Source organism: Mesocricetus auratus, unplaced genomic scaffold (genome assembly GCF_017639785.1).
Source record: "Mesocricetus auratus isolate SY011 unplaced genomic scaffold, BCM_Maur_2.0 Super-Scaffold_100003, whole genome shotgun sequence".
Classification (NCBI taxonomy): Eukaryota; Metazoa; Chordata; class Mammalia; order Rodentia; family Cricetidae; genus Mesocricetus; species Mesocricetus auratus.
In genome coordinates this window covers 102,274,386-102,345,548 of record NW_024429188.1, presented here as the reverse complement: position 1 = coordinate 102,345,548, position 71,163 = coordinate 102,274,386, and the positions used below count along the sequence as shown (strand labels likewise).

Here is a 71,163-nt window from a genome sequence, read left to right as displayed (position 1 = left end):
GTAAGTGCTCTTAATAGCTGAGCCATTTTTCCAGACTAGTCTATGTGTGCTACAGAATTTCTCCCCAAAACTGTTTGCTTTCAGTGTTTTCCAACTTACACATTGTTTCTTTAAAGGCTATAACTTTAAAAAGGAGCTAAGACAGATCCATGGGATGATTCAGTGGGAAGAAAAGGAAAAGGGAAATTGTGTAATTACAGTATAATCTCAAAAAACAAAGGAAATAATTTTAATGACCCTTTTGTAACTTTACCCGCGTTCAGAAAAAGTAACTGACATGATTTTTATGGGGACTGCTTTCATGTTATGCATTAAGAAAAAATGACATCCTGATGATTTTGAAAAATCCTAATGAGAAAAAGTGATTTTTCTCACTAAGTAGAAAACAATTTTGAGTTATGAGTATGTGTGCCCACATATTCCTATGTATACATGAGAACACATATGTGCATCTCTGCCTTTCTGTGTTTGTGTAGCTGCATGACATGCATATCCTCATCATTCTCTAACTTAAGTCTTGAGACAGAATCCCCCTTGAACCTGCCCCCCACCAATTCAATTAGCCTGCCTAGCCAGCAAGCTCCAGCCTTCCCCCACCCCCTCAGCAATGGTCTGAGTATTCACCTCTATGTATTTTTAAGAAAATTACCATTCCTGTGAATCATGAAATTATTATCCTACACTATAAGGCCTAAAGAGATCTGGTGCCCTCTTCTGGCCTCTTTGGAAGATACTAGGCACATATTTGGTACATACAAATACATTCAGGCAAAACACCCATACACAAAAAATATAATTTAATATTTTTAAACTATAAGAGTTTGCTTTTTATTTTTGTCTTTATTTATCTTGACTTAATTTTTGTTTGTGTTTCGAGACAAAGATTCAATCACTTTTCCCTTCATATAGAAACCTATGTCACATCATCCTCTACTGTATTTTCTCCTTTTGACAGCTGTGACACACGCAAATGTTCCATATGTTCATTTTACGTTAAGGCACATTTGGTATACAATACTTGTATATGTTTATTATATGTAAGATGATAATTAGACACAGGTGTACAGTATGTAGTCGTCAAATCAAGATTATTTTTCTGATGTTTTTCAGTTTATGTCACATCCTTGTCCCAGTGACCAATTTCCCTGGGAGAACTGACCCCAGCACTTAAGAGAGATGACCGCACCTCTCTTCAGAGGTGTAGGACAGCTAGCCACAATGCTACAGGCCAAGGAGAGCTGGTTATGCCTCTCTCCTTAAGGGCTGGTCCCAGTGGCCAGACCAATAGGCTCAGCTGCCACCAGACCCACATCCTGGCCTTGTACTGGCCCAACCTAGCTAGCAACTGCCACATCCATGGCCTGCCTGAATGTGTAAAGGGACTGGTACTGTGGAATGATAACCTCAGATTTTCCGTGATTTGGGGCATCAACAGGGTATCAGGAGTTTCACTGAGAGCCCAGTGATGATGGTTTTCCAGAAACCAGAGGCCTTCAACCAGACCAATTACTCATTGTAATGAGCCATTTTTGGATAGGAATGATTGGACAACCTCTCTACAGCAACCTCAACAAGCCCCAAACTCTACAGGTGCTTGATCTCCAAACACAATTGGATGTTTTGGTTTTTTTTTAAAGCCTGATATCTGACTCCTGATTTTTTTATTGATAAGATTAATTAGCTCAATGCTTCATCTGGTGTTCAACATTTGAGACACAAATTCACAAAACAGCTACTTGGTGACTTTGCAACCACCAACACAAAACAGAGCTGTACATGGAAACTGCACTCACGAGATGGGTGGAATGTATAGGGTCAGAAGAACAGAGAAGAAAATTAAAGCCATATGTGGATAATTTAGCAATGAATTTATGGGGTTCTGATTTGTTACAGCAATGGAATACTCAGATTAGCACACCTCCAATCTCTGAAACAAACCATAAACTAACAGATGTTTCTGGGAAACTCATTAAAAGGTACTATAGAGAACAGTCACCGACCATTCAAATTGGACAGTAACAGGGCACAACATCTGTTGGCCTTTCAACAACTAAGGATGATAGTCAATGCAATAGGGATTGAAGGAGTGAGCCCCACTAAAGCAATCAGCCCATGAGGGCGGGGATAAGGAAATTAGCACAGATAGAGATAAAAGGAAGCGAACGGAAAAAGGACCTCCTCTTTTGGAATGCAGCCACACTTCTGACTCCCAGCTTGTGTGATTCTCACTCTGGTAAATAAATATATTGTATTCCCTAATGCATTAACTATCATCCTTATATGGTGATCAGGAGTGGGATCATGAATTTCCACATAAAATGACAAAAGTGTAAAAGGGATTTTAGAAACAAAAGAACAGAGAGAAGCATGACTTTTTGGTAGCAGCTTTTTCTCAGGTGGGCTCTGTTTTGCTAGTCACAAGCAGAGACTCACACAGCTGTCTTAAGGGAATCTTCCTGACTCAGCATAAGCAAAAAAAACAAAAACAAAAAAACACCAAGGTTCTTTTCAGAGGCTCTGCTAACAATTGAAAGGTGTGTACGTACAGCTGGAAGTGGCAGTGACCACATCTCTGAGCCTGCAGCTTTTCCTGGATGTCAGCATAGACTGAGACTGTGAGCTGGAGTCATGCTTATGCCCGCCATCTTGAAAAAACTGCAGTTTAAACAGCTGCGGTTTTAACAGATAAGACACGTGGCCAGAAAAACATAAAGATTTACAGTAAAGTCAAACTTGGATTAAGAAAAACCTCTAAAGGTTTACAGTGTGTTTAAAAATATTCGTAGGATTAAGAGAGGAAAAGAAACTGGTAAATAAATAGAGAAGCCAGCTGTGGTGGCACAAGCCCGCAAGATTTGCTGCAGAGGCAGAGGCAGGCAGATTTCCAGAGAAACCTGTCTCAGAGAAATAAATAATAGTAAAAGAAATAGAGTAATAATAGATAAATAAATAAGCCACGTAATGATGGAAAAAATACACAGAGAGACTGGATACTGTATGCCATTGTGTTTTTCAGTTTTTTGAATGCTAAGGAACAACTGCTAAAGTACACTTGATTATAAATACTACTAAATTAATTCAACTTATATCTTTTATAAATGCCGCTAAATTAATTCAACTTATATCTTTTAAAAATGCCTTGACTTCAGAATTTAAGTATAAGGGTATGTTACTTTGGAAAAGATATTACTGTTTCCAGTGGAAAGCTGTGGATTCCTTCCAGGCTTCTGTGGTTTGATGAACCAAGACCCCCAGAAGCAGTGGGCCAGATGTTCCAACAATTAAGACAGCTAAGATGATGCAGCCTTACAGACCACGAAAATAAGGACTTATACAAGCATCTGAGTTTTGCCATGATCCGCATGGTATGAACAGCGCCCCCTTCCAGCACGAAGCAGTTTGGAATGAGCGACGTCCAAATTCCCATATTGTTTATAAACATTTGTTTTCATTTGAATGGAGTTGCTTATAATGGGTTAATGATCACAACCAATCTCTTTTTGAAGGTAAAAGGGGGAATTATGGTATGGAAATGAATACTTTGTATTGGTATGGTTTTTCATTTATTGATACAAATTCAAGATCAATTTTGTGATATGTATATTTCTCTTGATTAAGTATTGTGCTTATACTGATTATAGATAGTTACTTAGAAGAGTCAGAACTTATAGTTAGGTTAGTTAGGTTTTCTAGATATACAGAAATATATTTGATATAGATAGACAGTCTTCAAACCTTTCAATGACCTTCAGAAAATGGCATTTAAAACGGTTTAGGGTTTTTCTTGACAATGAGAAATGTCTGCTCCTGGCACATCAATTACATCTGAGAGGAAGATGGGCATCGAAGAAACTCCTTATGGAGTTTGCTTTAAACATGGCACGATTAGCCCTTTGGGCAAGAAACTGCTCTTGCCTGGACTTTGTGACTGTTGTTGTATAAACTGGACATGCAGGACCCACAGGAAAGTGACTGCTGAACTCAAACAGTCCTACAGGGTTCCTGCTTCATGGAAGAGTCTGCCAGACTTTCTGTAGGACACAGAAAAATGACTGACAGACTGCCAGTGCAGATGGACAGTTTGAAATTTCCCACTTTGCTGAGAAGTCTTCCAGACACACTGTGGCCTAGGGGCTGAAGATGGATGCCCAACATTATAGAGGAACTTCAGGTGACTGTCCTGACAGCAAGTTGTCTCTGTCAATTCTAGTGTTTATATATTATCCTTCTGAGGTCTTTGATGGAGTTGAAGGGAGATAGTTATAATCATAGTTTTCTTTAGCTATGATAACAGATGAGTTACATATAAGACTTTATAATCATAAAGATTGCATAGATGATATTTTCTTTAAATCTTACTAAATGTTAATGAACAAAATATTGTAACTATATTCTTACTTGATAACTGTTCTGTTATATATAATTTGACTATGTTAAAGTTAAGACCTTGCTTTTTACTTTATACAGAAAAGAGGAGATGATGGGAGATGTCATTCTGAAATCTGTCTCTTACTGGTTGTTGAATAAAGGACTGTCGGCCAATAGGGAAGCAAGATAGCTGGGACTAGGAGTCAAGGAGGAATCTGGGAAGGAGTAACACAGGGAGTCAACATGTAGCTGCCATAGGGGTAAGAAGTCCGCACCCTTTCTTCAGGAGAGAAATACTTAGATTAAAAATTATGGAGTCAATACTTAAGTCAGAGACAGCCAGTAAGAAACCAAGCAAACGCCCAACAGCTTCATAATTAATATAGCCTCCTATGTGTTCATTTGGGACTGATGCGGCTCTGGAACCGGGCTGGCAGGAGGGCTTTACGCAACGAACAACCCTACCTTTGAATTCGTTAAGAGACAAACCTGTTTGGGTGGAACGATGGCTATTGACATCAGGAAAAATCCATGCTTTTGAACAGCTGGTACAGGAGCAGTTAAATGTTCAACATATAGAAGAATTGACTCATCCTTGGAATTTCCTATATTTGCCATTATAAAGAAATCTGGAAAATGGAGAATGATAATAGATTTTAGAGCCATAAATAAAGTAATTCAGTCACTGGGCTCTCTATAGCCTGGAATTCCTCTGCCTCTTCCTAAGCGATCATCTATTATAGCGATTGATTTAAAAGACTGTTTATTCACTATATCTTTATGAGAACAGAAAAAAATGTACCTTTTTGGTGCTTACTTATAATAATTCTCAGCCTGTTAAAAGATAATAGTGGAAAATAATCCCATAAGGGATAGTCAACAACCTAACCCTGTGCCAATATTTTGTGCAACAGCCACTGGAAATAATTCATAAACAGTTTCCTCAGTCTATAATTTACCATCATATAGATGATAATCTTAATAGCTGATTCAATTGTAGATACCTTAGAGAAAATGTTTCAAGAAGTAAAGAAAAATTTGCCTTGTTAGGGATTACAAATTGCTCCTGAAAAAATACAAAGAGGAGATTTTATTAATTACCTAGAATATAAAATAGGTTTACAAAATATTCAACCCCAAAAGATACAAATCAGGAGAGATCAATTGCAGACTCTTAATCACTTTCAAAAATTGCTGGGAGACATTAACTGGCTATGGCCCAAAACTGGATTAACAACTCAAGAACTAGGTAATTTATTCAACCCTTACAAGTTGACAAGCACTTAAATAATCCAAGAAAATTATCAACTTGCTGAAGGTCACTAAGAGTATACAGCATATGATGGATGACTATTCAACAGGGCAAGCCACCAAATAAATATTTCTCTAATGGAGAGCCACACTAGGCAAAGACTGTGGCGTTAGTGGCCATGGATGATGGTTGTTTCTGTCTAATTTTCTCATGTGTCACTTAAAAAGAACAGATGTGGGGTTCTTTACACAGCCCACTGGGAGTATGTTTTATACTTTTGGGGCACAATTATGTCTGTGAATTGACAGGGGGATGACTTCTTATACTGTATAATTTTGGCGATTAAATAGCCAGGCCTTTATTCCAAAGCTTCAAGACAATTATATACAATTAGCTGATTAAAAACCTCAAAGCAAATTCAAAGCCCCTGCAAATGAAATGCACAAGGGGACAAATTCCCAGATGTCTAATTGTGGAACCAAGGTAAGGCACAAAACTATTTTAGTACCAGTTTTTCGCTTGCAAAAGCCCAACTAAAAACATTAAAGACATAGTTTCTTGCACAAACTCTCTCAGCAATTGACTCTCTGCACGTACTCCTAACCTCACCTTTATGACACAAGGATCAAGGTTCAGCCAACTAGCTGTTTATTGTTTAAGTCCTGAATTTCAACGTCATTCTCTGTCAGGGAACACTGACCTCTCAGAGCTACATGCTTGCTTCACAGACTGCACTTCAAGGAGCTCAACTGATAGCCAAGAGCTGCCATGGTTACTCACCATGCCCTGTCAGTGTGACGTATCTAGCCTGAGAGAAACTACGTGACTTATTATGTGTTACCAGAATGGCTCCGTTTTTTATTGTTTACTCAAGAAATGCTATGTGACCCTGAAAATGTAACTTACAGAGTTTTCTGTTGCAGAGAGATTTTTTTCAAGATGAACTAAAAGAGAAGGTTACCGTCAGAAAGTTTTTTTTCTTTATTATTCAGTTCTCGCTGTATTTTTGGATTTTTTTGTATACCCTGAGTTCTGTCTTGGAACAGGCTCTCCAAAGACTGCAAGTCAGGCTGCAAGATTCTCCCAACCACCATATCTGGCTCATTCCTTCCCTTGCCTACTCTTTACATCCTCTCTGGACATGTCCACCGCTGGGACTGGCTCTCAGCATCAGCTGAGAGAGAATTGACTTTGGTAGAAAATAAATTACAGGGCACACATGTAATTTGTTTCCAGAACTGGACTGTATTCTAGTTATTTTACCTTCTATGCATTCTCTGTCAGGAATTTTAATGCAAAGAGAAGATAATACTGCAGAATGGATATTTTTCCATGCAGGCAGAGAGAAAAAGTGAAGATCTAGTAAAAAAGGTTTTTGATTTGATTATAAAAGGAAAATTGGGACTTTATCAATTAGCAGGAATAGACTCGACAGAAATTGTAGTACCTTTTGCTAATGCTGAAATTTCCTCATGTGGAAAGAAAATGAACATTGGCAAAGAGATTGCAGTAAATTTTTGGTAGAGATTAACAACAAATATCCTAAAAGAAAGATAATTCAGTTTATAAAGAGAACTAACTAGATCCTTCCTCACATTCCACAAGGAACAGCAATATCTGGAGTTAAAACATTCTATATTTGTGTTGATATATTCTTTATGATTTAATGAAGATTGCCTCAAGTATCAGAAAGCAAAGCCAGTCATACTTGTTAGCTGTAGAAGCTAGGTAGTATAGGCATACATATTTAATCCCAGGACTCAGGAAACAGGCAAATGGATCTCTCTGAGTTCAAGGCTACCCTGGCCTACATAAGAGTGAAGAGTAACAGAGCTCATGCCTTTGATCCTAGCACTTGGGATCATGTGCCTTTGATGCCAGCACTAGGGAGGTGGAACAGGAGAATGTGGCTGGGCAGAGAATGGAATATAAGGAGGAGGAGACAGGAATCCAGAGGTTTTGCCTCTGAGCATTCATGTAGATAGGATTGCCATTTCAGCTTGGTAGCATTAAGATCTACTGGCTTTGCTGCTTTGTTTCTCTGGTCTTCAGCTTGAAGCTTGAACCCCAATATCAGTCTCTGGGTCTTTTATTTTTCATGTTACATGTATTGATGCAAACAAATCAGGAAAGGCAGGTTGTTAAGTCAGGAAATTTATGGAAAGTGACTCAAAGTCCTTATGATTCTGTTCAAAAGTCAGAATTATATGCTATTCTCCTGGAATTGCTAAATTTTTCTGGGAACTCTTAAAATAGTTACTGACTCTCAATATACAGAACTAGTTATTTTACATATTGAAACTTCTGAATTTATTCCAGATGATTCAGAAATGGCTTTGTTACTTGTTCAATTACAAGAGATAATCATAAATAGAAAACCACCCTTTATGTACAATACACATCAGATCCCATATGTGTCTACCAGGTCCTTTAGCACAAAGTAATGATGAAGTTGAGCAACTACTGGTAGGAAATGTGTTGGAGGCCTCAGAACATCATAAGAAATGTTATGTCAATACCAATGGTTTGAACAAAAAAGAGTTTCCCATTACTTGGCAACAAGCCAAGGAGGTCTTAAGGAAATGTCCTACTTATTATTTCTCAACCCAGTATACTCAAAGAAATAAAATCTGGCAGATGAATGTGTTTCATTTTGTAGAATTTAAAAAATTAAAATATGTAAGCCCACCACTGATACATATTAGGATTTGAATGTGGGCAACTGCTTTGAGTTCAGAAAAGGCTGATTCTGTTATTATACATTTGTTAGAAGTGACAGTCATCATGGTGATACCTGCACAAATAAAGACAATGCTCCAGCAAATGTCTATAGTGAAATGAAACAGATTTTTGCATGTTACACTACAAGGCATATTAAATGTATACCACACAATTCTACAGGGCAAGGAATTATAGAAAGTTCTAGTAGAACCCTAAAAGGTATGTTTAATAAACAGAAAGGGATAATAAAGTTCCCCAGAGATAGATTGAACAATGATTTATTAACTTTAAATTATATAAATGCTAATGAAAAAGGAATGACAGCTGTGAAAAGACATTGGATAATAGAAAAAAACTGCTGAATTAAATCAGCCTGTATAATTTAAAGATGTGTTGACTTCAGAATGGAAACCAGGATACATATTAGTTGTGGAAGAGGTTTTGCTTTTGTTACCTCAGGAAAAAAAAGCAATGGATACTATCAAAATTGATAAAGAGTTGATTCATACAGTAGATACCTCTTATTAAAAGAGGTGATAGTTCCTCCAAAACAATACAGAGAAACCCTGTCTTGTAAAAACCAAAAAAAAGAGGTGATAGTTGATTAAACAGTATAACCATTCAATAAAAACTAACTTATAAGTCAAACAAATGCTTTTAATTTGGTCAGACATGACTTGCCAAAAGTGAACCTCGCCAAAATTAGGATTGGGGCAGATTTCCCTTTGTCTTTTCAAGTTAATAAAGGCATCCAGCTAAGGAATCTGACGACCACTGGAGAAATGAGACATCTGGAAAAAAGGAAAAATCATCCAGAAAAAAAAAACTGTCCTAAGAAAAAGAGTAAATTGGCCTATTGGTATATCACATTTCCAATGACATAGAATTTCATAAATCTTCCCAAATATTTGTTTCTGCTGCTCTCTACAGGCATATAATGCAAATGGAATTTTTGTATTCCCAGTTCAGTTACAAAGTACAGCTGGCTTTGGAATTGGACTGTGAGTCTCTCCTTTAAATCTAAGCATGCTTGTTAAAGAAAAATCCAAAATCTCTGTCTCATGTCAAAAATTGACACATGGTAAGCTGGGTGTTGGTGGCACATGCCTTTAATCCCAGCACTCAGGAGGCAGAGGAAGGCGGATCTCTGTGAGTTCGAGGTCAGCCTGGTCTACAGAGTGAGTTCCAGGACAGCCTCCAAAACAATACAGAGAAACCCTGTCTCTGAAAAACAAAAGCAAGCAAAAAAATACAAAACAAAAAATAGAGACACATGGTATGGAAGAGGAGAAAAACAAAAATTAAGAGACTTTTCTATCACCACTAAGCTCATAGTTTTTTGTTTCATTTTGACTCTTTAAACTGTTTTAAGGTATCAATATTATCTCAAAAGTTATAATATATATATATATATATAACATATACTTTTTCAGAGTCCACTAAAGATGTTGGTACCTCCAGAATATAGGAAATAACTTTAAGAATACGACAGCCACATTCCAGAGGTGGGGTAGGAAGTTTCTAGTTGATCACTGGGTTATGTATATTTGTCATTGTTTATGGAGGAGTTGTTATTGGTAATGGTCTGGAAAAAATCTGAAAAATTCCAAAAGTTAGTAACTGGGCAGGAAACTGCCCTTGCCTTGACTGCTGACATTATGCTGCCCAAAATGGACAAGCAGGACACAAAATAAAATGGCTGCTGAACTTTGCCAAGACAAAAAACACTGCTGAGCTTTGCCAAGACAAGGCCTAACAGTCCTTAAAAATTGCTGCTTCACAGGAATGTCTGCCAGATATTCTGCACCTGCAGGCCTAAGATGGATGCCCCAACATTACAGACGAATCTTAGGTGACTGTCAAGACAGCCAGCTGTTTCTGTTATTTCTTAGTTTTAGAAGATGTTTACTCTGTACTTCCTCTTTACTCAGGTCTCTGATAGAGATGAATACTAGACAGTTACAGTTATAATTTTCCTTGTTAATGAATTCAGAAAAGAAATTCACAAAAGAGGTATAATATATATTATATTGAAAGACATAAAAAGACACTTTGGGGTTTGAAATACAAATTAGGACATAAATTGAATTAGGCATAACACTTTGGATTCAACAAGATAGAATAGATAATGGAGTATTTTTTCTGAATTTGTCAAATGCAAATGGACTGGACATTGTTAATATTCTTACCTGTATATATTTGTATATATTCATTGTACTTATTGCATACAGCTTTACAATTAGTTAAACCTTCATATTATATTTAGATAAAAGGGGAAATGCATGATATTTTGATTGTGTTCTGACAAAGCTTGCTTGGAGTCAGTGGGCAGAGCTAGCAACTAGTTAATCAAAATTAACCATAGGCGTTTGGAGGACTGTAGACAGATAGACAGGAAGTAGTAATGTAAGCCTGAAAGAGGATCTTGGCCCTTTTGAAGGAAGGAATGGAAAAGGTAGGAGGTGACTGGTGGCTATTCCCCTGCTTCTCTGATCTTTCAGGTTCTTACCCTGGTATTTGAGGACCAACACACACACACACACACACACACACACACACACACACACACACACACACACACACACATATTCTGCCCCTGATTCAAACAATTCCACAGTGTGGATAATGCTTATGTTTATCACCAACCATGATTGTGGCGGGTGGGGGGGGCAGTGCATGGGCACAGGTTTCTGTCACACCTCCTAAGACAAAACCCTGGTCCCATCAGGAACATATAGGAAAGACACCCCTTCCCAAACTGAGTACCCCAAAGGCACACCTGCAAGCTTATTTTCCAGAGACCTTCCTATTGGTGCTCTCACAATGGGTGGGTGTGGCCAAATGCCTCCATCCAGTGCCTCTCATTGGCTGGAGCAGTGATGTAAGCACCCCATTGACTCTTATTGGCTGGGAATTGGGAAGAGACAGAGTCTTCCGGGGCAGGGAGCTAGAGGGGAAGCTGCCAGCAGCGAGGCAGGTGTCCTCTCCCTGGCTCTCCTGAGGGCCGCCTTTAGCTGTTCACTAATATCTCACAGAGGCAGGGGAGGATAACCGGGCCACATCCTGAGAGTTAGAAAAGCTGGCCTGGTGATTCATCTGTGAGCCTCAGCGTTGCGCAGGCTGGTGGCAAAACCACCATGATGAATCTTCTACGCCTAATTTCAGCTATCTTTCGGAGGAGGACGGAGTCTGAAGAAACACTGCAGGAACAACCTCAAGGTATGCTCTGGGAGTCAGTCCCTATGTCCCCACTGAAGGAGACTCCTCAGAAAGTGTATCCTCCACCGCAAGGCAACAAACGGGGGAGGGGCCTGCCACCATCCTGAGCATGAGGGTGTCCCTGAGTCCCCCAGAGTTAGACCAGCACTGAAATGTGCCTCAAGCTGCCTTGGTGGACCAAAGCAGAAGGGTGTTTGGGTCAACTCAAAGAACACGTGACACAAGACTTTGTGGGCTGTACTGTCTCTGCCTTCCCTTACAAGATGCCTTTGGTATTCCCCAGAGAAGGAGACCGTCTCACTTTGAGAGTGAATTTGGCCTTGTTTCCCACGCACACATGTGTCTGAAGCCAGGAGGCAGAGTCAGTCGTAAGGAGGGCACCATAGAGGAAGGTGGCCAGTTGTCCCAGCAGGATCCTGGAGCCAGATCCTGAAACATTGCTTACCCTTAATGCTTATGGAGAATAAAAGACCACTTGCAAAATGTCCTCACGTCTATCTGCACATCTCGTCGAATGCTCTGTCAGAATGTAGAACCATGGCTATGCGTTGCTACTGACGACGAGGCAGGCATACGCCAGGAATAATGAGGGTTAAAAGAGGCTTCCTGAGCAGGTATGAGGAGCGCAGCACTCTTACTGGGACAGGTCACCTACAGACGCCATGGAGGCATAGTGACAACCTTAGTGTGGAGAAATAGTTATTAGGTCAGGGAAGTGATGATGCGTGCTTACATCTACACAGGCGGTTAGAATAGGATTTCTGTGTAGTGTGGCTCATTGCATTTGACAATGTGAACTTCATTTCCCTGTGTCATAGATAACTCCAAGCTGAAGTCTATCCAGGGAATTGTGACCCATCTCTGTACCGATTATGGCTGGATTAATGAGACTATCTTTTTCAATACTGAAGTGGTGTGTGGTACGGTGCCAGTGGACATTGGGACAAATGTTATTGCTCTTGTGGAAGAAAACGAAATATCTCATGTACTGAAAGCAATCAAGGTATGGCAGGGCTTACTCAAAGTCTCTTGGGTATTATTTTTCTGTTGCTATGATAAAATATCATGATGAGAACAACTTAAGGACTTTTGTTTATTTGGGCTTATGGTTCTAGAAGATGAGTCATCGTGGCAGGGAAGTATGGTAGCAGCAACAGCAGGTATGTTGACAGAAGCAGGAAGCTGAGAGCTCACCGTCACATGCAGTCTTAACGCAAAGAGACACATATAGAAAGTTGACGGTCTCTAAATTTTCAACCTTCTTCCAATAAACTTACACCTTCTAAACTTCCCCAAACAGTAAGTCACTATAGCTGGGAACCAAGTTTTCAAACATCTAGCCTTTTGGGGACATTATCACTCAAACTACTATACTCGATGGGAGTGGTGGTGCATGGCATTAGTCCTTGGACTCAGGAAGCAGAGGCAGGAACTTTTCTGAGTTCAAGGCCAGCCTGCTCTATACAGTGTTTTCCAGGCCAGCCAGAGTTGCCTGATGAAAACACAATTTTAGAAAAGTTTCAGATAAGAGAAAGGAGGAGTGGAGGGGAGGGAGCAATAGGGAGGAGGAGAAGGAGGTAATGGAAACTGCATTCAGGTTGTAATATATGAGAGGAAAAATGTAAAATGCAATACTATTATGCATTTTAGTAACACTGATCAAATTACATTGTAAATATAAATAAAAAATAAAAGGTGTACAGTTTCTTGCTGAAAGTAGCTAAAGAGTTTCCTTGCTTTCTTTTTTTAAGAGTATAAACTTAATAATCTTAGAACTTGCATGTATAAACAAAATTTTAACCAAAAAAGATTCAGACAATAATGATGTGTAGTCAAAGTTGACATCCCACTTCTCTGAGTTTAGTAGATTTGATGTTAAAACATTTGAATGCAGGGATGCTTATTCTGTTTCTAAATTTTTTGTCAGCTCTCTTAACATTTGAACATGTAAATGATTCTGCATGATCCTGCAACTGGCATCATATAGTGACCAGACATTTTCTATTCAATATCCAAACAGAATTAGTATGACAAAGATGCCCTGTTCATACTATTTTCTATGTCAAAGAATGTGTTTATTTTTAGATCTATTTTTACTATTTTATGTGTATGAGTGTTTTGCCTGCATGTGCATCTGTGGACCACATGTGTTCCTGATGTTTGAGGAGGTGGTAAGCCTCCATATGGGTTCACTTCAATTCAACTATTGACACATTGAGGCTATTGTCAAATTATTCTAAGTTATATTTTGCCAATTGAGATTCTCAACAGCAGGCCATAGATCTCTTATGCTGGCATACTATTATTATTATTGTAAAATCATGGTAAAACTGAAAACAGAGAAGCAAGGTCCTGATCTTATTTTGAATTTTTAACTCCTAATAGTAAAGTTATAATTTGTACTGCTTGTTCTTCTCACACAGTAGATCCACCATAGGTCTTTCCACATTGGTAAAATATATATTTATTAGGAAAATAGGATGTGTTGTCTTAGTAATTTTTCTAAAACTTACAGTTTTTGCTTTCTGAATGTCTTTAAAATATCAATTATGTCATTACTGCACTCTGTCAGGAACATAGGCCAACACTCTTGTGTTTTTCACAATGTCAGAATTTATTGAATAACAGTAAATTCATAAGGCACAGTGGTTTCAACAGCAGGACTTTGCAAGAAAATCCTGCTTATTTTGGTAATCTAGACAAGATTACACAAGTTTTACTTCATTTTAATCTTAATTACTATTCCTAATTCTCATATAATATACCACAGTCAATACATAAATACACAGAAAATACAGGTTACATAATGAATACAAATGGTTAAAGAGGTTACAGCAGAATTTCAGGAGGTTTCAAGAGGCATGAAAAAATGTAAATAGAGTAGGGTCCCCTATGCAGGCAAAAGAGTCAGAGACAGCCCCTGTTCCCATTGTCAGGGGCCCCATAAGAAGACCAAGCTACCCAGCTGTAACACACATGCAGAATGCCTAGGTCAGTCCCAGGCGGGCTCCCTGGTTGTCAGTTTATTCTCTGTGAGCTCCTATGAGTCCAGGTTAATTGATTCTGTGAGTTTTCTTTTGGTGTCCTTGACCTTTCTGGCTCCTACACTCCTTTCTCCCCTTCTGCAGGATTCCCTTAGCTTTGCCTAATGTTTGGCTGTGGGTCTCTGCATCTGTTTCCATCAGTTGCTGCATGAAGCCTCTCTGATGACAAATGGACTAGGCGCCAATCTGGTCACAGGAGATGACCAGTTCAAGCTACTTAACTGCTATTGCAAGGAGATTCCTGGGAGATTCTCTTCTGCCAGGTTTTTACCTGACCCTGAAATGCCCCTACACCCTACCCCAGCTTCCCAGTAGTGTCTTTCAGTGTAAATGTACCACATTTTCTTTATCCATTCCTTGGTTGAGGGACATCTAGTTTCCTTCCAGTTTCTGGCTATTATGAATAAAGCTGCTATGAGCATGACTAAGCAAGTATCCTTGTGGTAGGATGGAGCATCCTTCGGGTATATGCTGAAAAATGATATAGATTGGTCTTGAGGTAGATGGATTCCCAGTTCTCTAAGAAATTGCCACGGTGATTTCCAAAGTGGCTGTATAAGTTTGCACTCCCACCAGTAGTGGAGGAGTGTTCCTCTCTCCACATCCTCTCCAGCATAAGCTGTCATTGGTGTTTTTGGTCTTAGTCATTCTGACAGAAGTAAGATGGTATCTCAGAGTTGTTTTGATTTGCATTTTCCTGATGGCTAAGGATGTTGAGCACCTTAAGTGTTTCCTGGCCACTTGAAATTCTTCAGATGAGAATTTTCTATTTAGATCTGTACCTTGTTTTTTTTTTTAACTGGGTGATTATTTGGTTTGTTGGTACCTAGTTTCTTCAGTTCTTTACATATTTTGGAAAACAGCCTCTGTCTGATGTGACATTAGTGAAGATCTTTTCCCATTCTGCAGGCTGCAATTTTGTTCTATTGATGGTGTCCTTTGCCTTACAGAAACTTTTAAATTTCATAAGATCCCTTCCCGGACGGTGGTGGCACATGCCTTTAATCCCAGCACTCGGGAGGCAGAGGCAGGTGGATTGCTGTGAGTTCATGGCTGGGCTGGACCAACAGCCTCCAAAACAATACAGAGAAATCCTGTCTCGTAAAACCAAAAAGAATCATAAGATCCCATTTATTAATTGGTTTTCTAGGTGCCTGCTTGATTGGTGTTCTGTTCAGGAAAATGTCACCTGTGCCAATGCGTTCGAGATTTTTTTCCCACTTTCTCTTCTGATGCCTTGTCCAGCCTTAATACATGGAGAGGTGCTTAGTCGTACTGTACTTGCTATAGCATGTTTTGTTAATACTCATGGAAGACCTGCCCTTTCCTAAACAGGATTGGGGGAGCGGACAGAGGAGGGGAGGGGAGGGTCTGGGAGGAAAGAAGGGAGGGGAAACTGCAGTCAGGGTGTAAAATAAAAAGTTAAATAAATTTATTGTTTAAAAAATATAAACAAAAATGTCAAAACAGGCTTTATTGATAAGATTAGAAACTGGAACAGGCTGTACTGAAGAAGCCACTTCTGTAGAGTAAGGTATTGTGGGCCTTTGAGTTTTCATCAAAAACACAGACAATGTCCAGAGACAGAAGCAAAGAGCAGGAGTTTCTCCAAGTTCAAGAATGGGTGGACTGGTTGAATGAGGGGCACAGGGTAATCAGGAGGGCTGGAAAGGAAGATAAGTAGGCATTATCAACAGCAAGGACTGAGCTCAGCTGAAGATGTAGGGACTTTCTCTGTTTGTCCATGTCAGGCCTTGGCTAACCCGTCAAGTGTCAGATAATAGGTCAGTGGGGGCCATTGTTATCAAAGGGATAGGTGTCAACTTTTGGATGTGGTTCACATGGAGGGAGTTGCACCTTTGCCTTGGTCTGGTGTGTGTGATAAGTTCTTAGGCCTGGTTTTCCTTCTAGTTTTTTCTGATGGGAGTTATTTCTCCCATGTCATCTTCTACATCCATACATGGGTCCAGTCAGGGAATGACATGCTCTCCTTCCTTGTTGCCCAAAATTGTGCTGCTCATTCTTTCCCTGTCGACTTTATTCTGCTCCACGCCCATCTCCTAGGTAACTCATTTCTCTTCCTTCACACACATTGCAAAGCACGTTTCCTCAAATTACCCCACCAATGTCACTCGGTCTGAAAATTTTCTGTGTAAATGTGCAAAAATGTTTTCTAATTAGAGTTACAGCCGTGAGTAAAACTTGTTTAGAAGTAGGTTTTAAAAATGTTTTACACTATTGGGGTTTTGAGTTCCTAGAAAGCAAGAGCATTGTATTTCTAAGATCAGAAGGTAAGTTTGTGAGAGCATTCAAGGCACTAGCCAATCCATGGAACAAGCACATCCACAATTGATGCCATCACCACAGGTCCATGATGTATCTTCAATGGGAATGTATGGTCTAGGTTTGAGAACAGTTGTTCAAAAGATTTCTGCTACAGGAGGGCTATTTTGGCACAAACAATGAAATACATTGTCTCACACAAAGAGCCCTATGCCCTGCAAGAACCCTTACATCCATGTTAGGTAAACACATCAAAATGCTGTTGTGGTTTTGATGGGGAATTCTTGGTAAGTGTACAAACTCCTGCCTGTAAGTTTTCCTTTACCTTTAGCTACTGTCTCCTTCTCTTGTAGGTGAAACCCATGACTAATTCTATTTGTGTTGCTGAGATACCAGACATCAACAGAAGACTTTGTATTAGGTGTGTCACTTCAGTAACACAAGACAACATCTATATTAGTCAGGAAACTTGTTTCCCTGTCCAGCTGTTTTCAGGAGGTAAGAGTTACAGTTTTGAAGGGCATAGATCAAGAGTGTAGGAAGTGTTCTTGAAACTGAATGTGAGGTACAATAAAGGGAAAAATGGGAAAAACTTTAAATATTGCCTAGTGATCCTGTCCCCCATGAATGCTGTCATCATGTGTCCATGAGGTTTTCACTACTCAGTTGATTTCTTTGGCTGCTTTGTTTTTTCATATAGGGTTCCTGAAACTCACTATGTTCCTGAGAACTGTTCATGGCCTTAGGAAACCCATCCGTTACCCTTCTGAGTGCTGGGAGCTTAAACTTTGTGTCTCTGCATCAGGACATGCAAAATATAGTCAACAATAGCATCACACAAGTATAAGAGTTTATCTAGAAAATACCTCCATCACTACAAAGCAAAGGTGCAGATAGGGCTCTCTCTGTTTCTATGTCCTCATTCCAGAATATTCAACAGATAGGTTCTCATATTTTGTCCCTAGCCTAGCTACTGAGGATCAAGCATGTGATCCTATTGTGTACCTGCCTGCCGTCACCAAAGGAAATATCAAAATGTCCACTAGATGAGAAAATAAGATGCTCCTAGCCATAAGTTTCCCTCTGAGTCACACAGTTTTTAGTTATCCTTGTCTGATGAATAAATCATTGTAGAAAAACCAGTGTTTAAAGGGCTTTGGGTTTCTTTCCTTTAGGAAGATATTTGAGATACCTGTCTAAGTATTTACATTCAGTAAATGTTGGTCAGCATATTGCAATGATGAAGGATCTTAGGTAATGTGACAAGACCTGAGTGTAATAATATTTACACTGCTAATTTTCTTGGCTGTTTTAGGATTTAAGCCTTTCAAAGGAGATTTGTTGCTGGTTGAGTATTCCATGAAGCCGGGCACTTCAGATATGACCATTCACTCTGTGAGCCCCCTGAACTTGCAGAATATGGATGAGGTAATAGCTTCCATGTTGTCCTTGCCATGGGTTCACAGCTGTCTATCCTTTTTGATCGCTTTTTTAGCCCAGGAGTGTCTTTGGTATGTTTAGCAGAATATCCCCTGCCAAAGTGGACACATTCACTGATTGAAAAGGAAACTGGCAGAAAATAAAGTAGAATACACACATACTTAATTCCTAGGTTGTGTGCTTTACTTGAAGTTAGGATGTTCTGTGGACGACAGTCACAAAGTATCGTGGCTGTGAGGCAATTGTGGGGAAACTTTGAGTGCCCTGGATTTGGGGTGTTCAGCCTGCTGATGGGGGAAGGGGGGAGTAAGACCTTGGTTAGGACAGCCTGAGAATGAGATGTAAAGTCAGGGAGGGAGAGTGTGTGGCCATATTGGGTAGCAGGAAGGGTACATCCTCTCATCACACAGGAGGGAGAGTGTGTGGCCATATTGAAGAGCATGTAGGTACATCCTCTTATCAGTCACCCAGGGCTTGTGTTTTTTCTCTGCTTTAATGGGAGAGGGGTAAAATGGAGACTCGGATGTGTTGACACACTTCCCCTGTGTCAAGGATGAGAATCAGTGATGGGGCGAGGGACCTGCTGATTACAGCCAAGGGGTTGTTGGGGGCCCTCTGTGGTGGGTTGTGTTTCTCCATACTCATTGCCTTCATTTCCCTTCATAGGTCTGTGTGACCAGCATTGAAGGTAGAACTGGTGTGGTGGAATCCAACATCTATTTCACCTTGGATTCTCTCCAGAAGCCTACTGAGTATACACCAGGGCTCTATGACATTGTGAATGTGGTCGCCGTGGACAGCATTCAGCCACACTGTTCTTGGAGAGCAGTATCAATGATCCCAGTGGAAATGTGTGTTGACTAAGCCTTGTAATCAGTTCTCATTTCCAAGGTTCTGGTTTAATAAAGTAATATGAGCATGGAAACCAAAGATATATGAACTATGACTCTTCTTTCGAACATCCTGGTAATTTCATTAGCAACACGAACTTACTTTAGGAAGGTACCATGTTAATTCAAAAACATATCTTATTGGTATGCGATTTTAACAAAGAAACAGCCCTGCCTTCAGGGCAAATCCTTTTCCACAGGCAGGAGCAGATTCTGTGCTGCCAGTGGCCTTGTGGGCCATTAAGCAGCATGGAGAAGCAAAGCATTTAACTCAAGATTCTGGGAGTGAGCAGGCGAATGTGACCGGGTATGACTTAGCATTACAGCTTGTCTTCTAGTCTGAGTGTCCTTATGCAATTCCAATTTTTACTTCTCTACAATATCTTTCATTTCCTACTAGCTATTCCATTTGTCAAACTTAGTGTTTATCTGTGGATCCTCCTCCTATGGTAGTACGCAAAATAAACCAGTGCAGAAAAATGACAGACCAGACTTAGTTCTACTTCAAGCATAAAGATGAGAGTAGACTCTTATTAGTCTGAGAATTGGTGCCCCCAAAATGCTTTGTAAACTGTGGAGGGCATTCTGTGGAGTTGATTGGCCCTCCTTCAACATTTTCCAGTCTTCAGAAAGAATCCTGGACCTGTCCAACATTTGCAGAACGAGGCCACCCCAACCAGTTTCCTTACATCAATACATGGTATAGTCTGGCCCTCTACCCACAAGACAGGGTTCAATTCTACGCCTCTTGGGTATTCACTGCAGTCTTGATCTCTAAGAGAGTTCCAACCACCAAAAAGCCACCTGTCTTCCAGGCAGAGTATCAAGATTTGGAACTTTCACCATCCACCCTTCTTCCTGAGTGTGGCCATTCCCATGCTCAGAATCCAGAACCCAAAGCTCCAATGTCTGCTTTATACCCTGACTTACCATCTCATTGCTCATTCCATAGCTGCTATTGGCCCCTTTGCTCACAAACCACTGGAGGATATCTCCCACCTCAGTATGTTTAAGGTAGTGGTTTCTTCAAGGTTTCCCAGCACCCAGACATCGAGTGCCCTGATCCTGTTGTGCCAAACTGTGTGGTCAGCTAACCTCCAAGAGGACAGGATTCTCAGACCAGACCCAGCTCAATATGTTTATCAGGCATTCACTACTACTGATATCCTGAACTAGTGACATCACAACCCACCATACTTAGAGCAGCTACAAGTTATGATCAGCCTTGTGACTGCCATTATGCACAGCCACCAGCTTACTTGGGACAACTGCCCTCAACTCCTGACTGAGCTTTTTACCTCAAGGTAAAGAGTGTAGGGTCTATTAGGCAGCACCACAAACACTAGTAACTTGAAGTGATTTGCTGACACCTTCCTCCCTGATGAGTGTCTCAAATGTAACCCCAACATACCAGTGTTTCTCCTGGCCCTTCTAAGAATGATGGAAGTCATGCTGGAGGAGTTCAGAATGAAGATTATGGAGTCATAATCTTAATCAAAATAAGAGAAGTCACCCAGTGCTCTGATGAATCCCTGAATTGATTCTATGACCAGCTCTTGACACTTAAAGACAGTATACCCCTTTTGACCCAGAGGCCATTGTGCTCTGGACAATGGTCAACACAGCTTTTGCCCAACAGTTGGTGCCAGATGGTCACTGGAAGCTTCAAAAGCTAGACAGGGCCACAGGAATGAATATTGAGCCACTTATAGACATCACCATCAAAGTAGCTGCTAACTGGGAAGAAGCTGCAAAAAAAAGGAAAGGAAAATTACTTAGAAAAAATACAAAAATGATAGCATTCACATTGGATACTGAAGAAAATTCAGACACCCAGAAGCCCAAATGAAGGGACGATAACCAGAGGTCATTCATTAGACAGAGACTAATGTGCCTACTGCACGGAAGAATAATAATAGAAGAATGAATGATGGCCTTCTCTGGCACTAATGCTGTCGGTGCAACTGTGCTCAGGATTCAACATGCCCACATAGCCAGCTGTCCAACCAAATTAAGGAGGACCTCAGTCTAGCCTAACAGAGTCGCCCAGCAGAAGCAGTTAGACCCCCTGGAAGCCATGGTCTTACAAAATTATAGAGGGCTAGAGCTAACTGCAGTTTTGAAAGGGTGGCATGTGCGTCTCCTTGGAAGAAGAATGTTGTTTCTATGCAAATTAATCAGGGATAGTAAAAATATTATTAGGCAATTGCTACATAACATAGATTGCTAGATAATTGTTAGAATAAATCAAGGCTAAAGACAAGACCAAAAGATCTTACCAGGGGTGAGACCTGGGACTCTGGAGCCCCTGGCTGGCTTCCCTAGTGGAACCTTTGATTATTATTCTCCTGGCTCTACTGTTTGGGCCACACCTTGGAAATCTTCTAACTTGCATCAACAGAAACAGTATATAAGTGGTTAGACTCCAGTTCTTCCACCAATATCAGAGGATTCCTTTAGAAGGGTCATAAGAGATTGTGACAAAGAAGATGAGGGAATGTGGTAGAAAACCCCCAAAGAAGATTCCCCAATGCTAAGAAAGTTCCCCTGAACTGACCCTGCTGCTCTTGCAGTATCTTCAAGGATGATAGGTATAATGAAATTTGAATCCTGTCCAGCCACCATCACTTATAGCCACATACATGCTTTTGTACTTGGACTTCCTGTTTGCTGGATTCTCATCTCCCAAACATAAAGGGTGTCTGAACCTGAGGCGAGAGGCCTACTCCATTACATGTTGCTATAGTAAACTTCCCTCTCCCCAACTGAAAATAGCTTGATGATTAAATTTCCCAGAAATACCTGCAACCATTGGTTAACTATATGAAGGTTAAAAGCAATTGGTTATTTTTCTGATAGCAGACATGAAAATTAAGTCAAGGTGAACAAAAACAAAAAATAAAAACCATCTTAATCCTTACTGTATTATGATAAATAAAAAGACACAGGGTCCAGATATTGGGGTTCAAGCTTCAGGCTGAAGATCAGAAAAGCAAAGCAGCCAGCCACTAGCTCTTATCTCTACCTCAGCTCAGAGGGGCAATCCTCAGATTGCTACCAAATTCACTGTTCCTCAGATTCACTCAGACTGCTGTGCTCTCCTCCATTAGGTTGGAAACTCAATTCTACCTATCCTCAATGTGGCTGGAGAATAAATGTGAGCTTTGAGACCCTACTCTTGTCTTAAATACCTTTCATGGGTCTTGGGATTAAGGTCACATGGTCCCAAGTGCTGAGATCATCTTTGTGTGAGCTGTTTCTCTGTAAGACTGAATATATTTCTTGTTGCTTACTGTGGCCTTGAACTAACAGAGATCTGTCTACCTCTGCATCCCAAGTGGTGGGATTAAAGGTGTGTGCCACCACTACATGGCTTCTATAGCTTGTGGCTGACTTTGCTTTCTGAATCCTCAGTCAAGCTTTAATAAATCATAAATAATATATCACTACAGGAGTGTAGGAGGAAGTCTGATGCCACCATTAAACATGTGACTTATTAGAGGCGCATACAGATGAGGTAATAAAAGGGCGATTTACCACACCGCTAACCACACCCACTTTAGGCAGGACTAAAGACGTATACGGCTGGACGTAAAGACGTATACGTACGTAGGCGGAACTACGTCACTAGCCATACGGGGGAAGGCATAAAAGACAGCACACAGGAAGTCTCAGTCTCTTTTCCTGGAGTTCGGCTTCTGGTCCGGCCGCTGAAACTGTTTGGCTCCTCTGGGTTTGGTATCTTGTGAGCAATTTCTACATTAAATACTTAGCTTTACTTTCAGTAATTGTGTGTCGCGTATCGTTACAGCGTCCATTAAAGACTACACAGGAGAATATTTTATTTTATTTATTTTGTTGAAATAGATTCTTTGTGGTCAAGACCAAGATGACTGGGAAACTCCTTGCCTTCCTCAAGAATGCCTAGATGAAGGAACCAGTGCTGGTGTTGTCCTCTGTCTGGGCCTTTCTACAATCACGGTCATAGTCAGCCCTTACACCAAGTATGCCATCTTGATCAACAAGGTCATAAGATACAACTACCCAGTGCCTATGCAACATAATGAGAACATGCCTGCTATGCCCAGCCACCCCGAGGACTCTCAGGGCTCAAGACTGGAATGACTGAAGGACCTGTGAATACACCTGCTGATGAAAGAGACCCCCTTCCTTGTTGCTCCCCAAGGCAAATGTGCAAACCAACTCCCCCCAAATGAAAAGAAACCAGACTCTTCTCTCAAGAAATACGTCCCAACCACAGTTTTTCTCCTTCCACTCCTCCCAGTTTCCCTACATCGTCCGCTCCCCTGGATCCATTCCCATTCTGTCTCCTAGATGGAGAGAGCATATCTCCAAGAGATGACAACAAAACAAAATACAGTAAGAAAAGGTAAACACCCTCTCACTGAAACTGGACAAGGCAACCAAGAAGGAGGAAAGAAGTCATATGAAAAAAAAATTTTAATTTATCGCCAGGTGGTGGTGGCTCACAACTTTAATCCCAGCACTTTGGAGGTAGAGGCAGGTGGATCTATGAGTTCAAGGCCAGCCTGGTCTATAGAGTTCCAGGATGGCTGAGACCACACAGAGAAACCCCATCTCAAAAAAAAAACAAAAAAAGAAAATTATATTTTATGTGTATTGATTGGTGTTTTGCCTGCATGTATTTGTATGTATCAAATGTGTGCCTGGTATCTTCCAAAGAGGCCAGAAGAGGGCACCAGATCTCTTTAGGCCTTACAGTATAGGCTAATAATTTCATGGTTCACAGTAATGGTAGTTTTCTTTAAAACACATAGAGGTGAATACTCACCCAGCATACAGAACTACAGATTGGCTGGTGATACAGCTCAGTGGTAAAATGCAGTGTAAAAACCACAAGTTTTATCTTTAGTGCTGAAAAACATAATAAAAGCCAACAATAAGTACTATTGATCTGTCCAGTTCATACAATTAAGTCCTAATTGTAAAGTGAGCAAGAAAACTGAAAGCTGTTTTGAGGAAACAGAAGCAAAATCATTCCTAAGCATTTTAGGTGCCTAATATGAGGCGTGATTAGAGAAATACAAGCAAACAATGGTAGCAACAACAAAACAACACTTCCAGAGAGGAGCTTAGGGAGATGACTCTTTCGGTAAAGCACTTGCCTTGAAAGCATGTGGATTTAAAGTGGGAGCCCTGGAATCCGCTTTTAAAATCCAGGCTGATGCTCTGTCCAAGCCCATGGGAGGCCTGCCCATTACTGAATAGAGGTGGTGGCAGAGTGGAAGAGGAGGAAGATGGGAAGCTGGGGTCGGTATGTAAAATAAATGAAAAAAAAAGATGTTATTTAAATAAAATTAAACAAAAAGAGTACGTTTTAAAAAATCCAGGCTGGCAGCCCATTGCTGAGGAGGTGGGGGAAGGCTGGAGCTTGCTGGCTAGTCAGGCTAATTGAATTGGTGGGGGGCAGGTTCACTGGGAGACTCTGTCTCAAGACTTAAGTTGGAGAATGACCAAGAAGACACATGCTGTCTACTTCTGGCCTCCATAGGCACATATATACTGGAATGTACACATGCAATTCAATTTTATTTTTCACTTAATGAGGAAAGGCCCCTTATTCCCTGACAGGATATTTAAGCATCCTTAGCCTGTCTCTCTTGTTTAATCAATTTTTAAAATTAAGACAACCCTAATAAAAATATGGTAGTATAGCTGGGCAGTGGTAGTACACACCTTTGATCCCAGCACTCAGAAGGCAGAGGCAGGAGGATCTCTGTGAGTTTGAGGTCTACATAGCTAGTTCCGGGACAACTAGGGCTGTTCCACAGAGAAACCCTGTCTTGAACACCCTACCCCCCAAAACTACCCAAAACAAAAAACTACTTTCTCTCTCTCTCCATACATATATGAGCTTTTTATTTCTTTTTCTGGAGAGAGGCAATATTGCAGAAGTATCATGTTTTATACTGTACACCGTAGAGTGAAAGAAAACATGTAGTGGGAGAAATGTAGCACACATTAAAACACGCACAGGAGAGAGCCAGAGAGATGGCTCAGAAACAAAAAGCACTCGCTGCTCTTGCAAAAGACCCATGTTCAGTTCCTAGAATCCACATGGTGACTCACAACCATTCTTAAGTTCAAACCCAGGTGACCTGGCAAGAGCCTCGTCAATTGAAACAAAGTACAGGGTCTTCATCAGGGTTCGAATTTTACACGTTTTATTTTAATTTTCAAGTTTGTAAAGTATTGTAAACTTAGAAACTGGAAAGCATCTGTGCTAGAGTTTACTAGTAGCTCACTACGGCCAGAGCAGTACCTCCTCTGACCAATTAAATGAAGACTGTAACCCCAGAGGACTGACAGAGCCTCTCACGATTGGTGCGCATGTGCACACACAGCCAATCAGGAAGGGGCTTAGTGGAGCTCGGTTTTCTCGTTGTTACCCAGTATGCTTTGAGGTAACCACGAAGCGGAATTGTCGAGGAGCGGAATTGTCGAGGAAGACGCCTGGTAAGGAAGATTCACTGTGGAGGTAGTTAGTCACCTGTTGAGAGATTATTAACCCTGTGGTTTAGCCAAGCAGGGTGTGTGTAGGGGTGGGAGGGAGTACTTCAGATGCAAGGAAGGGAGGTGTCCCTCGCTGCAGTCCTTCCTCCCAGTTGACTTTACCCTTGGGCCTCTGAGGAGAAAAATGGAGGCGAAGGTTGGTGAGACCAGGAGCTTGCATGGGCTAGTACCTTGCAGAAGGCAGGAAGGCCTAGGGGATTGGAGACCCAGAGAGTCCGCCCCCTTGGGCATGAGGATGCTAGGTGTGAGTGGAGTGAAGGTCCGTCAGTTTCTAGAACCTTCTGCAGTGCTGTTGCCCATTGTGAATACATTAGAAACTGACTGCTTCTCGTATTTTTCCTCTACTTGGTGTTCCAAGGTCAGATTACTGACATTTGTAAATATAGCTCCCAAATGCCTCAAAATTCCGAGGCTCCTCCCTCAGCCTCAGAAATGCTGGAATACAGACAATAGTTCAGTCCAGGCTGTTTTTATTTATTTGTTCGTTAATGATAATTTTTTGTTCTGTTTTGTGAGATTTGTTTTGTTTTTCCACACGAGTTTCTCTGTGTAGCCCTGAGCTGTCCTGGAAATCTCTCTGTAGACCAGGCTGGCCTCGAACTCAGAGATCTACCTGCCTCTGCCTCCCGACTGCTATAACTAAAGGTGTGCGCAACTTCACCTGGGCAGGCTGTTTTTATTTATGTGATGTTTGGTTTGGGGATGTAGGGTCTTACTTTAACCTCAGGTTTGTCTGAAACCTCTTGTGCAGCTAGGACTGGCTTTGAAATTGAAGTCCCTGACCTGGACTTAGACCTGAAAAATCATGCCCATTTTTTAATTTATTTTTATTTTTATTTTTGCATTTTTGAGGATTGAGCAGAGCCTCTTTCTGTAGCACAGAAATACATCCCCAGCCCTGCGGAATTCTGTATCTTTGATTTACTTCAGATTCACATTGCTACGAAAAAATGCTTGTGATAATAACTACTATGAGATTGAGATACAGACACATTTGCTCAAATTTACCAAAAGGCTAGCAGAGAAGGGACAAAATTGTAGATCTTCCTATGACTAGGTGTAAACCCACTTGGGAGTCAGAGTTGAAGCCATCATTATGTTTTGTTAGTTTTTAGCTGACAAATGGATAATTGTTGACTTTTAGACTTATAAAATAAAGAAAACCAAAACATTTTATTCAACTACAATCACTTTTGTTAAACAAATGTACATATGGTTAAGATTATTAATAGCAATTTCTGAAAGCAGCTATTCTGTTAAATATTTAAATAGTAAGCCATTTAGTCTTAAAGCTAAAGGTAATAAAATTGTGGGTTATATTTAAATCTTTTGGGCAATTAAATGTTATTTTTATAAAATCATTCTTATTTAATATTTTATATTTTCAATTTTATCAGTTAAATAATTCTTTTAGATTCAGATGGTTTGAGAGACATTTCTGATTCAGATGGTTTGAGAGACTTTTCTTTTGTGTTTTAAATTAGAAAACACAAGTTTCTTTGTGAGAAGGAAGCATTTTGAGGATTCTGTGAAGCCACCAATGGAGATTCCTTGCGTAGTAATTGATGACGGTGATGAAGAGCAGGATGGGCATGTTTCACAAAGGGACATCTTTGAAGGTACCACATATTTAATGTTGAGCATCCATCTGTTTTGAACTTACTACATTTGTGTATTATTTATTTACTTGTTTTTATATTGTGACTGCAGTTCCACCCCCCTCTCCTCCCAGTCTCTCCCCCTCATATCTCCTCTCTTCCAGATCCACTACTCCTTTGCTTCTCTTAGAAAAGGGCAGCCCTCCCAGAGATATCGACCAAACATGGCATATCAAATTACAGCAAGACTAGGCACATCCCCCTCATAGTAAGTCTGTAGGAGTAAGGGTCCCATATACAGGCAAAAGAGTCAGAGACAGCCCCTGTTCCCATTGTCAGGAGCCCCACAAGAAGACCAAGCTACACAGCTGTAACACATATGCAGAGTGCCTAGGTCAATCCCAGGCGGGCTCCCTGGTTGTCAGTTTATTCTCTGTGAGCTCCTATGAGTCCAGGTTAGTTGATTCTGAGAGCTGCATTCTTGTGATGTCTTTGACCCCTCTGACTCATACCATCCTTCCTCTCTCTCCTTAGCAAGATTCCAAAACACCACTTAATGTTTGGCTGTGGGTCTCTGCATCTGTTTCCATCGGTTGCTAGGTGAAGCCTCTCTTCTTTGACTGTTGGGCTAGGCACCAAACTATGAGTATAGCAAAATATCATTAGGTGTCATTTCATTGACTTGACTTTTTCTTTTTGCTAGTCATGTTTGGTTCTATCCTAGATCTCTTGGCTATCCTGTCTCTGGGTCTTCACCCTCAGGGGTGAACTCCCTCTCATGGTATGAAATTATAGGAATGGCCAACCAGTGAGTGGAACTTTCTACATTTTAAACTGAGTAAAACTTTGGTTCTCAGTTGCTCTTCTTAAGCTTGTATCATAGATCTAAAAACTCAATCTCTTGTCTGTAATCACATGTAGATAAATAATCCATAACTTAGTATGACCTTGCCCAAAAAGGCTTAAAAACTTGTTTTCTTAAGATAACCATAAATCAATTGATTCTATATAACTTTCAGAGAAATTATAGATCAGATTTAAAGTCTAATGCTAGCAATATGCCTTGATTTAACATCTTGTTTTTATCACCAACACAGCACAGAAGCAAGTACCTGATAATCATGAGAGGGCAAAATCCAAAGAAATAGTTGGAGATACAGGGTAACATGTTCAAAATTATTATTTCCCGTTCAATTAAGTACTTCCAGAAAAGTTTAATTGATTGTCTAACAAGTAATCTATGTAAATACTTGTCATGTGATGTATATTTGAAAACAAGAATTCTACACTATGAATTCCTAATTTGAATGGTTTTTGAAAGGGGGTAGTGCTATGGATCAAACCATCATCTTCATGCATGTATGGCAAAAGTTGTAGCATTGAACTCTATCCCCAACAACTTACATTTTTTAAAATTTCATTTCTTCACAGAGCTCAAGTGCAGAGTATTCTGAAAAAATTTGGAGGTGCGTTTTTGGATATAAAATTTATTTTATTTTAAAGCATATGGTATATAATTTATATTATAGGACATATTAGTCAACATGCTATATGACTGTTTTTAATGTTTTGTTCCCTTATAGAATTTTGTATTTTTGCCTTAGCATCATGGATTTATTTTTTCCTATGGTATAGAAAGTGAAAATGGTGCGTGTGACATGCGACATTAGTGACATTTTATTCTTTGTGTGCTTATTTGTGTGGTGCATATGTACCCATGTATACATATGGAGGCTAGAGGACGATTTTAGTGTGTCCTGTTCTATTACTTTCCACTTTATTCCCTTGAGATAGGATCTCTCACCAAACCTGGAGCTAGACTGACAGCCAATAAGTCTTAGCACTCCCCTCTCTGGTTACCACAGTGCTACAATTACAGGAGCAAGTACCCATGGGTGCTGGATTCAAACTCAGGTCCTTATCCTTGCACAGCAAGCATTCATACCTACTAAACTATCTTCCCAGCTGCTTTGAAGTGATTTTAGAAGGAAAAAAAGATGCAAACATTTTTACAGTTCCATGTATTCATTAAGTGATATGTACATAAATTTCCATACACACAACAGTTTTTCATTAACTCTGTTAGTTTTCTATTAACACGGTTTATTTTCTAGGACACTTCTGTGTTTGTTTCTTTATAAGGGACAATGTAAACCTGAATCCCGTAATGTAACCCTTTATTACTATTTTTTAATTATATTTTATGTGTGTGGGCGATTTGTCTGGTACCCAAGGAGGCAGAAAAGGATATCCCCTGGAAGTATAGCTACAAGTTGTAAGACACATAATAGATGCTGGAAATCCAACCCCCATCCTCTTGGAGAACAACTAGTGCTCTTAGCTGCTGAATCATGTCTCCAATTCCCTCATTCAGTATTTTTATAAAATATATTATATAATTGAAAATGAAAGACATTTTTACTAGCCAGTGAGAGAATGTTAAATTATATGTCAAGTGATAGTTACATGAAATTTTCTAGAAGACAATACTTTTTATTTGAGATATGGTTTCACTACATAGTTCAGGCTGGCCTGAAATTTCCTGTGTAACTAGGTAGGCCTTTACACTGGAAAGCTGCTTAATCTTCCTAGACTGGGATTATAGGCCCAAAACATCATACATGGCTTAGGAAAAATGTTCTTATTTATTTTTTAGATTTATTTGTTTTATGCATATTAATGTTCTTCTTACATGTATGCATGTGTACCATATGTGTGCCTGCATAGAGGTCAGATGCCTGTGTCAGATCCCTTGAAACCGGAGTCACCAGTGAGCCACCATGTGAGTGTTGGGAACCAAACCTAGGTCCTGTACAAGAGCAGCAAGTGCTTTTTAGCTGCTGAGCTATCTCTCCAGCCCCAGAATCTGTGTGTGGGGGATGTTTTTAATTATTATTTGACTCTTTCATAGAGATTACCCATGTCATCAAATCTTTTTTGATAATTGAAAGATTTGCACTATTGGGAGTGGTAAAGTACTCATTTGTAATCTATTTTACATAGTATTATATATGTTGAAAATATTAAATGTGTATGCCATAATACAGCTTCATCCTACTTCCTGAAAACTAATTATGTATGTTAGATAAATACTAAATATTTTCTGAAGCATCACTATTTTGATGATCTGCTATACTTACTGATGAAATTGTTCTACAAAAATGTCTATGAAAAATCTACATTTTAAAGTAATTAATACCACTGATACTTATGCACATTACCTTTTTCCATTTTGTGTTTGTAAAATATAGATTTTTGATCCAGGCAATGGTGGCATATGCCTTTAATTCCATCACTTGGGAGGCAGAGGCAGGCAGATGTCTGTGAGTTCAAGGCCAGCCTGGTCTACAGAGCAAGTGCCAGGAGAGGCTCCAAAGCTACACAGAGAAGCCCTATCTCGAAAACCAAAATAAATAAACAAGTAAAAAGATAGATTCTGAAGTATAATTTACTGTGGGTTTTAGAAACAATTTTCTTACTAGAGTTTAAGTACACTTTGGGGATTCTTGTTTTGAATATAGTATTTTTAATCTATTTTTACAAGTATGGATGCTTTGCACGCAGGTATGTCTATGTGCCACATACATAAGTACCTGGTACCTGAAAGTTTGGAACAGGGCATCAGATCTGCTGAAACTGGAGTTGGAGATGGTTGTGAATATCATGTGGGTGCTGGGATGAAACCCTGGTCCTGGGAAAGAGTAGCCACTTTTAAACACTGATCCCCTCTCTAGCTGCCCTCTTGATTGGTTTTCCCCCTTGGGGTAGTGTTTTGTTTGATTTTTTCTGGGTTTGTTTATTTTTTTGGTTTTGGATTGTTTGTTTATTGGGTTTTGTTTTGTTGTTGTTTGTTTTGAGACAGGGCCTCGCTATGTAGCTTTGGCTATCCTGGAACTATGTAGACCAGGCTGCTCAAACTCAGAGATCTACCTGCCTCTGCCTCCCAAGTGCTGGGATTAAAATGTGAACCATCATGCCTGTCTGCCCTCTTGTTTTTAGTAGAATAGTTAAAATAATGAGTTCTAACAGTTCCACAGCTAAGTGTATTCTTTCCGTTGGACAATATAAGTTTAGAAAAATAGCCTTTATTAAAATGTTTTCTTATGAAGAAATTAAAAGTCCACCCTTGATCCTTTGTTTTTTGTATTTGCTCTTTTGAATACTGTTCCTGAATTTTAAAATTATCTTCATTTAGGGAAATCAAAATTGGAATAAGGTTGGACATGTCTTATCCAAAATACATGGAAGTTGAGGTTTCCGTATTTTGGAACATTTGCATAGACTTTACTGGTTGAGTATCCTTCATCTGAAAATAGAAAACCCTAAGTGTCCTAAAGTTTGAAACATTTAGTATACCATGTTGGTGATATATTTTAATTTAATTTTAAATTTCCTTGATATTATTGAATGAACTTTATATTTACTTACATTCATGGGAACAACTGAAGTTTCTTCAACATGCAACTTTATTTTCAATATAGATGACATTAATAAGGCTCTTCATGTGAAGAGAAAACACATGGAAACTTATGTCAAAGATTGTATCAAAGGCAGTAACCAGAAACTTAAACAAGTTTGGAAAATGAAAGCACGGGAAAGGTAGGGTTGATAGTTTTGTAGGATCACATTTGTATCATTTTTATAAATGTGTACTGGTGAAAATTAATTATAAATAGACAAACAGTTTTTGAGCTTTTGGTAAAAATATTTGACTTTAATTTTGCTTAAGCAGGTAACCCTATAACTTCATTGCCTCATGGTAAGTAGATATAATTCTTAGACATCAGTGAAAATTTCATTTTCTCCTTTTCAAAGTTGTTTTAATTCACTCTTGAAATACAGAAGTATTGTAAAAGTTTTGAAAAATTAATTTATGGTTAAATATGTTTGGCAATGTAAAAGGGATCAATTATATGTGTAAATAATTCATATATTTTAACTGACAAGTCTTGCACTGAATCTTAACTGTATCAAAATAGGAAAAATAAATTCCACCTTATATTTGGTAGGAAGTCATGAAAAAATAAACTACTTAGAAATACAATTAATTTTCTGGAAAATGGAGATATATGTTAAAACTCCCTTGATTTTTGAAGAGATAAAACATGAGAGAAGACTTCTCATAATCTGTTAGGATAAAAATGGTTTGCTATTGGATAATTTTCACACTGCTGTTTTTCTTTCTTTTTATGGTATGAAATGGCCAATTCAGTTTGTTTCGAGTGTTCTTTTCATACTGGTATGAATGTGACTTCTTTCGTTATTTTGTTTTACAGGAAGAAGATTAACAGCGAATTTTCTAAGCAGTGTATGACTGCATTTCAGCAGTGGGATATGGATATACAGAAATTAGATGAAGAACAAGAAAACTTAGCTGTTGGTATCATAATTAACTTTATAATTAACTTAGTATATGTATCAAGTAGGAATGGAGAGATTAACGTTTTATTAGACTCGTGGAACTAAGCTAGGCTTCATTATCCATCCTTGGCTTTGTTCTAGTCATGCTGAATTGTAACCCAGAATGAAAGCCATTGGACCTTTTATATTAGTTGAGATTTTAAAATTTCAAAAAGACATTCGTTAAAAGATGAAAAGGGGATTACCATTTTTCTATGAAAGGAATCACAATAGGTCAACCTCAGGTATAGTTGAAAGGGGATAGAGATGGGTAATTTACATCTGGACTCTATTGTTAATCTTAGAGGACTCACTCAAGATACTAAATCGGTTCTTACAGTCCTAAACTTAGTATAAATTTAGTAACAACAGTGAATGGAGACAGTCTTTCTTAATAGCCTGGCAGAATATTCCTGTGGAGGAACAAAAACAAATTATTTTGGATCGTTTCTCTATTACTGAACCAGCCACTATAGTCAGCACATGAGATACAGATATGAGATACTGATCATATTCAATAATTTTTGAGCTGATTGGAGTTTGGGACGTGTTCAATTTGAGATGCTCAGGAGATCCATTCCTGCCTGAAAGGTGTTGAGGAAGCCACTGGTATATGAGTCAGTTCAGGGGAGAGATTAAAGATACAAACCAAATACTCGGTTTGAGGACAGTTTTTAAAGCATGAAAACTGAATGAAACCACAAGTGTTCTAAGGATAGCCCCTGAAATACTTCAATACGTACAGTTTGGTTGGGGGGTGAGATGAAACTAGTAAAGGACTATACAGTTGGTAGAAAGTAAATTACCAGGATTGGAGAGTTGGCTCAGTGGTTAAAAGCACTGACTGCTCTTCCAGAGGGCCTGGGTTCCATTCCCAGCACCATATGGTTGTTCACAACTGTCTGTAACCCAGTTCTGGGGGACCGAAATATCAATTCACATAAAATAGAATGTCTTTAAAAAAAAAAAGAACATAAACTGTAACAAGTGAAGGGAAGCCTTTTAAAGAAGAAAAGACCACTAATTGTGTTATATGCTCCTAATGTCTCATGTAAGGTAAATTTATGGGACTAGGGAGATGATTTAGTTGGTAATTGTCCTCCTGTTCAGGCACAAGAACCTAGCATATGTTACCTGCATCCACATAAAAAGCTGTGTGATGGTGAGCATTTTCTAATTCCAAAAATGAGGTTTTGGTCAGAGATAAGATTCTCAGAGCTTCCTAGCCAGCCAGTCTAGCTTAATCAATGAGCTTTGGGTTTAATAAGAGATCCTGTCTCAGAAAAGTGGAGAGTAGCCAGGCGGTAGAGTCCCATGCCTTTAATCCCAGAACTTGGGAGACAGAGGTAGACATATGTCTGCAAGTTCAAGGCCAGCCTTGTCTAAACAGCCAGGGCTGTTACACACAGAAACCCTGTCTCGAAAAACAAGCAGATGAAAACAAAAAAAGAGAGCCAGGAGTTGGTGGCACACTCCTTTAATCCCAGCACTCGGGAGGCAGAGGCAGGTGGATCTCTGTGAGTTCGAGACAAAGCCTGGTCTACCGAGCAAGTTCCAGGACAAGCTCCAAAACAATACCAAGAAACCCTGTCTCAAAAAACCAAAAAAAAAAAAAAAACTGATCGTGGTGGGGCTGGAGACTTTGTCCAGGGATTAGGAGCACTGGCTGTTCTTCCAGAGGACTCTGGTTCAATTCCCAGCACCCACGTGGCATCTCACAGCTGTCTGTAAATCCAGTTCCAGGAGGTCTGGCATCCTCATACCAGTGCACATAAAATAAAGTTAAATAAATAATTTTTATAACTGATCACGTTGATAAGATAAAATAGGAATATCTTAGCCCTAAGAGAAAAAATATAAAAGGCTTGTTTTAATTTTTAAAAGTGCAAAATACCATGGTTGTGTGCCACATGAAAAATATAGAAACAAATTTATCTATAACTTCCCTGTGTTACTTGAGATTAGAACCTAGAGACTCGAACATAGTAGAGAATCAATCTACCACTAAGCTTTGTGCCCAGAAATCTTTCTACATTTTATTTTGAGACAGGGTATCTTTAAGTGATCAACACTATTCATGTAATGTGATCATTCTACCTCAATCTCTATAAAAGTTAGCATTGCAGGCATATGCTAACGGGCCCACCTAGAGTCACATTTCAAAATAACAGAATCATTGGACTCTTGAGAATAAATGAGACAGGCGAAGAAACTGGACTTAGTAAAGAACAAATATAAGGCATCCTTAAGAAAAGGAGAGAAAGTAGAGCACATATCATAGACAACTGAGTGGTAGATCCCGTGATTTGTGAACCATCTCTTGAGATTGCTTTGCTGTTTAGTAAAGTAAGGTTATCATGTGGTGAAAGTGTTTTAACACTAGCTAGAGTTAAGCTTTCTAGGCTTAGGATTTTGTCAAGTAAATGCCCGTAACCCGGGTACTTGGGAGGCTGAGGCCAATCTATTCAACATAGCAAACACCTTATCATAAAAAAATGTTTCCTACGCTGTGACTGGTAGGATAATTGTATTGCATGCTACTGTAAAAATATAAATTAAGTAAATTTTGTCATAATACTGTTTGAAATGCTAAATTAGTTGAAAAACTATTCCTTTTAAATTTTATATGGAATTATTTTTGCTCACATAAAAATTTTAGGATTCGAGATACGTAAGGGGTTGTTAGCCTAGCATTCATGTTGCACAATAAAAACAAAAATTAAACCAAATTGTTATGGTAATGCTTTCCTTTTATATTTGTAGAATAATTTTCAAAAACAACGAAAAGCTTTAAAACTCTCTAAAACTGATCAGAAACAGTCACTGCAAGCAATTAGAGAATTGCATGAAAAGTTCATGGAGGTATGTTGCACATGGTACATATTTTCTTATAAAACTATGTTTTATGAATCATGAAGTTTTAATTACTTATCATTTAGAATTATTTCTGACTGAAATTACTGATATATATATATATATGTAAAATCCTAATGGTTTTGTAGTAATTATTCAAGACATGAAATGTTAAATTGGGAATTCGACCTCAATTGTACTTCCTAGTTTACTAATACTTTAGTTATTCTGTGTAACTAAGCATAACAAGGCTGTATGTCATTTCTATAGTCTTTCTTTCACCCTTGTGTCCTTGGGATTTGTTTAGTAAGAAGTGCCTTTCTGTTTTAGAGTTTGGTGAACTTGGAGACGAACAACTATGTTCTGCTTACTAACGTAGAAGGTGAACTTAAAAAAGAAATTTCGGCATTTCAAAAAAACCTCACGAGGCAAACTCTAAAGTACTGTTTACCTTATAAAACTTCAGACTAATAGAAGCATGGGTAACAGTAAACTAAAAATGTGGAAGTTGTTTTTATCTCCTTCCATGACACACCAGCAGTGAGTGATTGCAGATGTTTGACTCTTCAGTTCTTATTCTGATGATTCTTTTAGGAAGAATTTGAACCTGAGTGATGAGATATAATTACAATGTTAGTTAGGAGGCATGTCTTTAGAAATAGTTTAAATTGTAATCGTTAATCGCTAACTTGTTTAAGTGCAATAGCCTCTTCATATTAACTTCCAGATAAAATCTAAATGACTATGTAAGTAGCAAATACTCCTTTGTACCAAACTTCCACACACTAGTGATTTTTTTCCTTTCTAATACTGTTAATGTTTATCAATAAAGATAATTTAAATTTATATATTGGCATCAGTGTTTTTTTAAATTGGGATTGTTATTCTTTTTTAAAATTTTTATTTTTAAATTTAAATTAGAAACAAGGTTGTTTCACATGTCGATCCCAGGTCCCTCTTCCTTTCCCTCCTCTCCTCCCCTGTCCTCTCTCCAGCCCACCAATACTCCCTCATTTGCCCAGGGAGGGTGAGGCCCTCCATGGGGGTGTCCAGGCATCAGTGTTTTATCAGTTCTCAAAGCTACGTGATACAAGTGTAGAAGTTTAAATGGGTTTGATTTTATTTGATTTTGAGATAGGCACTTATTATATTGTGTGTTGTCCGGGAGGGTCTATAATTTCTAGGCTCAAGATGATCTCAGTGTTCCATGTAGATGCTGTAAAGGGTATTGCCAACATACCTGGCTGACATTGTTCTTAAGGGAAAAAAATCCTACAAAATCTATCTTATAAACACTATATATTAACTAACTTAATACAGCCTGCTCTGAGAAATAAAAATGTTTCCTGTTTACTTATATCATTCATTAAAAGAATGTACATTTGTGTCTTGGAACAAACTAAACTGCTAACATGATTAATGCAACTGACAAAATTTATAAATATTGGCCTTTGCCTTCAGGTTAATGACACTTAATGATTAAGAATACTTCACATGTGTTAATTTTATTTCTCATTTAAAATATTCATAATTATACATAAAAGGAAATGAATTTTTTTACCAAATAACGAGTTTTAAACATTTCTTTGAAATCAGTCAGACTTACTGTTTTTCTCAGTTTCCCTTGAGTGAGATAGTCATTCACAGTAAGACATCAAGTGTTTCCTCCACTGCTGTTGATCTTGTTGTTTTGAGATAGGGTTTCTTGCTGAACCTGGCCACTTCAGCTCCGCTGGCACTTCAGCAAGCCCTGGCATCTGTCTGGCTCCGTTCCTCTAGGACTCAGGTTACAGATAAGTTCTGGAGCACTGTGCATTTACTGGGAGCAATTGGGATCTGAACTCAGGTCCTCATGCTTGTACAGCGAAAACTTTACCCAGTGAGCCAACTCCCTTGCCCCATGGAAATATTTTTAATGAACATTAAAAGTCTTGCCAATTTTTATAAAAATACTACCTTAATTTATGGCATGAACTACAAACTACAAACTTGCTTTTCTTTTCACAATAATGAATGTCTGTCTTTGCCCTTTGAGACACATACATCCACAACCTTGTTTCAGTAGCCATAGTATTATTCATTTAATGTACTCACCAGATTTCTTCAGACAAAGCCCTACCTTATAGAAATTTAAGTTATTCAAACTTCATTGTTAATTATACCATGCAGGCGAAAGTTCTAGGATGGCCAATATTGGATTAAGAAAATGTCAACTCAACTGCCAAGAAATAATTTTTAAAGAGAGAATGTGGACAAAGACTTGGAAATTTCTTGACTGAAGAAAAAACAAGTCATAAATATATAAATAACAAAATAACTACATATAGTTAATATATAACAGTAATGAATGGGTTAATAAACATCTCTGCTTGTGTTATTTTGGAAAACAGTGACTAAGGTAAGAAGTAAATGGCTTCTTTTAATGTTATGTAGCTGTCTCCTCAGAACTGAAACTTCCCTCCTGTAGGGAAAATGGAGGATCCAACAGCTGAGAACTAAATAAAACTTACAAGATTTGGGTAGCTGAGAAAGCTGTAAGGTTTGCAGGGGCCCTCCCAAAGGTTAGAAAAGAAGTAAACAAATGCTGGCTGAAGAGATTATCTGTTCAGTGGAGCCTGCCTGCAGTCCCAGAAGAAAGCTCCTGGGGACACAGCTTTTGTGAGTCAGCACTCATGCTGGGGTGGGCTTCTCTGCGAGGCAGCTGCATTTTTGAGTCACCCTGTTCCTGTAAGACTGGAGGGTATAGGGGGATGGGAACATGAGGGATCAGGATTGTAAAGTTGGGGGCAGGACGGAGTGGGAGAGTAATGAAAGAAATATCTTGATAGAAGGGGCCATTATGGGGTTAGGGAGAAACCTGGTAACAGGAAAACCCCTAGGAACCCACAAGGATGATTCCAGCTAAGACTCCTAGCAATAGTAGACAGGGTCCCTGAACTGGTCTTCTCCTGTAATCAGATTGGTGACCACCCTAATTGTCATTATAGAGCCTTCATCCAGTACCTGATGGAGGCTGATGCAGAGATCCAAGCACTGGGCTGAGATCTAGGAATCCAGTTGAAGAGAGGGTGAAGGGATTATATGAGCAAGCAAGCGTGTGTGTGTGTGTGTGTGTGTGTGTGTGTGTGTGTGTGTGTGTGTGTGTGTGTGTGTGAAGATCATGACTGGAAAACCACAGAGACAACTGACCTGAGCTCCTGGGAGCTCACTGACTCTAGACAGACAGTTAGGGAACTGGCCTGGGACCAACCTAGGCCCTCAACATCTGGGTGACAGTTGTGTAACTTGGTCTTTTGTGGGGGCCCCTAGCACTGAGACAAGGACCTGTCCCTGATGCATGAGCTGGCTATTTGGAACCTACTCCCTATTGTGGGATGCCTAGTTGAGCTTTGATGTAGAGGGGAGGAGCTTGGTCCTGCTTAGACTTGATATGACATCCTTTGTTAATTCCCATGGGAGGCCTAACCCCATTTGAATGGAGATGAAGATAGAGGAGGAGTGGATGGGGTGTAGGAGGGGGGGAGGGAACAGGAAGAGAGGAGGGAGGGGAAACTCTGGTTGGTATGCAAAATGAAAAAAAAACCCAAAGGAAATCATTGGTTCACAAGAGTAAACAGAACTGTTCTGTCACTGATGCCCTATCTGGAGTAAATAGGCAGCTAACTGGACCTGTTGTGAAAGTTTCTATTTGCACTCTTGCTATCTGTGGATAGGATGCATAGCCACTGTTAGCTACTACTGATCTGACCCTGCTTTGAGGGTCCAGCTCCCTCATTCTGTGTATTTACCTAATTCACTTGGGACAATACTTTATGTATCACACCCATATCTCATACCAAGGAAATGTCCAGGGAACCTGTGAGCATAACAAAATCACCTATTCCATCTGTAACATGGGACACACTATACATGTTTTAATGCACAGTACTCTCCAACAAAGGAATGATTGGTGGTTCAGAGCCATCCTCCAGGCCAAGGGACAAATGATCCAAAAGGTACAACTCTCTAACCTAGGAAAACCAGTGCGGATACTTTTATGTGTGTATGCAACCATAGTTTATGGCTGATCCACTTTGTTGAGACATTGAGAGGACTATGCTGGAAGTGGGAATACAGGCTAAATGTCACCAGCCCTCAATTCAGGCCAGATGCACCCCTAATGCCCATTTTCACTGTCCTAACTGGGTACATCTCATGAGCCACCTGGCAGGGAAAGTACAAAATAGTACTCCTGCAAAAGGAGGCTGCTGCATCTGACTGTCAACTAGGGACCTGGTAACCTTGTTAATTTCAGTATCCCCAGCCTAAGAAACCCCTGGCAGATTGGAGCAGAGCATGTGCATAGGGACTGTTGTGTTATAAGAGTTTCTATCATCCATAAAGCCAAATCCAGACCCTCCACACTTTTTAAGAGAAAATAAAAGGTAGCATACTTCCTATTCATGCAATAATAAGAAAGTGTTTTTGGTCCAGACAGAGACTATAGCCGGTCTATAAAGGTCTCTTTCTGGCCACGTATCTGAGGAAACTAATATGGAAGATCAGTGGCCTTAAGAGACTAATGAATTGAATCCCCGCAAGCCTTATAATGAGACAGGATACTCCAGTTCTGTTACCAGGGTTTGGTTCCTTAAAACTTCAATCATTGGAGGTGGGTGGGGTGGCACATGCCTTTAAGTCCATTACCCCAGAGGCAGAGGCCTCTGTGTGTTTGAGGCCAGCCCAGTCTACACAGGGAGTTCCAGGCTATCCAGAGCTACAAAACAAAGCGCTTTTTTTGGTTTTATTTTGTTTTTCAAGACAGGGTTTCTCTGTGTATCTCTGTAGACCAGGCTGTCCTGGAACTCAGAGAGATCTACCTGCCTCTGCCTCCTGAGTGCTGGCACTAAAGGCATGTGCCACCACCACCTAGCTCCAAACAAAATTAATTATTGGGAAAACTATCTTCCCTTCTGGAAATTAATCACTTCTTTTGGAAGCGTGGCATGCCTGGGCCAAAGTTTCTATAATGTACTCCTTTAAGCCAATCGTTTGCCCCTTGTCCTGTTTTTCTCATCTCTGATAAGCCTGGAGCAATGTCAATGCATATATCAAATGGCAGGCTGTAGGTGAATTATACTGGATATAACAGCCCAGATTATACTTCTCCCAAACTGACCAGGATCGTGTTTGGGGTCTACTGGTACACCTCTCTTCCTGCTCCCACTTACCAAAGGGGACCATTTGGGAGTCTTTCATTATTCAGAGACTGGGAGACTCAAAAGTAAATGGCATGCCCTACAGATTTGTCAACTAGAGAGATGATGGATGGGTGAGTGAAAAATCCATTATTATGGCCCAGTACTGGCAGAGGATGGTTCCTGAGGGTACCCTACTCCCATGTATATGTTAAACCATATTCCAAGAGTATAGGCTGCTGTTAAAATTATAACTAATAAAACTGCAAAAGCCCTTAATATACTGCTGTATAAGAGTTTCCTCAGAGGACTGAAACATTCCACCCTGCAGGAAGCTCCCTAAACAGGAAGGTAAACAACGCAAAAGAGCTTCAGGAAGCTCCTTAAACAGGGAGATAAACAACTCAAAGTAGTTCTAAGAAGTCCCCCAAACTGATTGCATTCACTAAGTCCCTCCCTGCCAGAGTAAAGAATAAAGTCCCTTTCAGATGAAAAGAAGCTGAGCTGCAAACCAGAGTCTCAGAGGAGCCCAGACCAGCTGCCTGGAAGAAGCAGAAACTTGCCTAGCTGGAAGAGGTTTTCACCAACGGAGGCACCTGGAAATGGCACTCACCAACCTGTTGAGCAGCCTGCAGGCTGTGCAGTGTGCTCCAGGTTCCTGGCCTTGTGAGCTGACACGCGGGCTGGGGTGGACTTTCGTGAGGCAGCGGTCTGCTCCTGTAAGTGACCCCTTACCTATATTCCTGTAAGTAACCCCAATAAAACCATTGGCTCACCAAATTGGACTTTGATAGTATCTGTAGTTTAGTCTGTCTTGGGCTCTTTATCTGGGGTGAATAGACATGTGTGTTTTATCTCCCCAGGAAACGTTTTTTTGTCACAACGCATAAAATAGCCATGCTATTTCAGTACTCAGTTTGCCACATTTTTTCCCTCAGCATAAGCACGTATACTCTGTTTGAAAAATCAAACAACAGAGTCAGTTCTGTCCTACATTGTGAATCCCGGGGTTTAAGCTCAGGTTATTAGTATGGTGGCAGATACCCACTGAATCATTTAGTCAACTTTAATCCTACCATGTTGAGTGCATGTAGCCCCAAATCTGCCTTTATTATTACAAATTATTGTTTACTGTGTGTGTGTCAGAACAATGATGAAATGGTTCTCCTTTTCTCCCACGTGAGTTCAGGGCTTGAACTCCACTTGTTGAGCAGGGGGCAAGAGACTTTTACAGAGGCAGGCAGATATCTGTGAGTTCGAGGCCAGCCTGGTCTAAAGAGCGAGTTCCAGGACAGCCTCCAAAACCACAGAGAAACCCTGTCTCAAAAAACAACAAAGCAAAGTAAACAAACAACAAGTGTCTTTTACTTGCTGAATCTTCTTGCCAGCCCTAATTTAACCATCTTGAATGCATACAAGAGAAAATGGCTTAAAAATTCAAATTGCGTGTTTATTTTCGTGTGCATTCTCATGCCACAGTGTACATATGTGGAGGTCAGAGAACAACGTGCAGAAGCTGACTCTCCCCCTCCACCCTTTGGATACTGGGGACCAAACTAAGGTCTTTGAGCTTGGCAGCAAGCACCAATACACACCGAGCCATCTTTTTTTGGGGGGGTTGTTGTTGTTGTTGTTTTTCGATACAGGGTTTCATTGTGTAGTCCTGTCTGTCCTGGAACAAGCTCTTTAGACCAGGCTGGCCTTGAACTCACAGAGATTGAGCCATCTTGATAACCCTTGAATGCATACAATCTACCACCTTGAATGCATGCAACAAAAAAAATTACTTTAATTTTTTTTTTTTGTGAGGGAAGCACGTGTCACTTGCCATTGCAAAGGCCTGGCAGTCAGAATAGAACTTCTGAGAGTTGGTACTTTCCTTCCACCACGTGGGTTCCGGGACTTTAGCTCAAGTCATCAGGTTTGTTGCAAGTGTCTTTTTATCTGCTCAGCCATCTGCCTAATTCCACCACGCTGAAAAATATAACCCAATATGCTTTTATTTATTCATATTCTGTGTGTTCGTATGCGGACACAAAGGCATATTGATGTTTGTGTGGCGGTAAGAGCACAACTTTCAGAAATCAATTCTGAATTTCCACTGTGTGGGTTCTAGACTCAAAATTAGGTTTAGTGGCAAGCCCGTTTACCCAATGAATCATCACGATGACCATACTTAAACTTTGAAGGCATACAACAAAATTTTTTAAACATTAATTTTTAAAAAAATAATTTTTAAAAAATTACATTTGTGTGCTCGGATGTGGGTTACGGTGGTGGGTTATGCGCACATGCTGTGACACACATATGAAAGTCAGAACAACTGGAGGAAATCGGTTCTTTCCACGGTGTGGGTTCCAGGCTTCAGCTTGGTAGCAAGTCTGTACTGACTGAATAGGGGTGGGGATGGCGGGGGTGGCGGAGGTGGTGGGGGAGGGTTGGTGGAGGGTGGCGGAGGAGGGGCTCCTTTACTAAATGAGCTCTTTAGTTAAAGATGGGAGTTGTGGGATTATTTGGTGTCTAGTAGTTATCTTTCATTGTGTTGCTCAAATGTTAGAAGGACAAACGCAATATCCTTAGGCTGAGAAATTAGAACAGAGACCTCCCCCTGTCACGAGGTCCCGGAAAGAGGACTGCAGAGCCTTTGGGCGTGGCTTTTGCTGGCTTCTGAGTTCCTGCAATTTGAGCGCCCCAGGGGGCGTACATCACTCCACACAGTACGGAGCAAGGCGTAAAAATCTTTGCTACTCCTCGTCATTCTCCACTTGGTGGCGTACCTGGACATCTTACACTTAGCCCTCACTGCTTCCTTCTTTTATTGGCCCTCCCTTGGTCACGAACAAACTTTTGGCTCCTCCCTGCCCCTCCTGCTCGCTCTTTTCTCCTCGTGTTCGCTGGTTCTGCCACGAAGATTTCTCCCGTCCTCCTTGCTTGGAGTTCTGGACTTTAAAGGTCCCAGAAAGATGTCAACACTTCTGTGGACCTTCTACGGCACAGACATCATGCGCAGGAACGAGATGTCTCTGGCCAACCCCAACCTGAATGGCACACTCTTCACCAATGGGGCAGCTCCTTCCAGCTCCAACTTCGCGCCTGGCTTCATCCCGCCGCCTTCATCCAGCAACCCCCAAGTGCTCGACCACCTGGCTCCGAGAGCCTTCAACTACACCGAAGGCTGCTCCTCCAGCTTCCTGAGAGGCGCTAACAGCTGTGGTAACGGCCAGTTGGGGGCGACCGGCTCGATCTCTCAAGGCGCTCCCCTGGAGCCCTCGGGTGCTTATGCAGTACGGCAGTTCCACCCGGAGAACAGCCAGCATAGCCTGCAGCAGCGGCCACCTCAGCAGCAGAAGGCAAGTAGCTCTAACTCCACAGTCACTTCGGAGCGCTACAAGACCGAGCTGTGTCGGCCCTTTGAGGAAAGCGGCATTTGCAGGTACGGCCACAAATGCCAGTTCGCGCATGGTTCCCGCGAGCTGCGTACCCTGTCGAGGCACCCCAAGTACAAGACTGAGCCTTGTCGCACCTTCCACAGCGTTGGCTTCTGCCCCTATGGCACTCGTTGCCACTTCATCCACAACCAGCAAGAGCATCAACCTGTGCTTTCTGGGAGCACCTCAGGGGAGCAGAGCTCCGCCAATGGTTGTGATGCGGGGCACTTGGGCTTGAACGGGGAGCCACAGCCGAGGCTGCAGACCGTCAGCTCTGCCAGCTCTTCCGGCTTACCATCGGGCCATAGCCATCCTCTTGAGGCGCCTGTGCTGGTCAACCAACCGACGATGAACTCAGGTATGCTTCTGCCGTCATCATACCCGGGGGCCACAGTCCCCTCGACATGCTGTGCCGCTGTGGCTGCGGCTTCTGAGGCTGCTTCTGCAGCTGCTGTGTTCTACCGCAATGGCGGAGTGCCGTGCACCACCTGTGCCAACAATACCTTCGCCTTCGGTCAGGGGATGGGTGGCTACATGGCGCCTATGACATTCCAGAACCAAAACTTGGCCGCAGCGAATGCCGCTGCCTACTATCACAGCCAGCAGCAGAGCCTGGCGGCTCCAGGGCAATTCCAGATGCCCATGGTCCGCCCTCCAGCCGCCGTCGCCCCCACGGCCGCCGCTGCCATTGCTCCAGGGGCTGCCTCTGCCACCTTTGCCACCCCTGGCACCACCGCAGCAGCTATAGCTGGCCCTGCTGGAACAGCAGCTGCTCACGCCACCTCCTCTGCCACGATCACTGACGCCACTGTTGCTGAAGGTTCTGCGCAGTACTTGAGCCTCCAGTTGCCAGATGCCCAGTCCGAGTCGCCAGAGTTCGATGTGCTCACCAGCAACCTGGATTCCCTGTTGGGCACCAACAGCTTTGACAACCTTTTGAGTTGCTCCTCGAGCTCCAGCAGCCCCAACGGCATCGAATCTCCCAGCGCTCAACCCAGTCGCCGCCTGCCTATCTTCAGTCGCCTCTCGGACTCTGATAAATGAGGCAAAAAGGTGTCAATGATGAGGAGAGACTATGCGGGGGTGTTGGGGGAAATCCTTTGCTTGTCTCTCACCTACTGAGTGCACTGGGGTCAGAGAGATGACAAAGCCACAGGCAGATTTGAGGGGCTCATTGAAAGCTTGCACTTAAACTCTGTTGGGAGAGACCCCATCCTTCTGTTTGAGTTTTCTTGTTTTGGTGTTTATTATTTTCATTGTTATTAGGGAGTTTAATTCTTGTTGAAAACAAAAGGCAAGAAACTTTTTGTGTTAAGCAATGAAGAGTTGTAATGCAGATAAAATAAACAAAAAACCCACATCCTTTTTAGGTCTCAATTCGAGACACTATGTAAAACAAATTAGTCTAGCACTCTCCTTTTTTCTCTCTTGAAAACCTTAATTACATCACAGATGTGGGAATTTGTACCTTGCAGTGAATGACTAATATTTGTCTCAGACCAGTGTCAGCAAACCAGCTGACAACCATCACCTTGCCATACTTTCAGAATCCAATAATTTGCCGTGAGTATGCCTTCCTAGTAATGCTCAGCTTCTCTGTTGTCTGTGGCTATTTTATTTTTGAAAATAATAAATGTCTTGGGGGTGAGAAACGCTTGCCTTCCAAAACTTGATAATGGCTTCGTTGCCACCACTTATGGATGAATGGCTTAGGAGCATTCTGTCTACTCTCTGGAAGCCTTGGGAAGAGATAAGTTTAAATTGTTTGAGAATAACTGCTTAAGTTTTATGTGTTTTGAGTTGATTTGCACTTATGTGCCACGAGTCAATATGAAGAAAACCATTTGTTTATAATCTAGTAAGAGTATATGCTTATAGTTCTGTTTGCGCTCTGATTATCTAGCTGATGAAAAGTAATACCTGCATTTTTTAATGTTACATTATGATTGCCATTATTAACTGGTAAAATGTAGAGTATATACTTTTCAAGGTCATATATATCTTTTGTAACCTCACTTAAATAATGAACAAAAATAGCTTATTAAATGCGTTCTTTCAAAGTTTCATACATGTATGTAGTGGTTCCGGTGATTCTTACCCCACCCCACTGCTTAGCTCTCTCCCAACCTGGTTCGTACCCCGACACACAGGTCCCTTTCCCGTGTTCTTGCCTTTTTGTTTGGCTTTGTGATTCAGTGAGTTTAACCAGGGTTATTTCTGTGGATACACATTTGATGATATTGACTCTCCCAACTTCAGACTCCTTCACTAGCTAATAGTACAGATCAAAGAAGTAAGACCCCCACAAACTCCCCCACCCATTACCTTAAGATGTTGTATCATTTCCTTCCATGCTTATATAAATTTCAAAATAACACATGATTTTTTAAAGAACATTATTTATTTGTAGACTGAGGATATGTGGAGGTCAGAAGACCACAAAGACTACTTCTGGGAATAAGTTTTCGCCTCCCACCACTTGAGTCTTGGGGATTGAACTCTGGTCATCGGGCTTGCCAGCAAGTGCCTTTACCCACTGTTAAATGAAGACAGCAAGCTTCTCTGCTCCATAAGTTTCTTGTGACTGCTAAATGAGATGGCTATGTCATCTGTTTCAGCTGTGGGTGACTTGTTCAAGTAAGAATGCAAATGTCTGTGGGCTGGAGAGATGGCTCAGTGGTTAGGAACACTGGCTGCTTTTCCCCAGGACCCTAATTCCATTCTCAACATGCATACAGTGGCTCCCAAAGGTTTGTAACTCTAGTTCCAGGAGAGCAAATGCCCTCTTCTGCCCTCCACTGGGACCAGACACACGGGATATACAGATATGCAGGCAGACCAAACAACCATACATATAAAATAATTTTAAAGTGCTAATGTTATGATCATTGCTGCTCAGGAAGCATTTTTATAAAATTTTTGGTTGGAGCGAGGATGGGATCTCACTTTGTAGCCTTCACTGATGTGGAACTCACTATGCAAACCAGGCTTCAAATGCCTAAAGCCCTACGTGTGTGTGTGTGTGTGTGTGTGTGTGTGTGTGTGTGTGTGTGTGTGTGTGTACAGAATCTTACCCTGTGTAGTTATGGCTGGCCAGGGACTCAATATGTAGACCAGACTGGCCTTGAACTTACAGAGATCTGCCTGCCTCTGCCCCCAAAATGTTGTGAATAAAGGCATGTACCAGCACACGTAGCCTGCCTGCTTCTAACAGAATGTGCTACCCCCAACTCCACCCCATCCTTGCCAACCAAGAAGTCTCTTTCAACTCCCAGTATACTATATACCAGTGATTCTCAGCTTGTGGGCAGTGACCCCTTTGGGTGATGAATGACCCCTTCACAGGGTTCACATATCAAATATCCTGCATATCAGATAATTACATTATGATTCATAACAGTAGCAAAATTAGACTTACAGAGTTTCAATGAAAATAAATTTCTGGCTGGGGGTTACTACAACATAAGATACTGTATGAAGGGGCCATAGCGTTAGGAACGTTGAGAACCACTGCTATACACATTCCTTATTTTCCATAGAAAATGCATAGCCATGGCTCTAGATTCATCAACATCCCTTTGGAAAGCACTAAAAGTTATGTGGTGATAAGAGGGTACATATGCAAATTTTTATTTTATTCTGTATAAGCATAATGGCAATGAGAATCTTTATGTAGAGTCTCCGTACGTGGAAAACAAGGAGAATGGCTCCTAAAGTAGTAGTATATATTTCATTAGAGTCTGTCCTCCACCTAAAAGAAGATAAAACTTGGTGCTCAAGGCTCAGATAATGTTGGCATCACAGGCATTGGTGCTGCTGAGTCATACACATGAATTATGAAGCCTTTTTGCTGACCCTCAGGGTTCAACCCTGTTTCTCTTCCTTGGCCCATCTTGTCACTGGTTACTTTTCAAGCCACTACATTCCACTCCCTGATCCCATAGGCTTGTAGCCATATCATAATGCAAAATGCACTCAGTACAACCGCAAAAATCCATATAGTTTTATAAAAGTCCAACATTCAAAGTCTCTTCTGAGACTCATGCAATCTCTTAACTATAACCCCATATAAAATCAAAAATCAAAAAAGTAGATCACATACTTCAAACATATAATGCACAGGATATACATTACCATACCAAAACATAGGGAAGGAAGCATAGTAAGAAAATACTGGACCAAAGAAAAGACTGAAAACCAGCAGAGCAACCCCCAAACTCTGCATCTCCATGCCTGATAGCAGAATGATTTTCACATCTCTAAGGCCTTTCAGCTTTGTTAACTTCAACACACTTCTCTCTTGGGCTGGTTCCATTCCCTGTTGGCAGCTCTTCCTGGCAGGTACCCCACGACTCTGACATCTCCAAATCTTGGGGTCACCAAGGCAATTCATACTTTAACTTCACAGCTTTACACAAAGACCTCTCTGGGCTCCCATGTAGGGACACCCTTACACATGCCTGACCTCAGTAGCTTTCCTTAGCCCAGGGGAGGGAATGTTCATAACCCATTTATTGTATCATTGGTTGTAAAGCCAGAACTACAAGCTGCCAAGTTGTTCTACTTGGTGGGGGTGGAACTTGGGCCCCTTCTTCAATTACATTCTGTTATTGATGGTTTCCTTCACTGCTTAAGCTTTTTCTTTAATTACTTTTCACAAGCTGGAAGATTAGCTGTGTGGGTGTCTTGCCCTGAGGTCACGACTCCCTTTCTTCCATTTAGCATCAGGTGTCTCTTTAAACATATCCTTGCGCACTGGGCAGCCATAGTTCAAGTCAGCCTCAACACTGTCTTCTAATACTTCTGCTATGAGGGTCCATTAAGCCCAATTTTCAGTGTTCAACCTCTTTTGCAGTCCAAAGTCCCAAAGTCTTCCATATGCCTCCAACAAACTGCATGATCAGGCCTATCACAGCAGTACCCTGATCCTTTGTACCAAGTTCTGTCTTTGTCACTGTTCTATTACTGTGAAGAGATATCATGACCACAGCAACTCTTATGAAAGAAAGCATTTAATTGGGGCTGACTTACAGTTTTAGAGGCTCAGTCCATTATGATGTTGGGAACATGGCAGCACTTAGGCAGACATGGTTCTGGAGAAGTATCTGAGGGTTCTACATCCTGATTCTCAAGCAATGGGAAGAGAGGACTAGACTTAGCATGGGTTTCTGAAACCCAAAAAAACCTATCCTCAGTGAAACACTTCCACCTACAAGCCTACGCCTACTCCAAGGCCACATCTTTTAGTCCTTCTCAAATGATGTCAATCCATGAAGATTAAGCATTCAAATATATGAGCTTATGGGGGCCATTATTACTCAAAACAACACAGCTCCTATGAAATTCTTCCAAATGACAAGTGGGTGGTCCACAGGACATATAAGAATTCTTCTAGGTCCTAGGAATACAATGATGGAAAAAAATGAATTCATTGACCATATAGATGGAGAACTAGCATCCAAGAGGAGAAATAAAGTATTCTTACATATCAATAAACTTTTTTTAATGTGTGACTTCCTGGTCAACAGAAGCAGCAATATCTGAAACGGCTTAGAAAACAATTTGGGATTTGCCAGAAAATGAATAGCATTTGTTGGCTTCCATTCCCAGCCCAGTGTTGTCCCTTTGTCTCAATAGTGTCATATTCAGCTGAATAGTTAAGTTATTTTACTAATTTGAAAACTTTTGAGAACTAAAGCTTTTTATGTTTTTATGCATGTGTGTGGGTAAGATGTCCTGCCAGTGGACAACTTGTGGGAAGTTCTTCCCTTCAGCTATGTAGGTTCCATGGACCACATTCAGATGATTAGGCTTGGCTACCAGCACTTTTACTTGTTGAACCGTTTCACATACTCTCATTTTTCTCTTTTAACACGAGAATCAACGATAATTTGAGAGCTGCAACAACTTCAATAGTGAGATAGGAGCCAGGGGCTCTGGGCTAGAGACAGGGATTCTGTAATCTGCCAAGGACAGCATAGACCCTAGAGACCAGGGCACAGCTTCTTATGCCCTTGCCGCCTCCTACTGAATGACTACTACTCTGAAATCTACTACAATATTTCTACAGAGACCTGCAAGATTCCCTACCTGTGGGACTTCACACCTTTTACCAGAAAGGCCAGAGACAATAGTAGCTTCTTACCCGCAAGCCACTACAAATTCATCAGGACCTGGTTGCTGGCTGGCTCTATCTACTTTAGTTAGCACATCATTCCTCTGGGTCTAAGCAACCAAGTGTCCATAAAAGCTGCACAGACTGTAGGCTTTAAGTTCTCATCACTAGCTATAAATACTCGTGTCATTCCTCTCCATGGTAATAACTCTTAACCAGTCTGATAATTGTCAACTACAAAGGTGGGGTGAGTATAGAGGACCTTAAGGAAATGGGGTTCAGCTCATGAAGGCCAACATCCTGGTACTAGTCTCATTCAAAGTTCCTTGGGTCATCTTTCCTTGGGCTCCACAGAAAGTAGGAAGTGGGAATCATGGTCAGTGGTGGCATCTGGTAGCATGAGGAGAAAACATGTTTTGGGCAGTGTGGAGAGCTGCGCCACACTGCACCTTAAAGATGGTGCCGGCTTCCGCCTTCCACCATCCCGGAGGTGAGTGCTCTCGGTAACAAACAACTCCTTATTTGGCGTGCTCCTATCCCGCCAGGGTCACGCCATGATCATCAGATTGCTTACACGCGCTGTTGCACCAATGGCTTATGCATATGTGGCCGTTCAGGGTTGGCTGGCCTCGGCTATTTAGGGAGCAGGAGGGGTTTCTCCCGCGGCTGCCTTTCCACTGTTCATCAAGGTCCTGAATAAACTGTCTGCAAGAAGGGTTCCTGAGTCGCGTCTTCTTTGCTGATCAAGGTGGTCATGACAACTGGTGGCCCGTACGGGGGTGGGCAATATACTAGGCTTTCTGCCTGCACCATCTGCCTTGCTTGACCCAAGAGGACATGACATCTGACTCAGCACCCCCCAGTTTCTCCTCTCTGTCCCTGCAATACAGGGTTGCTTGCAATGCACACCCAGGTGGCCAAGTGACCATTACAGAAATTTGGTTTCTCCATGTTCATCTCTTTCCTACTTGATTAAAGAGGAAAACAGAAGAAGCAAGGATGCTTGCTACTCGGATGCCTCTTGTGCCAGGACTTTTCAACTTTGTCTCCCCATCCCCATCTCTACCTCAAACATGGCCATTTTGGCTATTCTGGCTAGCCAGCTTGCTCTAGGGATCTGTCTCAGCCTCCTGAGTCCTGAGATTGCAGATGGGGCTACTATGGCCTGAATGACTTTTATATGGGGACCAAGGATCTAAACTCCAATCTTTACACCTACTCATCAAGTGCTATGTTATCTTCCCAGCCTCTAATTCAAGATGTTAAAATGTGAAACAAATTAATCATTTTAAATGCATCTGGTAGTGCCCTAAAATGAAATTGTCTGATAATCCATTCTGCTTTTGGCTACAAAGATACATATGCTTTATATCTTTTCATTAAAATAATATTATGAGCCGATGGTGGTGGTGTATACCTTTAATCCCAGCACTCAGGAAGCAGAGGCAGGAAGAGCTCTGAGTTTGAGGCCAGCCTGGTCTACAGAGTGAGTTCCAGGACAGCTATGGCTACAAGGAGAAATACTGTCTTGTAAAACAAAAACAAAAAACAAGAAAGTAATAATATTAGGAATTCTAAAGAAAGGAAATAGCATTCTGAGGCCTGACCCTAGACACATTCAATTAAGAACTCTGGAGATGGAGACCGTGTTTTCAAGTTCTCTGAGAGAGTTTGCTAACTGCTAATGTTAAGGGAAACATTGATACAAATAGTACAGAAAAATACCAGGTGGTGAAGCTTTTGGATACTGATGAGATAGAAAGAGAGACCCTGCCAATGAAGTAGAAAGAAGAAATAAATAATAAAGCAGGACACAGAATGCAAGGGACTGTGTAAATTGAAGATACACATGAGCAGTATGCTAAGAATTCCTTCAAGTACACAGTATTCTAGAAGCCTCATGTTGTGGTTAAAGGAAACGACAATGAAAGGATCTTATAAACACCCAGAAAAAGCATCCTGCACGTAGCCAGGTGTTGGCGCACATCTTTATTCCCAGCACTTGGGAGGCAGAGGCAGGCAGATCTCTGTGAGTTCGAGGCCAGTCTGGTCTACAGAGCAAGTTCCAGGACAGGCTCCAAAACAACACAGAGAAACCCTGTGTCGAAAAACCAAAAGAAAAAACAAAACAAACAAACAAAAATACCATCCTGCAAGTTCTTACCATATGTGGTGAGGACAGACAGCTAGACTATACAGAACACAGTTACAGATTGTGAGAGTCCAGACTAATCTGCTGGCAATGGTGAACAAGCAGATGCTCAGCTACCAGATTTGTTAAGTTAAATAGTAATGTTAGCCTTCATTTTCTTGGCAAAGCTTTGGGTCCTCTAATTTTCACTGATATCTAAACTTTTCTGCTTGTTCCCTTTATCTGTACACTGGGAAGAATGGCCTCTAGTATGTTGAAGAGGCCAGATGTGGACATGCTTTACGGCCTATGACTTTACCTTTCTCTGACCAAGTTTTCCTTACCTGCTTATTCAGCTGGCTTCTTTCCACACTTTGTTTGCATCTTTGCTGAAAATGTCACTCAGCTAGTAAGGCCATCTCTAAAGGCCCTTCTGATTTCCTTATCCAAAACTGCTACGGCTGTGCCAAACTCTGTACACAACTTGATGGGTGGGCAGTTTGCAGAGAAGGGCCTGTGGAGATTGATGTCTCATGTTCATTTCTTAAAGTGCACTTGTATGTCTTTTCACACGCTTTTTTACATCTGGAAGGCACTCAGTGTTTAACATTGTAACACCAATGTAATGAAACCCTTTCACAGAGCGTGGATGGGATAACAAGGCAAGTTCCAGGGTCACCATTCCATAAGAAATAGTGGGGCTGTTAGGAACACCTAAGAGCAGTATTCCAAAAGTTCATTCAAAGTAAATGGAAATTGGTTTGGAGAATTAGCAGGTAATGGAATACTTACAAAATATATTGAAAAAGTTCAACACAGGATAGAAAGTTCCCATCGTTTCTATCAGTTGCTTTATCCAAAGAGTGATATTGGGTACTGCAGCACGGATAGGTCAAAGTACCTTATTTAGCTCTATATGACTGCTTTTACAGCTATCATTCTCAAGAGAAAGTCTCCAAAGGTAGTATATGGTGTGTGTCCCAGCAATAATTCATTCCCAGTACGTTCTGTTTCAGGGGAGAAATGTGCACTGCAGTGTATATTTGGGTGTGACTTCCCGGGTCTAAACCAAACCTAGTCATTTTAACATGCACTATTCTACTCTTATGTTCAATTCTGCCTATTTTTCCCAGTGCTTTTAGGGGTTACCATAGATTAAAGTCCTCTTGGCTCCAGTGTTCACAAAAACTCAAGTGGTTTTCACATTAGCAAGGTACCAAAGAATTGGCATTTCATTGGGTTTCTGGCTGCCCTTAGTTTTGGGTTACTTTGACCACCGTATCAGAGAAGGGACTGGCATGTTTCCCATCCCAGGAAATTTCTTTAATCTTTTGTAGGATGGAACTACATGTAGATCCCTGGATTAAATTTCTTCTTTTACTCCTTTGATGAGCTGCCACTGGGTGCCTCAAAGCCTTCTAGTAAACAGTCTCAAGAACAGCATTTGATTTCCCATCAGTTTTACCCTAGGAACTATTATAGCTCAACATAAATCTTGCCACATTTTCTTTTCATTAACCTGCACAGTAGGTTCCATATTCTACTTTTCTTTTTTGTTTACCCCGTCCCTTGTGCTTTGGCATGTTATGAACCCCATTCAAATGCCAGTCTATGTCATTCAGATTAACAAAAATCATATCTAACCATCAATATAATGTTCCTTGTCTTAGTTATGGTTTCTGTTGCTGCAATGAAACACCATGACTGAAAGCAACTTGAAGAGGAAAGGGCTTGTTTTGTTTATGCTCCTGTATTACAGTTCATTATCAAAAAGACAGTGAGGGCAGAAATTCACACAGGGCAGGAAACTGGAGGCAGGTGCTGATGCAGAAACTATGAAGGGGTTCTACTAGCTTGCTTTCCATGACTTGCACAGCCTGCTTTCTTATAAACTCAGTACTGCCAGCCCAGGGATAGCAACACTCACTATGGGCTGGGTCCTCCCTCATCAGTCAATCACTGATTAGAAAATGCCCTACAGTCTTGCATTCAGCCTGATCTCATGGGGACATTTCTTTTTTTTCTTTATCTTTTTATATTTTGGGGTTTTTTTATTTTAGAATCCCTCTTATTTACATATCAATCCCCCAATTTCCTTGCCCTCCCATCCTCCCATGCTCCCCACTGACCCCCACAGCCCACCCCCACCCACTCCCCAAGGATAGTGAGACCCTCCCTGGGGACCATCAAAGTCCATCACATCATTTGGGGGAGGGCTTAGGCCCTCTTTATAGGGGACATTTTCTTGATTGAGGCTCCCTCCTCTCAGATGACCTTAGCTTGTGTCAAGCTGACATAAAACTATCCAGCCCACTCCCTCTGCCTAAGGCTCAGGGACAATCATGGAAGAGATGGCAAAAAGATTGTAGGGACAGAGGTCAGGGAGGAGTAGGACAAAACATTATGTTCTGGACATGACAAAACAACTGCACTCATGAGTTCACAAAAGATGTGGTTGCCTGCACAAGACACGTATAAAATCAAGCCAGTCAACATTCCACTATGGTTGCAGACAGGCTCATGAGCCTCTGCCCCCAGCTGAGGAACTATTGGTGGTTGATAGTTGTTAGAGTTGTTTCTTTAAGGATGTGGCCTCTAATGTGTCAATCATGCTCTAGTGGATACCCCTCCCTACATCCATGGGTATATGGGCAACACAAATTGGACTCACTGTGTTTCCCACATTAGGAGGGTAACTAGATTTTTTAAAGTAGACATGAATTTGAGAGGGTTTGAGAGCATAAGGGATGGACCTAGAGAGAGTTACAGGGAAGAATAGGGCTGAATATGATCAAAATACATCAGATGCATTTAGGAAATTTTCAAGAATTAAAAACATATTATACTAAAAAATTACAATCTATGATGGAGCAGAGCAAGATCACTAAAGATTCATACCAAAGCTAAGTCTCTTGCTGAATCAATCTTTCTTTCCTCTCCAGTGAACAGTCCTTTACAGCCTGTCAAACTGGGCAGAAGTAATCACTTCTGTCATGTCAACTTTCCTCAATAATGCTTGCATGACTTTTTTGTCTTCCAATCACTGTTATTAGTGGGAAACCCAGCTATTGACTACCAAGTGTCACTAATAGTTTATATAAATCAGGGATTTTTTCCTTCATATTGCCTCAGCACCTTTGTCTTGGGGAGGTTTTAATTGTATTTCTCTATTTCCATATCAGTCAGAATGATTCCATCCATCCTTATGTCCCATACCCCCAAGAGATAGTTGCAAGAGGCCCTTTCCTTGTTTGTTAAACTCTTCCCTAAAGAAAGCATTTCACAGGTCGAGAACACTCTGAACTGGGCCATTGTCAAGGCCATGTCTGCGTGCTGAATTGCCGATTTTTTACTTCCTTGATGGTAAAGGTTAAACCTAAGGAAAGAACTGGCTACCACAACCTCTCTCTTGAGCAGTTTTATCATCACAGGCCTGGTGCTGTGCCGCTGAACTTCTGCTAAGAGAAACTGCTCCGAATCTCAAAACAGAAATGGATTTTGAAGTCTATCTGGTACATCTTTGGAAGTTACGGACGTGTGTGCTTTCTGCGCCAAACATGTAACAGTTATGCCGAAAGCTATTGAGTTAGCATGCTATGTATGTAGCGAATGTCTCTAGAATCTACTATGAAGGGAAAAGTTTCATTGTCATACTTTTTCCTTAGCTTGTTATCAGTAGTTCTGAATGTTAGATATCCCCCCCATGGGGTCAAAAGGTACATACATGTATGACTTGCTTCGTGAAAAATAGGAGAGGGAAATCAGCAGCAGTTCCAGTCTTTTCATGTTTGTAAGATATTTTAATATAGCTGGGCGGTGGTGGCGCACGCCTTTAATCCCAGCACTCGGGAGGCAGAGGCAGGAGGATCTCTGTGAGTTCAAGGCCAGGCTGGACCGACAGCCTCCAAAACAATACAGAGAAACCCTGTCTCGTAAAACCAAAAAAAAAAAAAGAAATTTTAATATAAATGCTGACTGTAAAGCAGAAATGCAAATCAGAATGCTACCGCACAAGTTTCAACTGTTCAACTTCATAATTATTATAAATGAAACTGTGGGTTAGACACATGGCTCAGTGCTTAAGAGCACCGACTGGTGTTCCAGCATCCATATGATGGCTCACAGCACTCTTATTACTGCAGTCGCAGGGGATCCAATGCCCTCTTCTGACCTCTGTAGGCACCAGGATTCCATGTGGTACTCACATGCACATGCAGACAAAACACCTGTACACATAAAATAAACAAATATAAAAAATAAATCAATAAACCCGTGAAAATTTTCTGGAGAGTGCCAGCATTTGGATTTTAAAATAACAAACTTTTTATTGATAGCAAGTAAATAGTGCTTATCATAGAGTAGATTCTATTTTATTCACTATATTTTTGTGGTATTACATGCAAATAATTTGGGGTTTTTTGAGACAAGGTTTCTCTGTGTAGCTTTAGAGTGTGTCCTAGAACTCTCTCTGTAGACCAGGCTGTCCTCGAACTCTTGGAGATCCACCTGCTTCTGCCTCTCGAGTGTTGGGATTAAAGGCATGCGCCACCACCGCCCATCGTGCAAACACATGTTTGTCTGTCTTCTGTGCTATTCCTGCAAGGTTGTTATGAACATACATCATGGGTTGAGGAAATGGCTCAGCAGTTAAGAGCACTTGTTGGTCTTCCAGTGGTACCTGGCGCTATTTCCCAGCACCTACATGGTAGCTCACAACCATTTGTAACTCTAGTTCTAGGTAATCCAATACTCTCATCTGACCTCTGTGGCCATCAGGCACAAAAGTGGCACACAGACATCCATGCAGGCAAAACACTCATACACATAAAACAAAAGAAATCTTTATAAAAATAAAATCCACTGATTAAATATATATTTTTAAAGAAGGAGAGACAATTGTGGAAGGAATGCAGTGGGCAAATCTCAGAGAAAGAATTGTTCCTCTGAGAAGGGATGGACCCTTTTATAACAGTTGAGTAAATTTATCTGTCCTTACCTCTTGGGTCATTTGAGTGGGATTAGATTTTAACAGAGTTCAAGAAAGCAGCTAGATAACTATTTTGAGATAACAAAATTTATAATGCCAGGTCCTTCTTGAGACATTCTATTTAGGGTGAGGCACCAGGACCAAATTAGAAGTTAGTCTGTAATCATGTAAGGGACCCAAATCATGGGGTAGGTTCCAAGCAGTTAAGGTCTATCTAGAAAATTGAAAAGTTTTGTTTTTTACTTTTGACCTTTTTGTCTCTATAGAATCTACACTTAACTAGAAATTTCATAGTGATCACAATGGACAACAGAATCATAAAATATTCATAGACTAATTTATCTAATGATATTTTTAGTACAAAAATTATTAAGTAGTAAGCTGTCTCCGGATGCTTTAAAGCCTCAGGATAATTAGTTCCAGTGCAATTCTATAGCTGGTCAGAATGTGCCATAATCCATTTGTCCTAATATACCAGAATAGGTGAGACTGGATCATGTTTGAAGAATAGAAATTTCTTTCATTGCATGCCTGGGGTCTGAAGATCCTAAGCGGGATTCACTAGCAGTACAGTTGTCTATTAAGGGCTGTTCTGCTTCTGACACAGCACCTCCAATAATGTGCCTTCTGGAGAGGTGGACAATCAGGATCTCAAATGCTGGAGGCAGAATGGTAATGTTTTCCCCCTCATCAAGCCTTTTTCTAAGCACAACTTAGTCCCAGTCACAAAGGTTCTACCCTCATGAGTTAAATCACTCCACAAAGGACCCAGTCTTCATACCATTACATTTCTGGCTAAGTTGCAACATGAATTTGGGAGGGAGCAAAAGCTAAACTGGTGTATGCTGCAGAAGGAATGTTGCCAATGTTGCCTGTTCTGAGCATGAAGTCCCCAAACCCACAAGGCCTGCAGAGAGACTTTCAAAATGACTGTCTTAGCCAGGTGATGGTGGCACATGCCTTTAATGCCAGCGTGGCCTACAGAGTGAGGTCCAGGACACCCAAGATTACACATGGAAGCCTTGTATCGAAAACAGACAAACACTCCCAAACAACCAAAACAAAACAAAAAACAAGATGATTGTCTGGACCAAGACTCGTGTTTTATCAATAAGAATATCCAAGGGTAAAGTGGCATAACTTACTCCTGGTTTTCTAGCCTGTTAAAAGGAGAGAAGGAAGCTAGAATTCCGATTCCCCCACCATACGTGTTTCTTCAGGCTATTTTCTCTCCAGATAGCAGTAGCATATGTGTTTTCTCATACTCTGGAGGCATCCTCTCTAGCTTCTGGATGTAACGCTGTAAAATTCAGCTTTCTCTTATGAAATTGGGAGCCAATATTAGGGTCTGCTCCACAGGTTTTTGATGAACAACCAGAAGATCAAAATTTTTCTCAGCTACATAGAGAGTTTGAGGCTAGTCGGGGTTGCATAAGATCCTGTCTCAAAAGCCAACAGTAGGAACAAGATTATTTATAAAGTTGTTTCCAAATATATAAAAAAGTATGCAAATAATGACTCAGGGAATAGGGTTGGAAAATAAAGAGTAACTACTCACTCATGAGATAAAAAAATTGTGGAAAAAAATCACTGCTAATCTAATACTGTCTAATTAATTTACTGAGGTCATCAAAAGTTCTAGGAACCAAGCTGGCATCAAGTAGGACATAAAATAACAAGATTTATTGTGGCTAGTGAGAAACAGAAACAAAACCAGCAAACTAATTTCAGTTATTTCAGTTGTTCTTCAAAGTTCTCTCTGTGACCAAAGTAGTCTACTCCATGAATTCAAGGATGGCTGGACATTTAGAAACCACTAGAATTTTCACATCAGCAATATTTAAAATTAAAAACAATACCAAGGTTTACGGGCCTCAGCAATGTAGCTTTGTGATAATGATAGGTTTGAGATAGAGTATATGACTCAAGAGGGACCCTGGGAAGAGGATTATTGGCAAGTAAGGAGTTTATTTTATTGTTTTGTTTTGTTTTGGTTTGGTTTTTCGAGACAGGGTTTCTCTGTATTGTTTTGGAGGCTGTCCTGGAACTCGCTCTGTAGACCAGGCTGGCGTCGAACTCACAGAGATCTGCCTGCCTCTGCCTCCCAAGTGCTGGGATTAAAGGCATGTGCCACCAACGCCCGGCGGGAGTTTATTTAAAAGTTATAATTGCCGTAGAAAGACATCTAGCCAGCAGTATGGTAGGGATGCTGAGGAGAGTTCAGGGCCCTAGCACTAGAAACATATAACATAGCAGGTACTGTGAAGGGAAAAATCAGGACATACATGGCAGATGTGTAAGCCTCTTATACATTTTAGAGGATGGAGGAGGTTTCACAGTACAGGCCTATAGCCAAGCTCTCTGGCCCCCATGCAGGAGGCAAGGAAGGGGTAGGCAGGAGGATATGTAGCCACAATAACCCCCTTTAATGTAAACTCACTTCTCCAGGTGAGAGATTTTGGCATATGCAACTCTGTTACTCAAAGATTATATCTCCTGAGGATGCCTGCCTGTATCTACAAAAGGAGAAAGTCTATGCTAGGTATTGTGGCCTGAGCAGTAGCTGGATTCTAACAGTACATTCTTTTGATAACAATTTATTCTTTGGTCACTATGTACTTTTAAATTACAGAGTGAATTTATACTAATTCTTTTTTTAAGTTCATCTATTCATTTTACATTCATGCTGCAGTTTCCCTGTATCTTCCCCTCCCAATCCCTCTCCCTGCTTTTCACATTTCACCCCCAAACCCCTTCCTCTTCTCTCTCCATCCAGGATGAGTATCAACAAAACATGGCATTGTCAAGGTGCAGTAAGACTAAGCAGTCTCCATGTACTAAGGCTGGGCAAGGAGACACAGTATGAGGAGTAGGGTCCCAAAAGCCAGTAAAAGAGTCAGAGACAGCCCCTGCTCCCACTAGTCCCACAGGAACAACTGTGACATATATGCAGGTTACCTGGTTGTTGGTTCAGTCTCTGCAAGCCTCCATGAGCCCAGCTTAGTTGACTGTGTGGGTTTTCTTGTGGTATCCTTGACCCCTTTGGCTCCTATAGTCCTTTCTCCTCTTCCTCCTCTGCAGGATTTCCTAACTCCACCTAATGTTTGACTTTGGGTCTCTACATCTGCCTCCATCAGTCACTGGATGATGCCTCTCTGATGACAACTGGACCAGGCACCAATTTGTAGATGGGAGACAGCCTGAGACCTGGGTTTCCTCACAAGAACTGTAAGAAAATAGAAATAAGACCTATTAATCAGTAAGAAGTATAACAGTAACTGATTTTTAAATACAAAAGGCACAAGCAGGTATTTTGAGGAAGTAGGTAAGCATATGGCCACAAAAAGGTTTTAGAAACAAAAGTGTGCATGGTTAGAGAAATAAAAAAGACTCCTAGAAATACCATTTCCCCATAGATTTAAATAGCAGAATTAAGAAATCTAATGATACCACATAATAATGAGTTACACATAGAGGACGGAAATGTTCTGGCTTTTTAACTTATGTTCATTCTTCATTTTAATGATGTTATCCTAATATCAAAACACACACACACACACACACACACACACACACGTTTTAGAACATACACTGTTATGGGGAGCCCACCAGAAATGACCACTCAGATATAGCTTTAGCCAATTGAAAGTCTTTGTTCCAACTGGCTGGAATTACACTTAGGTATTCCAGACCCAAATGTAGCATTGAGTGTTTAGGGTAAGGGTTTTTGTAAAGACAGCAAGCATGTAAAGACAGCAAGCATGTAAAGACAGCAAGCACATACTGGTATCTTGCTCAGCAGCTGTAGGGTGGGAGTTGTGGTGGGGGTTGCTGCAAGCAATCAGTTGAACAGAAGCTAAGATAAGTAGTTAGCTGGAAGGGGTAGGTTTGCATAAGCAGACAATTTAACAAAAGCTAAGTTAACTGGGGTGTCCTGAACTCAGGTTCCTAGAATAGCATTGGATAATTTTCCATAGGATTCGCCATCAAGGAGATCAAATTCTGATCATCTCGAGCGGGTTTTCTATAATATGCTGAAGGCCTCAGTAAGATCCGCAGAGACTGGATTCTAACACTTAGGGGACTCCCAGGAGCAGGGAAAAGTGCACCAGTTGGAGAAGTCTTCTAGGGGTGCACAATCTGATATATCCCAGGGCCCTGGGAAAATCCGCCTCTGACTGATTGCTATTGTGTACTTTGGAGGCACACCAATGACACCACCAAAAAGGAAAAACAAAAGTATTGTCTGATCTGAACATGTCCAGAGGTAAGTTTAGTCTGTTGGAGGTGCCCAGATTATTTTGGCCCAGCCATGATGCCCAAAGAATCCAAACATGTGACTGTTCTCTCAACCCTGTTGGAGGAAATTGACCTTTCTTGCTGCTCCTGCTCCAGAATGCTCACTTCAGGTTCCTTTGGTGGCTTGACTACTTCTCGTGGTCCCAATGTCATGATCCTGTTCTCTGTGTGGAATTCCTATATGCTGCAAATATGTGTTGCTTTTATTTGTTGATGAATAAACCTGTTTTGTGCAGAATATAGCTAGGTGGGAAATCCAAACAGAGATGTAGAGAGAAAGAAGGCAGTATGGCAGATGGGAGTAGCTGCTGGAGAAACAAGATGTGAGGTAACAAGTCACAAGCCTCATGGTAAAATATAGACTAATAACAATGGATTAATTTAAGTTGTAACAGCTAGGTAATAATAAGCCTGAGCTAATAGTTCAAAAAGTTTGCTATTAATATTAAGAGTCTAAATGGTTATCTGGGAACTGGGAAAGAAATGTTCAGCTGCAGGGCCCCTGCCATCTAAGCAGGGTATATATATATGAGCTTCCCTAAGCTGCTACCTTAGCCCAGGGAAAGGGGAAATAATTCTTAGAGTTGCGCCAAGGGGAAAAGTCAAGTTGAATCCTTTCCTATTCATAGTTCATGTCGTCTTCTCCACCAGTGACTTATACTATTGGAAGACACAAAATCTATTTTCAGAGAAGCCATAGGCCCTTATTCGATTATTAGAAATTGTTTTAAGGTAAAAGTTTCTGATGCTAGGCCTGAGTACCTTACTTGGATCACAGGGACCCAAATTATGGATGGAAAGTACAGAATCCACTAAGTTGTCCTGTAACCTACACATAAGTGCTGTATGTATGCCCCACGCACAAATAAATGTAATTTTAAAAAAAGATTCTAATGGGCTGGTTAACGGCTCACATTTGCACACCGCAACTTGTCCCTTCCTGATTCGCTATACCTTGCCTTGTATCAACCCATGTTACCCAAGTTCCTCCCCTTGCATGCTTGCTTTACCCTGCCCCTTCCCACATTCCCACCCCTGGAATATGGAGCCCATCTCCTGCACATAAAACCCTGTCCCTTATACGAGCAGCCACCACCTATATACAAGCCGTGTCCCTCAAGGAACCGCCCCACCACCGGATGTCCCGCCCCCTTGGAGATTATTTCCGCACTTGCAAAAGAGCCTAGTAATCCAAACACACATGCGCACAGCATTCAGCCAATCAATTTGGCTCTTGGTTGAGACTTCTGTTTAAATTCAGTTGCCTCAGAGGTGCCAGCAGCATTGAAGCAGAGCCGTCAGCTGGAGCAGACCTGAGTGCAGACCAGAGTTGTGAATGTGGTAACTTGTTGGAACGGCAAACCCGGTTTAGTTTAGGAAGGAGGAAGGGATGAGTGTGAGGAGGGGGTGTGAGAAGGGATGAGTGTGAGGGGGGTGAAAAGGATGGGACGAGTGTGAGGAGGTGTGAAGAGGACAGGACGGGTGTGAGAAGAGATGAGTGTGACAAGGACGGGACGAGTGTGAGGAGGGGTTAGAAGGACGGGACGAGTGTGAGGAGGAGTGACAAGGACGGGACGAGTGTGAGGAGGAGTGACAAGGACGGGACGAGTGTGAGGAGGTGTAAGAAGAGATGAGTGTGACAAGGACGGGACGAGTGTGAGGAGGAGCAGTGTGAGGCGGGGGCAGTGCATCCCCTCGAGGGAGGGCGGGGTCTGGGCGCCATTTTACCTGTGAGGAAAATCGTCCATTGGCGCTTTCGGGGCCGGGGACCTCGTCCTAGAGGGCAGTGACGGGAAAATGGAGGAGGAGGCCGGGGACCTCGTGCTCAGTGGTGATGGGAAAATGGAGGAGGAGGAGGCCGGGGACCTCGTGCTCGGGGGTGACGGGAAAATGGAGGAGGAGGCCGGGGACCTCGTGCTCGGGGGTGACGGGAAAATGGAGGAGGAGGAGGCCATGGACCTCGTCCTAGAGGGCGGTGACGGGAAAATGGAGGAGGAGGCCGGGGACCTCGTCCTGGAGGGTTGTGACGGGAAAATGGAGGAGGAGGCCGGGGACCTCGTCCTGGAGGGTGGTGACGGGAAAATGGAGGAGGAGGCCGGGGACCTCGTGCTCGGGGGTGATGGGAAAATGGAGGAGGAGGAGGCCATGGACCTCGTCCTAGAGGGCGGTGACGGGAAAATGGAGGAGGAGGCCGGGGACCTCGTGCTGGAGGGTTGTGACGGGAAAATGGAGGAGGAGGCCGGGGACCTCGTCCTGGAGTGTGGTGACGGGAAAATGGAGGAGGAGGCCGGGGACCTCGTCCTGGAGTGTGGTGACAGGAAAATGGAGGAGGAGGCCTGGGACCTCGTCCTGGAGGGTTGTGACGGGAAAATGGAGGAGGAGGCTGGGGACCTCGTCCTGGAGTGTGGTGATGGGAAAACGGTCCTGGAGTGTGGTGACGGGAAAATGGAGGAGGAGGCCAGGGACCTCGTGCTCGGGGGTGACGGGAAAATGGAGGAGGAGGAGGCCGGGGACCTCGTGCTCGGGGGTGACGGGAAAATGGAGGAGGAGGAGTCCATGGACCTCGTCCTAGAGGGCGGTGACGGGAAAATGGAGGAGGAGGCTGGGGACCTCGTGCTGGAGGGTTGTGACGGGAAAATGGAGGAGGAGGCCGGGGACCTCGTCCTGGAGGGTGGTGACGGGAAAATGGAGGAGGAGGCCGGGGACCTCGTCCTGGAGGGTTGTGACGGGAAAATGGAGGAGGAGCCCGGGGACCTCGTTCTGGAGTGTGGAGTGTGGTGACGGGAAAATGGAGGAGGAGGCCGGGGACCTCGTCCTGGAGTGTGGTGACGGGAAAATGGAGGAGGAGGCCGGGGACCTCGTGCTCGGGGGTGATGGGAAAATGGAGGAGGAGGCCGGGGACCTCGTCCTGGAGGGTGGTGACGGGAAAATGGAGGAGGAGGCCGGGGACCTCGTGCTCGGGGGTGATGGGAAAATGGAGGAGGAGGAGGCCATGGACCTCGTCCTAGAGGGCGGTGACGGGAAAATGGAGGAGGAGGCCGGGGACCTCGTGCTGGAGGGTTGTGACGGGAAAATGGAGGAGGAGGCCGGGGACCTCGTCCTGGAGTGTGGTGACGGGAAAATGGAGGAGGAGGCCGGGGACCTCGTCCTGGAGTGTGGTGATGGGAAAATGGAGGAGGAGGCCGGGGACCTCGTGCTGGAGGGTTGTGACGGGAAAATGGAGGAGGAGGCCGGGGACCTCGTGCTGGAGGGTTGTGACGGGAAAATGGAGGAGGAGGCTGGGGACCTCGTCCTGGAGGGTGGTGACGGGAAAATGGAGGAGGAGGCCGGGGACCTCGTGCTCGGGGGTGATGGGAAAATGGAGGAGGTGGCCGGGGACCTCGTCCTGGAGGGTTGTGACGGGAAAATGGAGGAGGAGGCCGGGGACCTCGTCCTGGAGGGTGGTGATGGGAAAACGGTCCTGGAGTGTGGTGACGGGAAAATGGAGGAGGAGGTCGGGGACCTCGTGCTCGGGGGTGACAGGAAAATGGAGGAGGAGGCCGGGGACCTCGTCCTGGAGGGTTGTGACAGGAAAATGGAGGAGGAGGCCGGGGATCTCGTCCAGGAGGGTGGTGACAGGAAAATGGAGGAGGAGGCCGGGGACCTCGTCCTGGAGGGTGGTGACAGGAAAATGGAGGAGGAGGCCGGGGACCTCGTGCTCGGGGGTGACGGGAAAATGGAGGAGGAGGCCAGAGACCTCGTGCTCGGGGGTGACAGGAAAATGGAGGAGGAGGCCGGGGACCTCGTGCTCGGGGGTGACGGGAAAATGGAGGAGGCCGGGGACCTCGTGCTCGGGGGTGACAGGAAAATGGAGGAGGAGGCCGGGGACCTCGTCCTGGAGTGTGGTGACGGGAAAATGGAGGAGGAGGCCGGGGACCTCGTCCTGGAGGGTGGTGACAGGAAAATGGAGGAGGAGGCCGGGGACCTCGTGCTCGGGGGTGATGGGAAAATGGAGGAGGTGGCCGGGGACCTCGTCCTGGAGGGTTGTGACGGGAAAATGGAGGAGGAGGCCGGGGACCTCGTCCTGGAGGGTGGTGATGGGAAAACGGTCCTGGAGTGTGGTGACGGGAAAATGGAGGAGGAGGTCGGGGACCTCGTGCTCGGGGGTGACAGGAAAATGGAGGAGGAGGCCGGGGACCTCGTCCTGGAGGGTTGTGACGGGAAAATGGAGGAGGAGGCCGGGGATCTCGTCCAGGAGGGTGGTGACAGGAAAATGGAGGAGGAGGCCGGGGACCTCGTCCTGGAGGGTGGTGACAGGAAAATGGAGGAGGAGGCCGGGGACCTCATGCTCGGGGGTGACGGGAAAATGGAGGAGGAGGCCAGAGACCTCGTGCTCGGGGGTGACAGGAAAATGGAGGAGGAGGCCGGGGACCTCGTGCTCGGGGGTGACGGGAAAATGGAGGAGGCCGGGGACCTCGTGCTCGGGGGTGACAGGAAAATGGAGGAGGAGGCCGGGGACCTCGTCCTGGAGTGTGGTGACGGGAAAATGGAGGAGGAGGCCGGGGACCTCGTCCTGGAGGGTGGTGACAGGAAAATGGAGGAGGAGGCTGGGGACCTCATCCTGGAGTGTGGTGATGGGAAAACGGTCCTGGAGTGTGGTGACGGAAAAATGGAGGAGGAGGCTGGGGACCTCGTGCTGGAGGGTTGTGACGGGAAAATGGAGGAGGAGGCCGGGGACCTCGTCCTGGAGTGTGGAGTGTGGTGACGGGAAAATGGAGGAGGAGGCCGGGGACCTCGTCCTGGAGTGTGGTGACAGGAAAATGGAGGAGGAGGCCGGGGACCTCGTCCTGGAGGGTGGTGACGGGAAAATGGAGGAGGAGGCCGGGGACCTCGTCCTGGAGGGTGGTGACGGGAAAATGGAGGAGGAGGCCGGGGACCTCCTCCTGGAGTGTGGAGTGTGGTGACGGGAAAATGGAGGAGGAGGCCGGGGACCTCGTCCTGGAGTGTGGTGACGGGAAAATGGAGGAGGAGGCCGGGGACTTCGTGCTCGGGGGTGACGGGAAAATGGAGGAGGAGGCCGGGGACCTCGTGCTCGGGGGTGACAGGAAAATGGAGGAGGAGGCCGGGGACCTCGTCCTGGAGTGTGGTGACGGGAAAATGGAGGAGGAGGCCGGGGACCTCGTCCTGGAGGGTGGTGACAGGAAAATGGAGGAGGAGGCTGGGGACCTCGTGCTGGAGGGTTGTGACGGGAAAATGGAGGAGGAGGCCGGGGACCTCGTCCTGGAGGGTGGTGACGGGAAAATGGAGGAGGAGGCCGGGTACCTCGTCCTGGAGGGTTGTGACGGGAAAATGGAGGAGGAGCCCGGGGACCTCGTCCTGGAGTGTGGAGTGTGGTGACGGGAAAATGGAGGAGGAGGCCGGGGACCTCGTCCTGGAGTGTGGTGACAGGAAAATGGAGGAGGAGGCCGGGGACCTCGTGCTCGGGGGTGATGGGAAAATGGAGGAGGAGGAGGCCATGGACCTCGTCCTAGAGGGCGGTGACGGGAAAATGGAGGAGGAGGCCGGGGACCTCGTGCTCGGTGGTGACGGGAAAATGGAGGAGGAGGCCGGGGACCTTGTGCTCAGGGGTGACGGGAAAATGGAGGAGGAGGCCGGGGACCTCGTCCTGGAGTGTGGTGACAGGAAAATGGAGGAGGAGGTCGGGGACCTCGTGCTCGGGGGTGACAGGAAAATGGAGGAGGAGGCCGGGGACCTCGTCCTGGAGGGTTGTGACAGGAAAATGGAGGAGGAGGCTGGGGATCTCGTCCAGGAGGGTGGTGACGGGAAAATGGAGGAGGAGGCCGGGGACCTCGTCCTGGAGGGTGGTGACAGGAAAATGGAGGAGGAGGCCGGGGACCTCGTGCTCGGGGGTGACGGGAAAATGGAGGAGGAGGCCAGAGACCTCGTGCTCGGGGGTGACAGGAAAATGGAGGAGGAGGCCGGGGACCTCGTGCTCGGGGGTGACGGGAAAATGGAGGAGGAGGCCGGGGACCTCGTGCTCGGGGGTGACAGGAAAATGGAGGAGGAGGCCGGGGACCTCGTCCTGGAGGGCGGTGACGGGAAAATGGAGGAGGAGGCTGGGGACCTCGTGCTCGGGGGTGACGGGAAAATGGAGGAGGAGGAGGCCGGGGACCTCGTGCTCGGGGTGACAGGAAAATGGAGGCGGCCGCAGATACTGTACTTGAGGGTGACGGGAAAATGGAGGCAGCGGCCGCGGACCTCGTACTGCGGGGGGGGGGAGGTGACGGGAAAATGGAGGTGGTGAACCTTGCCAAGTAAGGGGCCTTGAAGAGGTTGAAGCCTAGGTTGAAGGAAGGAAAGCTTAGATGGCAACTTGGAGAGGGGGAGGCCGGGGGCAGGGGGTCTAGAAGCAAAGGGAAGCTAGAGTGTGGACAAAGACCTAGGGAAGGGCTGGAGGTCAGTTGGCATTCCCTCGGGGATAAGGATGATGAGGAGCCAGCAGAGGAGATAGGAGGAAATTGAGGATGAGAAGAAAAGGCTGAGGAGCTAGGAAGGAATACAGGGTGAGGAGGATTTGGGGAGAGGACAGGAGAAGCTGGATGTCCAAACTGGGGAGGGGCAGGGGTAAGGAGGACCTGAGGAAGGGCTAGGGAGTAGGAAAAGGAGCTGGGGCAATGAAGGGCTAAGAGAACTGGGTAGAAAGTAATGAGGAAGACCTGGGGAGGGGTGAGGAGCAAGGAGGAAATAGGGGAGGAGTTGGGGCTTAATGGAGGTGATGAGCAAGAATAGAAGCTGCGGAGGGGAGGCTTCAGACTTGGGGAGTGGATGTAGTGTGTAGGGGCTGGGAGGAACAAGGAATAAAGAGTGGATAATGAGTTGGGAAGAGAAGGGACTGGGGCATGTTGAAGCTGTAGGCGTGAGGAGGAGCTGGGGAGCGGTTAGGGCTTAGGAAGACCTGGGAAGGGGTGAGAAGCAAGGAGGAAATATAGGGTGAGGTATGGAGGACCTGAGAAAGGGCTAGGATTTAGGAGCTAGAGCAGGGTTGGGATGAGGAAGCTGAGGGACTAAGGAAGCCATGGGAAGGAGGCCAAACTTCGGAGATACTAGGAGAAAGTTAGGGGCGAATGAGAGCTGGGGATTAGAAACTGAGGGCAGGTTAGGGGTGATGAGGACCTAGGAATGAGGATGATCTGGGGAAAGGTGAGGAGCAAGGAGGACATGGGTGCTGAGGGTTTAGGGAGGGGTATGGTGAGGCAGGGGATAGGCTGAGGATAAGTTGAAGTTTAGAGCTAGATGTGATGAGTAGTAACTGAGGAGGGACTAGAAGCAAAGAAACAGCTATTGGTGAGGATGAGTTGGGTGGTTAGGAGGAGATGGAGAGAAGTTATGGATAAGGAGGAGCTGGGGGAAGGCTAGGAGCAAGGATAAGCTATGTGAGTGCACTCTTGGGAGGGACTGTAGGTGAGAAGATGCTGAGGGGGTATGGGGAACAGGAAGGAAATGGAATGAGGAGACACTTGGGGAGTTGAAGCAGGGGGGTTGTGCTGTGGAGACACTGGGGATTAAAAGGTGCCAAGGAGTGCTTTTCAGGGAGGAGGACCTGAATGGGGCGCAAGGGTGACGAGGAGCTTTGGAGGAACTGGGGAGGGTTGGGGTGAGATGAGGAGGAACTGGGAAGCAGATAGAAGCAAAGAAGAAGTTGGGGTGAAGAAGAGCCAGGGAGAGGTTACTGGGAGGACTTAGGAGTGCGGAAGAAATGGGGGGAGTGTATGAGGTGAGGTGGAACTGGGGAGAGTATAGGTGTAAGGAAGACTTAGAGGGTTAGGAGGAACTTGTAGGTTAGGAGAGCTGGAAAGATGCTAGCAGGGATGGAGTTGCTGGAGAGGGGCTGGGGCAAGAAGGGCAATAACAGGCTAGACTGAGTATCGAATGTGAGTCCTTAGAAGTATTGAAAAGAAACTGAGGGACCGAAAGGCATGTAGGCAAGGAGTTCAGCGACAGGAAGAAGCTAGGGGTAAGTAGGGAGTGGGGCCCCAGTGCTACTGGGGTTAAGAGTTAGAGGACTAGGACTGGCAAGGGGCCCAGGGAAGCCGAGGTTCTGGGGGCCCTGGTAGAGCTGGGGAGCTGGCACGGTGAGGAAGAGATGTGGTCCTCAGTAGGGTCTGAAAGGCCAGGAATGGCCTGGGGGATACTTCTGTACTTCTGGGGTCAGGCCCAAATCCATTAGAAACAACCCAAGGACCCTTCTTCATTTTCCTCCACTATTGTATAAGTTTGCTCAGGACTATGGATGTTAGCAGCAAGGAGAGCAGGTGGGGACCAAAATGGGGGGAGATAGGGAAAGACAGAAGGAACTAGAAGGGGATCGAGTATAGGGAGTAAATGGGGAGGGCATGGCCTAGAACAAGAAAGAGTGGGAGAAACAGAGCTATTATTATATAATCAAGGTGGATTAAAACTGGTGATTCTCTGACTTAAACTTCCTGAATTCTGGGATCACAGGCATGCACCTCCACATTGAGCATTTTCAGTGTTTTGTTTTTGTAAGATAGGATCTTACTTGTAGCCTAAGATGGCTTAAAATGGTTTGACCTTAAACTTGTAATCTTCTGTCTTTGCAATCTTCAAGTACCAAGACTTCCCCCTCAACCCCAAGAGGTGGGGTTGTGCTGTGGATGGAACCTAGGGCTTCTTAAATGCCAGGCATGAACTGCACCTGGGAGCTGCATCCCCAGCGTTGTACAATTTTAGCTTTTAAGATTTATTTTGCTAGGGGGAGATTTTTGGCATGTTTGTGATCTATTTTGTCAGCAGATTTTACTTTGGAAATGACTTACAAACATGCATATTTGTTCAAATTTATCAAGAATTTACAAAAATGAGACCAAAATTCAGCTCATCAAGTGGATAGGTGCAAACCACCCTTCTTTTTTTACAGTGACGATTGCCTTTTTTTTTTTTACTTTGGATCTAATAAAGAAAACTCTTAATACTTTATTCAAATAATATCTCAATTTTCTATGATAATTTTCTCAGTTTATTTAATAATGCCTTTGGGATCAGGTGGTGTGAGAGATTTGAATTTTTCCTTGTGCTTTAAAACAGAAAATACAGAGCTATGTTTCCCCATGCAAGACGGGATTCTGAAGAGCCTGAGAGCACACCAATGGAGGAAGAAGCCCTAGTGTATAACTTTGAGGATGAGGAGCCAGAGCTCATTGCTTCACAGAGGAGCTATACTCAAGGTATAAGATGTCAAATGTTGGCGCCTGGCAAGCCAGCTCAGGGGGTCAAAGTGTTTGCTGTACAAGCCAGAGAACCTGAGTTTGATCCCCGAACCCACACAGTAGAAGGAAAAAAAATCTACTCCAGAAAGCTGTCCTCTGACCTCCACATTGATGTGTGTGTATGCTAATAATTGCAA

The 71,163-nt window shown here is 42.9% G+C and overlaps 4 protein-coding genes and 1 pseudogene across 4 annotated transcripts in view; all 5 read left to right on the top strand.

Moving 5' to 3' along the window:
• Positions 1–11,287: 11,287 nt before the first annotated feature.
• LOC110339649 (cancer/testis antigen 55-like) lies at positions 11,288–19,248 on the top strand. The gene is made up of 5 exons (XM_040743898.1): positions 11,288–11,560; positions 12,379–12,563; positions 17,241–17,385; positions 18,203–18,315; positions 18,994–19,248. The coding sequence occupies exons 1-5, from the start codon at positions 11,479–11,481 to the stop codon at positions 19,189–19,191; spliced, it is 723 nt and encodes a 240-aa protein (XP_040599832.1). The 5' UTR covers positions 11,288–11,478; the 3' UTR covers positions 19,192–19,248.
• A 3,858-nt stretch (positions 19,249–23,106) lies between these two features.
• On the top strand, positions 23,107–23,357 carry LOC121139873 (annotated as a pseudogene).
• Positions 23,358–27,312: 3,955 nt separating this feature from the next.
• On the top strand, positions 27,313–36,360 carry LOC101825457 (X-linked lymphocyte-regulated protein PM1). The gene is made up of 7 exons (XM_021223971.2): positions 27,313–27,391; positions 28,468–28,531; positions 28,802–28,836; positions 31,852–31,969; positions 32,647–32,746; positions 35,534–35,632; positions 35,954–36,360. The coding sequence occupies exons 1-7, from the start codon at positions 27,313–27,315 to the stop codon at positions 36,092–36,094; spliced, it is 636 nt and encodes a 211-aa protein (XP_021079630.2). The 3' UTR covers positions 36,095–36,360.
• Positions 36,361–43,713: 7,353 nt separating this feature from the next.
• On the top strand, positions 43,714–46,296 carry LOC101825196 (mRNA decay activator protein ZFP36L3). Its single transcript, XM_005087852.3, has one exon. It carries the CDS (start codon positions 43,764–43,766, stop codon positions 45,270–45,272), a length of 1,509 nt encoding a protein of 502 aa, XP_005087909.1. The 5' UTR covers positions 43,714–43,763; the 3' UTR covers positions 45,273–46,296.
• Positions 46,297–63,036: 16,740 nt separating this feature from the next.
• LOC121139872 (synaptonemal complex protein 3-like) overlaps positions 63,037–71,163 on the top strand; it is a 15,440-nt gene continuing 7,313 nt past the window's right edge. The window contains exons 1-2 of the mRNA XM_040743896.1: positions 63,037–63,101; positions 70,845–70,984. Of these exons, the coding sequence (XP_040599830.1) occupies positions 70,858–70,984 (127 nt within the window). The 5' untranslated portion in view covers positions 63,037–63,101; positions 70,845–70,857. The remainder of the gene's footprint in view (positions 63,102–70,844; positions 70,985–71,163) is intronic.

Bases quoted from the DNA above. Each gene is read 5' to 3' on its own strand.
- LOC101825196 (XM_005087852.3), top strand. From the start codon at position 43,764: ATGTCAACACTTCTGTGGACCTTCTACGGCACAGACATCATGCGCAGG.
- LOC110339649 (XM_040743898.1), top strand. From the start codon at position 11,479: ATGATGAATCTTCTACGCCTAATTTCAGCTATCTTTCGGAGGAGGACG. The intron at 17,386-18,202 runs GTAAGAGTTACA...TGGCTGTTTTAG, and splicing joins TGTCCAGCTGTTTTCAGGAG to GATTTAAGCCTTTCAAAGGA. The intron at 18,316-18,993 runs GTAATAGCTTCC...TTCCCTTCATAG, and splicing joins ACTTGCAGAATATGGATGAG to GTCTGTGTGACCAGCATTGA.
- LOC101825457 (XM_021223971.2), top strand. From the start codon at position 27,313: ATGGAGATTCCTTGCGTAGTAATTGATGACGGTGATGAAGAGCAGGAT. The intron at 28,837-31,851 runs GTGCGTTTTTGG...TTTTCAATATAG, and splicing joins TATTCTGAAAAAATTTGGAG to ATGACATTAATAAGGCTCTT. The intron at 31,970-32,646 runs GTAGGGTTGATA...TTTGTTTTACAG, and splicing joins AAAATGAAAGCACGGGAAAG to GAAGAAGATTAACAGCGAAT.